This window comes from Nicotiana tabacum, chromosome 23 (genome assembly GCF_000715075.1).
Source record: "Nicotiana tabacum cultivar K326 chromosome 23, ASM71507v2, whole genome shotgun sequence".
In the NCBI taxonomy this organism is placed as follows: domain Eukaryota; kingdom Viridiplantae; phylum Streptophyta; class Magnoliopsida; order Solanales; family Solanaceae; genus Nicotiana; species Nicotiana tabacum.
The window spans coordinates 99455815-99527903 of NC_134102.1; the positions used below are offsets into that span (position 1 = coordinate 99455815).

The window sequence follows — 72089 nt, forward strand, 5'->3', positions numbered from 1 at the left end:
CAAAAGCAATATCTGGTCGGGTATTATTGGCAAGATACATCAATGCCCCAATTGCACTAAGATATAGAGTTTCATCACCAACGAGCTCTTGATCATTTTCTTGAGGCCGAAATGGATCTTTATTTATGTCAAGCGATCTCACAACCATTGGGGGTACTAAATAGATGTGCATTATCCATATAAAATCACTTTAAAACCTTTTCAGTGTATGTTGATTGATGGGGGAAAAAATCCATTTGTTACATGTTCAATTTGTAGGCCAATTGCCACACATCTATTGTGTATTGAGGTACTTGTTTTATCAATTGTTAATATCTTGGCATGACTTGAACCAATAATTGACAGTCTTGTGAAAGTATAATATGGCAGTGCCCTCATATATAAATAGATTGTTTGAAGAATGAACTTCAGAAAATACCTGCATTTGCATAACCAACAAAACCTTGACAATATTTTTTAGAATAAACAAATCTATATCAATGATTCCTAATATTCCAATATCTTCATATATGAATAAAATTGTATCTCACTAGCATATTGTATACTCATGGTCCTAGCAAGATACATTAGTATACCAATTACAATAGATACAAAAACAAATTATGTACGTCACGACTGCTCTAATCCACATAAGAATTTGTTGAAGCTTTATTTAATAAATTTCTTGAAAACCTTAATATGCTTCAGAACAATTTAAATCCTTCAATGATTTCCATTATACGCATATCAAGTTTTTCATGTGTTGCCAGATTAAAATTTGAAATGACTACATCCACCATAGGAGAACATGTCTCTATATAATCAATGCAGGATCTTTACAAATCTTCTTGTGACACAAGTCGTCTTTATGTCTATCAACTTGACTTTTTTCGCACAAGAACACATTTATACCCCCAATGGCTTTATACTTTCAGGTGTTGGGACTATCCGTCGAACTTCACATTTTTCAGGTGAAGTCAATTTTCATTGCGTATTTTTTATGTGGTCAATCATTTATCCGTCTAAATTTCATGACAGATTTGAGCTCAAGATCCTCGTCAATATTAATAATATCGAGCGCTACATTATATTAACAACATCATCGACGATCATTTTGCATCGGTTCTATCATCACTCAATAAAGACAAAACTTATCGAGATCTCATTATTTACAGGTACCTGAGTCTCTCCCGTGAGGTCTTATGAAGTGTTATGTCATGGTGCTCTTCTAGAGCACTTGCCTCCTTATTATGACCATCTTGAACATTTTCTGCTCTCCTTCTTCAAGGAGTTTTATCTTTGGAACCGATTGGTCTATTAAGCTTCCTGCGTGCTATAGACTCTGTCCCTTATGGACTTTATTTTATTTGAAGCATTAACAATTGAAATATAACATTTAGCTTTGGGTCAGCAAATACAACTAGCAATATAAATGAATTATCACTTGAACTTCAAGTGCACATTTTCTTATACGAGGATCTAGGTGTACTCATAATAATTCATTCCATGTATTATTTTTTTAAGCTGTCCATATTCTCCCCTAATGTTGGGATCACCTACACATATCCTCAACCTTCTTTGGATACCCATTTTTGTGCATTGTGGTGGAACAATTAATTCTTATAGCACATTCATATTTCTAGATGAAAATTATTCGGTTCTTGACCGTGAACCAATTATGATAGGGAGAACGTATCATAACTTGGCTAGATGCGTACAAGTATTATTCTATATTAAATAATATATCGCATACCAAATTTTATTTTGGCAATTTTGTTCTCATAACCAATGATTTAGCTGTAATTGGAGGCATACAATTTCTGCTAAACTAACTTGGATTTAAACCAACATTATCAAGATAAATCATCATAATTTATATTCTGGAACTATACTCTAATAATTTGAGCAAGTAACCTTGCAAAAACCAAACTGCAAGTTGATAACAAATGCACATGTGACCATAGAATAGATACATCTATTAAAATCATATAATAGTAAACGGTCCACATGTCAGGTGACTGGATCCATATATTTATCACCTTTTATTCGTTCCAGAAATCAAGGGATTCATTCCCAACCTTAACTGATATATCATGAGAATAAGCAGCACAAGTGAATTCTTAAAGAATCTTCTATTTCTTCAATATATGCCAATGTAATTCTCAATTAATATTTCGCATCATAATTGAACCGGGATGGCCAACCGGTCATGCCTACTAATATTTGTTTCAGTAAACCTCTAGTTTACTTGTGACATGTGATTCCATCATCATGCTTATACTTGTGTAGTACAAATAGAAGAAAAGTCGGGTAACATTTTATATTTACCCGATATGAATTATAGTAATTTGAAGATATTCAATATTTCTTTCATTTATTGTCTCAATATGCCAATCACTATGGCTTGTACATTTGAAACTCAAAAAGTTTATTTTGAGACTTACTACAATTAATGTCATGAATAATTTTACCCATCGGGTAGTAACAAATTAGCTCTTCCGGAGCTCTTAATTGATTTTGTACTATAAGATCTTTTGTCACACTATCCATATGGTGAATATATCCTTTACGGAGAAAATCATATAATAATTATTGTCATGGTCAAATCATCATATGCAAAATCATTTCTTGCTTTAATTTTGCCTTTAATAACTTTTATAACGCATGCCAAGATATTTTTGGCGTATCACATGTACGTGACCAAGGATATATTCATGTAACCACACAATAATATTTATTCTCTTTATTTCACTCAAACCTCCCTTAGAGGTGAGTTGAGAGTTGTGGGGTATTCATCCAATCATGCATTGTATGTCTTTATTCATTACTTTTATCACATATTTTCATATTCACATTCATGAATGGGTCTGCATTCTCAATATTTATCACAAGTCACATTCTCTTCAAAGAATGAAGTATAGTCATAGCTATGTGCTTTATTATTTTTCATACCAATTTGATGGTAAACATGGCCTTCACCTTTTGAAGGATATATTTTGAGAACCATTATTGTTCTCCCTTTTTATAATGACCATAATGATAACTATTATTATTTTTTCATTTGTTTGGCACCCCCACGTTCATTGGTCAATCACTTATCTTCATTTAGACTTATTATGCACCGCTACCACATTCACTTCAAGAATGGAGCAAATCAAGTGGGACTTCATGCTTTTTCATGAAAAATATATTATGTTTATTTAGTCACCATTATATCATGAATATGGTATATTGAGACTTAAACTCAATACCTTACCAATATAAAGGCATGTTAGGCCATAATAAATTGGGACTCAAACCCAAATCTTATCATCATTGAGCATCAGGACTCGAACTCGATGTCTTACTCTCATGGTGTGCTGGGACTTAAACCCACCATCTTACCCTTAATCAATGTTATCACAGTATTCCGTCATCATACAACTTTTAAGTATTACCCATTTTAATGGTTATAAATATAAACTCGTCTAGTGATAAATAAAATTTAAGAATTTGCATCACTTTATCACATATTTAATTTGATGCAGCATATGAACTATATTATTAGAAGAGAAAGCCAATTAGTGGGTATCCATATAACCTAATAACTTAATCAAGATGTTAAAGCACATCAAATGCTATTGGTCACCCAAAATTGTTATTATTTTTTTTTAAAGATGATTTTCGAAAAATAATCAACCTAGATAGACTATATGTGCATCTAATTAATTAGTATGGATCATAATATAATTGACATTATTTTCATGTGCCCAAAGCAAAAAATTAACGTAATATATTGCCTTTGTCAAAATAGAAAACTAAGTGTAAAGTTTTTCACTCTAAAAAGTTTTTTATTTCCTTCTCAAAGAAGCAATAGAATCATATTAGAAAGCCAAACAAAAATTGAAAAGTAAAATCTCAATCCAACATGATTATGTGACATAAGTATTATGAGTTAGAAAATCACCTTTTCCGGATTAACAGTATTTAGCTCTAACATGTTTGAAATTTAATTTCATGGAAACTCTAGGATATAGTAATTATTATATTCGTAATATACATATCTTATAGAACCACTAAAGTTTTTTTAATGAACTAAATATTAGCATCTGACGGGCCTACCTTGTTTCATCTACACCAAGCTAACATATAACTCCTTTTCACTTTTTGTTAATATCAACCAATAATAAAACATTAGATAGAGCTATTAATAAACCAAAATCACGGGTTCATTTGGTAAGAGCACGTAAGCGTATATTTTTGTTTTCTTTCTTTGGTATTGGACAGTGAGAAAAGCACAAAGAGAAAATGACAAATATCAAACATTCATTAAATTACTTATTAGCTTGATAGGTTTCTATTTGGTTCATGGTTGTCAGACTAAGAGTATTAAGGCATTAAGCAATATATTCTAGAGAAGAAACCACTCAATAATAAATATATATCACTTAATTGTCATCCTTATTTGTACGTTAAATAGAGCATGGTTATTATAAATGGGGAATCGGTAAAATCAAAAGAAGTAGATTTCATCTACACAAACACATGTTGCAATACCTATAAGCATACCTTATTTTGAACTTATGTTCTTGGTTGCATTACTTATTCTTTCGCAATTCGTGCTGATAACGTATTATGAAATAAAAGTAATTTAGTAAAACATGAACAAGAAATGGAGATAGAGAGAAGGAAGAGATTTTATTTCTTCTTCAATTGTGTGTTCTTTCCATCTATTACAAGGCTTTTATATAGGCATGAAGAGTGAAGAAATATGTCATTGAATATGGCATTAAGCATTTGAGATCATGGGGAGATTATGGAGTTACAATCATAACTCCATAAGTATTATAGTAGTGAAAGTTATGGAGATAATGGAGAAGAGTAGTGAGCATTACTCCTTTGATGGTTATGGACATCCACCATAATTCAAGATTTTATAACATTTATCAAAATATTTTGGGTTATTACAGGGTCAGAACATATTTAGGAACGTTTTCCAATGAAGAGACTTTCCCCACTCTTCAGGAATAACTAGAGCTTAATAATCAGCAATCCACATTTACCTTGTCATCTGTTTGTCAATTTTCATTTGGTACTGGAAATTTGGGTATCAAATGTACACTTTCTGTTCACAAGAAGTGTCATGATGCAGTTCTGCGTATCAAGAATTTAAAAAGTTTTAATCTTGTAGCAGGTGTGATACAAGAAATCTAGGAATCCAACAGATTTTTGACACAGTAAGTACCAAAAACAAACCATGCTAAAAGAAGAAGTGAGAAAGCCAATAGTGCTACCAAAAAAGGCAATCCCACCATGAAAATGCCAAAGCATACAACTAGAATAAAAGGTGAAAATGATCTCAAGATTGAGATGTTGTCAACCCAATGTCCTTTGAACAATAAAAGAGCTCCAACATTGATCATGTTCCAGTCCATTGATCCACCATAAGAGAGCCTGTTCAGGCAATTAGCGAGAAACGAATAGCTGTTGCATGTGAATAAGTTATACGATTTGTGCTCAAAATGACGGATACTTGATTGAATGGCATCATCCCAAGTAACTGCAGACCCAAACTCTGTGTGTTTATAGCCATGCTTGCATGTGTGCGCAGCAAGGTTTCGTGGAAAGCAGCACTGTCAAGGAATTCAACATTCAACAATTCTGTCAGTATTCTATTGGTAAGATAAATCAGCTCTATTGCTTAAGCAATGTCTAGCATGTGAATGAAAATACAACACCAATGCACTAAGGGAGATAGGAGTGGTTAGTGCGTGGAATACAGGAATAATGCTACAACTAACTGTTGAAAATATAATGAATTAACAAAACAGTATGCTCTCTAACAATTTAAACTTTGAGATGAGGTAGTTACATAATATAACATGATATCCGAGTAGGCAAAGGTCCTGAATTCAATTATCATTGCCACACATTATCAAAACGAATTCACATGTTTAGCTCACACACGAGGGGGCGTACTGAAAACATAATGAATTAACTAAAATTGAGTTCTCTTATTGCTGCTGCCCTTCCTTTTATTTTTCCTGAGCCGGGTGGTCTTTCGGAAACAGCCTCTCTTCTAGAAAGGTAGGGGTAAGGTATACGTACATACTACCCTCCCCAGACCCAACTTATGGGATTACACAGGGTCTGTTGTGTTCTCTCTAACAACTTAAACCTTTAAATGTGGTGGCCACACAATTCAACAATAACAATTCAAAGGCTTAGAGCATGTCACAAGAAGTTATACCTGCTTTCTGTCTAGTTGAAGGTATTTGGCCACAGAACCGAATGCAAAATCATCAACATTAATAAAGTTGGAACCAGAAAAGCCGACAGCAGTACCATCCTCTGTGCATATTCCTACATGTCCAATGAAAGGTGCCAACCATGAGACCACTGGTAGAGGAGTCCACACTAAACAACAGGGGAACTTAGCATTCTCTGGATCTATTTCGTTAAGAGGCCAAAATTCATGCTGAATGTCTTCGACTGTTCTTATGCTCTCCACTTTGTAGGCAGGTTCCAAATCCATTAAAGAAAGTCCTCCTGATGGCATAGGGCAATATACAGTTTTGCAGTCATGAAAAAGAGGTTTCTGTTGCACGAAAAGAAGAAAAACAAAAGTCAGTTGAGGCAGCTATCAAAAGACATTAGGTATCAATTGTCCTACTTTATACAACTGCACCAACTGATCAGCAGATGTAGCATCAACATCCATGGCTGATGATGGTTAAAGAAGTTTGAAAATGAAGATAAAACATCTAAAAATAATAAGAAACTTCATTGGATACAACTCGTATTCATCAATTCTAAGAAATGGGAAAGTTCTCTTCCATATAAAATGCGGTAACTGATACCATTCCTTCAAGCTTACAGTTAATGACTGGTTTCAGTAAAATTTCAATCACAGCTTAGAGAATTGTACTCTCTTTCTAGAGTTTTGAATGCATGGTCTCAGTGTCCCTACTTAGCATGGAATATTAAATCTTCACAATAATCTGCTCTACAGCTCACAGCAAACTTTCTGTCGATTCCCTTTCTTCCATAGTGATCCTTTGCACTCTTGCTATTAAATTTTTAAACCCAGGTTTGTGCTTCCTTATAAAAAAGGAACATGGAATATTAGATCTTCACAATGATCTGCTCTATAGCTCACTGCAAAAAAATTGTGTCGATCTCTTTCTTCCCCAGGAATCCTTTGCGCTCTTGCAATTCAATATTTAAATCCAGGTTTGTGCTTGCCATTTGAGCTGCATATGTGGTATTTTGGTATTCTTGTGAAATGACTAAGTAGAATTCTCTGAGTTGTTTCTTAACTTAAAAAAAATCAAAGTATTTCTCTGGTGATTCCTAATCCTGCTCTTTTGGGTTTCATTTTTTGGATAGTGAGAAGTGGCTTCTAGAAGTAGGCAACACTTGGGATCTGCTTATAGCTTTGAAGAACGACAAACAAATGACAGGTACTGGCAAAACGTATGTTTTGTATTCAATCACACTGGATGATTTCACACTACTATGTTTTCCATTGACTGACAAATTATAATTTTATTGCTAACACAACATCAAGAAAGAGCCTGAAACGTTACAAAAGAAAGCATGGTATGCTAGAAATGCAAGAAATCCAAGAATTCCAACATTTGATCTGAATCATATACAGCCTGTCTACTACACCAAAAATACTAGTTTTGTAGACATTTGAACTTTACAAAAGACGAGGATAACAGTTAGCCTATCACTTCTCCTTAACCATACTGTCCAGGATACATGTGGAGGGATGATTTCAGAGTATTTAACCCTAATAAAGTGTGCCAGTAGTGCAATGGAATCATCATCTAGATAGGAATCAACATTCCCTATCAACAAGTTGCCTCGAGCAAAAGATATTGTGTGAATGAATGACACTATACCTCTATAATTGAAGTCAAATATGAGCCACAAGAAGTGGTGCTTGGAAAACAGAAGAAGCATTTTTAGCATTAAATTACTAGGTATGTTCAATAGTCCATGACATTGTAGATCTGAAGTAGCAAGAAACTAAACAGATATAATACTGCCTCGGAATAATTTCCCAACCTATTTCAACTAACAGACAGGAAAAGAATCTGAAGGGGTTTTAACCTTTCTATCCCAGTTGTGTTCTGTCATACGCATTTCCTATTATTTAAGTTCCAAACTTCCAATACTAGTGTTCTTATAAGTCACGTGCCCAAACATTTATAGAGTCTCGAGTCAGAGGGGGATGGCATTACAACAGATCCGCAGGAAACGGGATGGGGAGCTCATTGGGTGCTGAGATTCAGGGAAAACCTACTGGATTGAGAAATAGACGAATTACAATGTTTGATTGACTTCTTTACAAATAGAATCAACACTACTAGCTAGGACACTTGGAGATGGAGATTGGAGAGAGAAAGAAGTGGGATGCTCTCAGTTAAATCATACTTCCACAGATTTTCTGGTGATAAATAGTCAGGCTCCCAATACCTATTGGACATGATTCCTAGGGCACCAAGGAATATGGCTTTTTTACGTGGTTTGTAAAGGGGGTCATCTTAACAGCTGAGAACTTGAGGGAAAAAAAAGATCATACATGTCAGTTGGTGCTTCATGTATTGATGCACAAACATGTGGACGGCCAACTATTGCATTTTCATGCTGTTACCAGATTGTAGTTGACGGAAACAGGGGCGGAACCACGGTGTTGCTTATAGATTCAGGTGAACCTAGTAGCTTTTGCTTAAACCTTGCATATACACATAAGAAATCCACCAAATATGTATAGATATTTGACTATGGACCCATATGTTATTGTAGTATGAACTTGAGGTCGTTGTAGGAACCCATAAAACTCAAATCCTAGATCTTCCTCTAGATGGAAACTGGTCCTGAGTACAGTGATACTACTACTATATCAATGCAAAAAAAATAAGTGTAAACAATAAGATTTTCTGCATTGTATTTTGATGAATTTTGCACTGATATAACTTCCTTTTGGCTTCTTACTGGACAATTTGAGAAGCTGCTAACTAGGACTTACTAAAATTATACTGGGTGATTTGGAACTCTCCGGGAGTCGTTGTGACTTTGGGTATTGTAGGCGGATTAGAGTTGATGAAGTTGAGGGGGCTATGCGTAAGATGAGTAGGGGCATAGCGACCGGGCCGGATAAAATTCCGGTGGAGTTTTGGAAGAATGCGAGCAAGGCAGGCTTGGAGTGGCTCACTAGGTTATTTAATGTCATTTTTAGAACGAAGAAGATGCCCGGAGAGTGGAGGTGGAGCACGATGGTTCCTGTATACAAGAACAAGGGTGATATCCAAAATTGCAATAATTATCGGGGTATCAAGCTGCTTAGCCATACTATGAAAGTCTGGGAGAGAGTAGTAGAGCTAATGGTGAGGAGTGTGTCTATTGCCGAGAACCAGTTTGGGTTTATGCGGGGGCGTTCGACTACAGAAGCCATCCACCTTGTTAGGAGATTGATGGAGCAGTATAGAGAGAGAAAAAAGGACTTGCATATGGTATTCATCGACTTAAAAAAGGCGTACGATAAAGCTCCGAGGGAAGTTTTGTGGAGATGTTTGGAGGCTAGAGGTGTATCTATTGCCTACGTTAGGTTGATTAAGGACATGTATGATGGAGTAAAGACCCGAGTGAGGACGGTGGGTGGGGACTCGGACCATTTTCCGGTTATGATGGGATTGCATAAGGGGTTGGTACTCATCCCTTTTTTGTTTGCTCTGGTGATGGACGTACAGACGCGCCACATCCAAGGGGAGGTGCCGTGGTGTATGCTATTTGCAGATGATATTGTATTGATTGACGAGACGCGAGACGGTGTGAACGCGCAATTAGAGATATGGAGGCAGACCCTGGAATCTAAAGGTTTCAAGTCGAGCAGGACCAAGACAGAATACTTGGAGTGTAAGTTCAGTGGCGAGACTCAAGGAGGGGAAGGGAAAGGAGAGGGAGTTTTAAGTACCTTGGGTCTATTATTCAGGGGATGAGGAGATTGATGAAGATGTCACACATCGTATTGGGGCGGGATGGATGAAATGGAGACTCGCTTCCAGTGTTTTGTGTGACAAGAAGGTGCCACTGAAACTTAAGGGTAAGTTCTACAGAGTGGTGATCAGATCAATGATGTTGTATGGGGCTGAGTGTTGGCCAGTTAAGATCGCTCATGTCCAGAAGATGAAGGTAGCAGAGATGAGGATGTTGAGATGGATGTGCGAGCACACCAGGTTAAATAGGATCAGAAATGAGGTTATTCGCGACAAGGTGAGTGTGGCCCCTATTGAGGACAAGATGCGGGAAGCGCGGCTTAGATGGTTTGGTCATGTTAGGAGGAGGAGCACAGACGTCCCGATGAGGAGGTGTGAGAGGTTGACATTGGAGAGCCTACGGAGAGGTAGAGGCAGGTCAAAGAAGAGGTGGGGAGAGGTGATTAGGCAAGACATGGCGCAGCTTCAGCTGACCGAGGACATGACTTCGAGGATTAGGGTAGTATAGTAAGTAGTCTTGAGTGTTCATATCAGTAGTATTGGCATGTAGTCTCGTTTTATGTTGGTAGTAGGTTTTTATGACTAACCGTTGTTTTCTTTCATTGTTGATCACCTTACTGTCTTGTTGTTTTTATTCTGCTTTTATATGGCATTTTGGTATTGTCCCTTCTTGTCTATATTTTCATTAATGTGGTGCTTAATGCTTTTCTGAGCCGAGGGTTTATTGGAAACAACCTCTCTATCCTCACAAGGTAGGGGTAAGATTTGCGTACACATTACCCTCCCCAGACCCCACAGTGTGGGATAATAATGGGTATGTTATTGTTGTTGTTGTTGTTGTTGACCTAACCCCACTCCCCAGCCACCCCGATTAACTTTATTGGATGTTAATTGGTCACATTTTATTCATAAAATGGCTTGGATTGGTATTAGTTTGGATGCGGCAAATTCATTCTATTAGATCTAGGACGTACATTCGATCTTATAAGTACCTTGTGTTAGAATTGAGAACATCTTCTCCTTTTTGCAGCTTAAAATGAGAGAATCTTAACTTCATAGTTAGTTAAGACTGCATTGCACTCCCTCCCAAGAGTATCTCATATTTGCAGACTATCTGCCTAAATAAGAAATATACCAAATTCATATAACCAACGATTTAGTAGAGAATTCAATAGGTTTATTTCACTTGGTCACTGACTACAGTGCTTTGTCATCTTCCTCCATCAAAGCATGAAGGAAAAATAATTTATTATAAATCTCTGAATGATCTCTACAATTCTTTATTTCCTCCACAAAACTCGACACATAAAATAAGCTAGTAATACCTCTATTTATAATAGTACGAAACCTATGTCAACTAGAAACATGGAAGCCTATTCCTATATTAATTCTGACTACAAATCCTATTTAGACATGAATTAAATAAATCAAATCCTAAATAACTAAGGTTTCCTACTACAACTTTGAATTAGTTTTCCAACATTCTCCCGTAATTCAAAGTTGTATACGTCTGACTTGTTTGTATTGTTGTCTTGGAGAACTTTTTTCCAAATTCTACTTTTGTTGAAATATATGTCTCCAACCCTCGTTGATGTACTTTGCCACCAACAACCAATTTTGTTGAACCACTTGTCTTCAACTCTCGTTGATGCACTTTGTCACAAACACTCAATTTTGTTGAAGTACCTGTCTTCAACTCTCGTTGATACACTTTGTCACCAACACCCTATTTTTGTTGAAACACCTGTCTCCAACTCCCATTGATGCACTTTGTCACCAACGCCCGATTTTGTTGAATTACCTGTCTTCAACTCCCGTTGATGCACTTTGTCACCAACGTTGATGCACTTTGTCATCAAACACCCAATTTTGTTGAAACACCTAATCAACTTCCAACTTTTTAAAACCTTTCTCCAACTTTTAAGAAGAGTTTCTTCTTGTGCCATATTTCTTTACACCTCATTAAACTTGTTTTTTTTCTTGAATCTGTTTTGAAATTTTTTACCGAATAATCTACTTTTGTTGACAACTATCTATAATTTTACCAACATATTTTTTTTGGCCAGACGGGCAGCACGCATTGCCTAGTGCCGCCCGCCAACAGCGGAAGCTACTTGATTCTCTCCCAAGATCGTAGAAGTTCTGATACCAATATGAAGGAAAAGTATTTTATTATTAATCTCTGAAAGCTCTCTACAATGCTTTATTTCCTCCACAAATCTCCACACATAAAATAAGCTAGTAATACCCCTATTTATAATAGTACAAAACCTATGTCAACTAGAAACATGAAAGTCTATTCCTATATTAATTCTGGCTACAAATCTTATTTAGACATGAATTAAATAAATCAAATCCTAAATAACTAAGGTTTCGTACTACAATTTTGAATTAGTTTTCCAACAAAGCAACAGAAGATTCTCAAAGATGAAATCAAAAGCGTTTTTGATAGTTAGCAACATTGTTGATATGTTCACAAATTTAATCCATTTTTCTTACTTGATTTAAAATATCAATGAAACAGACCCAAGACTGACATCTTGATGTATACTGATAATAAACAAAGATGGAAGAATCAACTAACTAAATTTCAAGAATGAAAAATAGGAAAATGCACCTGCAAATAGTCGGTAAATGGGGCACGGAATTAAAATGATAAAACTCAGCAGCTGGTAATTTACAAGACAAGAAGATGATGAAACTATACCCGAAGAAGAAAGTTGTATAGTTTTATACTTCCAAATTGTTCTTGAAAATGGCAAATAGGAGTGATGAAGAAGAACGGCAAAATATTTGGCTGATTTCTTTTCGCATTTATTCATCATTTTAATATCTTCTACTTTCAGATATGGGGGGAAAACGGAAGTTGGGTTAGATACATGAACCTGGCAACCCCGACCCCCCCCCCCCCCCACCCAAAAAAAAAATAAAGAAGCAACGTTCGCCTCCTAACTTCCTGTGGTCCCCACTTTATCTGTGATACTTTTGATATTTTTTTGTTCATTTTTTTTATTTTGCCACATAAACAAAGTTGAATTCTTAATGGATTATTATTCTATCGTACTTAAGTTTGAGCTTCTATATGTTTTCCTCAATATTTTAATACAACATGCTTCCATAATTATTTTTCAAATGCCAATCTAAACTAAAGGGGAAATCAAGTGTTTCTTTAATCCCTATTTATATGACATCCTTGCTATTTTAACACATTCGAAAATATTTTGACTCATTCTCATTAGAATACCATTTCATAACTTTCATTAAATTAACATTGAACTATCAAACTATTATATTAGACAAAGTATTTGGTCAAGTGTTAGAATAATTATTGACAAAAATAAATTATTTTAATATTTTTTCTACCAACACTTATCTGTAAAAAATTAACATCTTAAACTCTGCATCAATTGAATAAAACAAAACTAAAAGAGTACTTTTACTGTGCATTCATATTTTGAAAAAGGAAAAAAGATGTGAACGACGTATTTGAATGTAGGTAAGACTTATGCTTATACATGAGGATTTAGGATATTTCAACTAGGAGAATTATGTATAATATCATCTCTCTTTGGCAAGTAACCAAATTAAAAAAACAATAAAATCTGATCTTCGAAAAAGAGGTCCTCACCAAATTTAAAAAGTTAGAGAGAGAAAAATGAGAAAAAAGTTCAATGAATGGGGTGAAGTTTCAACGGTGATATAAAAAATTGCAAAATTGCAACCACAAAACATGTATTTGACTTAAAGAGATTAACTATATGTGTAGTCGAATTAAAAAGTATTAATTAAAGGAACATAGACACAAAAGAAGCTTCCAGAAGGTGAACTTCCATCCTTGTGACATTTCTACTGTTACTTGGAACCTTCCTTAGGTTTCATACATTGAATATTGAATTATTGGTCATAATATCTTTTTATAATTGTAGTATTCTTACACACAACTGGACTAATTCTACGGCCACGAGCAACAAGTAAAACATATGAGATTTCTCAATTCACTTTATAATGGAAAATATTTTTCGTAAAAATATTTTCTTGAAAAATAAATAGTAATTTTATTTATTTATTGGTGTTTGGTACGCAAATTAAGAAAAATAACTTCTCAATAGTATTCATAAATAATTTAGATACAGTAAACATGAAGTCATAAACTTTCGAACCAACAATCTTTCGAACCCACAAATATCATAAACTAAAGAACCGCTAAACTTTCGAAATCGCGAAATTTCGAACCCCTAAAATTTATAATTTCTAAACCCGTAAACTTCCGAACACATAAATCTCCGAACTCATAACTTTGAAACTTGTAAAATTTCGAACATGTAAAATGAAAGATGAAAAAACTAAAACTGAAAATATATAAAAAAGGGAGGAGAAAAACAAAAAAAATAAAAAATTGAAATTACAAAAAAAAAAAGTGAAAAAAAAAATGTGCGGGGTGGAGGGCAATGGGGTGGGGCGGGGTGGGGGGAGGGGTGGGTGGTGCAAAAAAAACAGAAATTTGAAAATTACAAAAAAAAAAGTAAAAAAAAAAACATTTTTTTGTGCGGGATGGGGGGCAGTGGGTGGGTGGTGGGGTGGGGATGGGTGGTGCAGAAAAAACAAAAAAACAGAAATTTGAAATTAATTTTTTTTTTTTTGCGGGATGTAGAGTGGATGGTGACGAAAAAAAACTAAAATTTAAAAAAAAAACTTTTTGGAGAGAGGGGGTAGGGTTAGGTGGGTAGGTATGAGGGTGTGGGGTAGGTGGGTGAGGGTGGGGAAGGTTGAGAAGGAGTTTTAGAAAATATTTTTCCTTCTCTTGATAATATTTTCCTCGAGAAAAATGAATTAATAAGAAAAATATTTTTCAAAACATTTAACCCAACAAAATTGGAAAACATTTTCCATCTTACCAAACATCCTAACGTATTAAAAACACATCGTTTTGTTTGCGATTGTGGTCATCTATCTATATGCTTGATAAAGACAGTCTAATTTCTTCATCTTTTCCCTTTTTAACTTTTAAGTAATGTTTAAGAACAATTATTGCTATGTCACCAGAGACGAGAGGACGTGTCAATACCAACAACTACTTATTCGTCATAAATTGATCGTCAACTTATCGTAAATCCTTCTCTATTATTAGCTTCTCTTTCTTTATTTGAACTTAAGACTGACAATGTATGCAAGTCTTCTTTTTCTTTTTTCTTGCATTTCACATAAATGATCTTTCTCCATACACAATTAGCAAGTAAATTTCATGCTTGGGTTGGCACTTCCATGGAATACGACATATCTGGAATAAAATGTTTTTCTTGTTAACAATCTCACTTGTGTTTTAAGGTCACATTTTTTATATGGAGATCATTTGTTTGTGTTTGGTCAAAGATAACTGCAAGTGGAAAATAAAGTATAAAGATACTTTTTGATGTTTGACTATACAGGTGAGGTGAGGTAGACATAACATAAGGTACATGATAACATATACAGACAAGTAAATGAAGAAGAATGGGTAGCAGTTAGTAGTTATGAATTAAGGAGTAACAGGTTCACCACAGAATGCATCTGGTTCAAATGATCTTGCAGACTCATCATTGTATACTCCTGGTACTGATCTACCACCACCTTCTTCTGATGGTATATAAACATCCTTTTCGCGGTTCTCGACATTGACGAAAATGAGGACACACACAAGCAATGATGTGGCAAGAACCACCAATGTGTTCTTTAATCTACTCAGAACAGGCTTCACCTGCACACGAGCCCAGAAAAACGTAGAGTCACTTCACAATTCCATCGGTCACTCGGAAAGACTACCATCCCAGGGAAACAAATTTTACACTGAAAACCTTTTCCTATATTTCCTGGCTGTCAGCTTACAAGGATCTTTCGTTCCAAGGTTCAGAGTCGATCATATTAGGGACTTACGAGCAATCGAGTCTTTTGTATTGAATTGTGATGAATCAAATAGGGTAAAAAGTACTATCATTTGTGCTTGACAATGCATGGAACAAAATCTGCTGATTCAATTACTAAGATCTGCCGTCCTTACCTATGTTGCTCTGACTCTCCGAAATGTCGTGGGGTGCATGTCGGATCCTCCAAACGTAGGGTATTTTGGAGGATTCGACACGGGTGTGACAGTATTTTGGATAGTCAGCGCAACATAGGTCCTTATTAGACTATGCCAGAAGAAGATGTCATGACCAAGTACAATAGAAAAATCACCAGAATGCTAGCTGTTCCTACATAACTAATGCATCATATTTCAAGCAATAACCTAGGTCAATACCTTTTATTTAGAAAAGAAATATACCACAACGTTGCCGGACACTGAGATAGTTTATCCAAGTTAGCAAGTTTGAATTACTTACAGAGAAAGAACCCAAAAGGCGATCTCGTGCCAAAACTTCAGGAGTCTTCACCCATATCTGCAATGAAAAATCTCCTTCAAGTACCCCACGGATATCTCATCAGAAAATAATTTGGACTAGCCTAGTATACTATCAAATTGCATGCATGAAACAACCATTTAGCCTAAGCTATATTCATCAGCAAAGAAAAATCTCCTTCAAGTACCAAAGGATGTGGAGATCTTCCCATCCAAAATAGCTTATAACTATCAAACTATATGATGATATAAGCATTTCGCCTAAGCTATATTCTTCCATTCAACCCAAAGTAACTGTTTCTACAGCTCTTTCCTCTCCCCTGAATCACCAGATCCCATCCGAAGTATGGCGACATATATACAACAGATGATTCCGTTAACCATAGAACAGATGATTCCTCGGGGAACAAACAAGATTAATCACTGGAATATCAGCAAAGCAAAACAATTTTGGTCACAAACAAGACTTGCAGTTCTAGCCAGCAGGCAGTTCCTTCTAGGCTAAACTTATGTTTTAGGGCAACACTCAAGACCAAGAACTAGCTAGCTGGAAGGTGCAGCTGAACATATCAAAGCAAGGCCAGACCTTGCCACTCCTAGAACGGAATTGGACCTAAACTATGTTTGGTAAGGGTAAAATGAGTAAGAGCATGAATGGAAAAGGAGCTGGGACATTTTCTTTGATTGGTTAAAAGGTAAGAGATAAGAAGTAAAATTGAAGGGTAACCTTTCACATCATCTTTTCAATATATTGAAATTATATTATAGGGGTCAAGAGAAGGTAATGGTTTTGGTTCACTAAGTCCTACCATAGCACAAAGTAAAGGATCAATATTTCCCCTGGAGAAAAAAAATCAACTAATCCGAATCCATGCTCATACTTTGAACCCATAGCGTAGGAATACCAGCTCATGTAGCAATACCAGCTCAAGCTAAGGTCCAAGAGAAATTCCACCAGTGCATTATCAATGGAGGTCATGCCTCTGGTTCGTTTTGTATAATTTTCCTAAAGTGGCCTATTTGATCTGTAGTAGCCTTGATGACCTTCAGATCGGCATAAAGAGCACAATAGCACCATCATTGCTACAATGCGTGGAACTGTATTCATATTACTTCCTCAACAACGTTACTGTTCACAGACGCCACTTATGGGATTTGTTGTTGTAACAATGTTATTGTTCAACATAGAATTATCTGCTCTTTACATCAAAATCCAACTTCCAAATAAAACTCTTCCATAATGAGAAAGTAAAATGATTATTAATCGATGCTATAATGTAGCTGCATATTTCTTGAACAAGATTTACTCAGGCTCCACTTTCTTCTATTCCTAACTATGAATTTGAGAGGTACTAATCAATATTTTGGTAAATAGAAATCAATAGGCGACTTCCAGTAAATCATTATATTAGACCCATCACCAACTACTACTACTAAATCATACCAACCCCACGGTAATTGGGATCATGAATCTTCTACATCCCTTTCGCTCCATTTAGGCACATTTCTTTCCAACTAGTACTGCTAATCCTAATAAAAATCAGAACTTTTCACAAAAGAGAAGTAAAATACTCTCTGCAGCTAAAAAGTGCTGGCAAAAAGCCAAGTATCATTCATTAAAGTATTAATTCATTAAGTCCAATGCCATTAGCTAAAGGTACTAACTTTCCAAATAAATAACAACTTCAAATGCATACATTCAAGAAAACTTAAGAATTAGTACCTGCCCATCGTACCATCCTGTCTCTTCATCTATCACCAAGCAAACCCAAAAAAGAAAATAATTAGTTGACATGACTACCCAAAATATATTAATAAAAACTCAATCCAACAAAAAAAGTACGAAAATTACATTCAACAGTGGCACTGAGCAATCTGTTACCAACATAAGCCCAACCAAGATACATTCTCACAACAGCCAAAGTAACCACAATAACACCACCAGAAACAGCACCCAAGAATGGTTTAAGGGGCTCGGGTTCGGGTCCAACCGACCCGAATAAGTTGACGGGCAGGCCCACAAAGAGTGCAAAAGCAAGCCCAGTAGCAAAAAGACGGGAGCAGTACTCAACCAAGTCACCGGAAGCCCATGAAAATGGGAAAGAATCAGAAAGGGCCTTGAATTCGTTAACGGGCTGCTGCTCAAGTGGGACCGGGCACTCAGTTTCTGGTAAAGGGTTGTTATTTCTGAAAGATGAAAAGGGTATTCTTGGAATAAATCTTTGGTTATGAAAATGGTGGATTTTAAGATTATGGGTTGATGAAAAAGGAAAAGAGACAGATGGGTTTTGTAAGAATGGTTTTAGGGGGTGAAGAACCAGTGTTGTTGTGGCCATTTGCTAAGTCCACTTACTATTTTTCTTTTTTGATTTGATTTTGAAATAGTTAGTAGTTATAATAAGGTTTATGTTGTGTACATTTCTTTTCTCTTTTTGTTTTTTTTGCTTGTGATGTTGGACTTGTGTTGATTCATCGTGGAAAAGTCTATGGTGATAGACTGATAGTGAATGGAAAAAATATCAAGAGTTGAGTGTACGTGGAGAACTGGAAATACCATTCTGCCCAAGTTAGTTCTCTACTAGATATAGGAGTAATTAACTATGGCTAAGTATGGTTAGGTAATGGTAGTGTATATAAGCTAAAAGATGTGTTATGCATTCATTGATTGGTACAAATAACAAATGTGAATAAATTTTTCCTTATCTTTTCACTCTTTCTATTCGACTTTATATGATACTATTACTAATTGAGAAGTTGAACAATGGTTTTTTTTCCCACAACAACATTTTTAAAAAAGTCTTTTAAAAATTTTAATTATAAAAAGTTGTGTTTGATAATAATTTTAATGCCGTTTCCGCTTATCGGATGTTCGAAATGAGACCAAAATTAGAAGATTTGACAAAATACTAATAGTACTCTGATGCTTTGTTTGCTTATTGTTGGCAATTCGTAGAATATCATTCAGGTAAAAGTTAATACCCCTAGTTAAGATTTTTTTTATCAGAATATGACCCTTCCAAGTGTTGGGGTCGGGGTTTCGGCTAGCTGGTGCATGGATTACTCACTTAACCCAAATATGTAGTATTGATTTAGTGGTTAACCAGTTAAGATTAAAGAACTAAGATCAGAACTTCCATTTTCAAAGTGATCAAAACATGAGTTTGTTGTTCTTCTTAATAGTGTGTTGTTGTGTACTAGTGAATCTCCAAAAGTTAAGACTATGTAATTATTACACTGATATTCCTACCACTTGACCAGACGAAATTACTTGCTCAGCTACAAGCTAACAATTTCGTAAACAGATTCAAATATCCGTTTGCAACAAATAATCCAACAAGTTAAAAGGAGTCAACAATTTGCAATTTTGAATTTGTAGGCACTTGCTCTCAATTTGGCTACAGCCTACGAAGTGTAAGAGAAAGTAAGCTTGTTCCAAAACCATTTAAACAATGACAACACAGCCAAAAGAGAAGAGTTCACCCACAAAAGTAGTTGGGGCATTTTAATACCTCTTTGGCAATGGGTTGAATCCGCAGGGGCATAAGCTCCTTACTCAAATTGGTGGCTCTACCCCTTAGCAAATAAGTTTAGCACTGTACAAGTATGACTATACACAAAACTGTCTTTAGCATATAAGCACAACAAAGAGAAGGAAGATGGTAATGCAGGAAATTTTCCTCATTTCCATTTATTCTTCTGTTGGTACACAACCTGCAGAGGCCGACTGTTTACAATTGCTTCCTTTGACGACCTTCACAGAATTGAGACTTCTCCTCTGCTGCTCGTTTTTTGAACTCATTACATATCTCAACGGTAGTACATTCATCAGCCTAAAATACTAACTAAAAATGATTTTATTTCCTTTTCTTTTCTTTGTTTTCCTTTTCCTTTTACATAGTTCAAGTCCCATACAACGATCCCTATGACCTAACTTCAACTACTGCACTTCGTGCAGCCATTGATTTGGAGATATCTGCTTGTTTCTGAATTGGTTGCGTTGAGTCCCCACTTCGAATGAACCAACTGCTTCCAATCCAGGGCTTTCTTGTGTGCTTCTTTGCATCTACAAGACTTTGCAATCAATTCTCAGTTGCTCTGGCTCTTTTTGAGCCTAGAAACAACCTTCTGTTATTATTACAACAATACCTAACCTGTCAACCTTATTGCTGATTTGTACAAGTTTCAAATCCCTGGACATTAAGACGCTGAAGACACTTGAGACGAGTTATGATCTGCCCAAAAGAAGGGCGCGCTTGAGAATTTCTGCAGGAGAAGAAGGACATTAGTCATTTAATACAAAGAAAAACTGCAGCAATTCTCAGACTGTGCACATCTCAACACTCTTGTGGACACGAACAAGTCTGAAAATCTACTCGTGAAATTATATCAGAGTTGAATAGACGCACTGATTCCAACAGTCGCTTATAATCTCTGCAACTATGGGATCAACAGTTGCAGGAATATCAAGGCGTCTACCCTGAAAACCAACAGCTCCAACGACCTGCATTGAGTTCATCCCTGACCATGGCACTTTAAGAGTTGTCAACTCCCAAAATATTACACCAAAACTGTACACATCGGATCTGCAAACCAGGCAATCAAACTCATTTAATAAAATTCAAAACTAATAACCATAACAAAGTTGAGCACCATGACGGATATGAATAAAGAGCAAACTTACTTTTCATTGGATGGTTCATTCCTTAAAACTTCTGGTGCCATCCATTCAGCCTGCAATTAATGGAATGCCATTAGCAAATTTGAAGATTTCAGTCCTCTTTCTCACCCTATTTAGCCATACTTTGTCAGCTTTTTGTTTTTGTTCTAAATGGGTATGGAGCAGTAGAAAAGAGGCCTGGAAAAGATGGCATAAACTGAGTCATAAAAGTGAACATGCAATCACCGTTCCGGCCGTTGACTTTGAAGAGAGAAATGTGTGGTGCTTCATGCGAGACATCCCAAAATCACAAACCTTCAAGCATGGCAGAAGCATGGATTGTTGTAAGCAAAAGCTTAGTTCTCACAAATTTTATAGGCTATTATTTACAAGATTCAAGGCAGACGCACCTTAACAACCCAATTTTTATCAACAAGAAGATTTGGAGTCTTCAAATCTCGATGCACAATGACAGGGTTGCTTGTGTGCAAGTAATTCATTCCTTTGGCCTACACGAAGTTGATAATTAGCAAACAGGTAACTAAAACTGAAACAAACCCAGGGATTCACTACCCAATAAATACCACATCAAGTGCCATCCGCATACGCCTTTTCTCATCAATTTGGATATTTGGACGATGCAGTAACCTATATAAACTTCCCCTGCACCAAAAATACAGGTATCAGATACACTTAAAGACAAGAAGAGAAAACAAAATTGATATATTACTTAATAGTAACAAACACGATATACTAAAAAGTATCTTGGCATCACTAGCAATACAGCTATAGATGATATAAGAGCTTCTTGCATGTTTAAACTATATACCCGTTTGCTCTCCAAAAAGCAAAGAAATAACAAGAGCATGATTTCGTGAACGCATTACAAAGATTTGAATGCACACAAGGAAAAAGGTATAAGTCACAACTGATCCGGCAACAATGCCCAAAATATCCTGGGACGAGAATGGCTTGAAAAACGTATCCCATGAGCCAAGATTAGAAAGCCAAGGCTAAACATTTAAGAGATGGGCCAACTTTCAACCGTAGCATGTTAGTAATGTGCAAGTAGAAAAGAGTTCTCAACCTTGGCAAGAACTCAGTCAGTATAGAGAGATTTGGGGGGCGAGTTACAGCTCCCATGAAGAGAACAACATTAGGATGTCTCAGCCTCAACATAATTTCAATCTGCAAAACGAAATGCACACAGGGTCCTTAAATTTCAGGAAAGCTCATAAAGCACTAAGTACTACTCCACATCACATCTTTGTCTATGTACAACTTACTTCACATTTAAACTGTGCAAGGGCATCACTTGTAATATCCTGATTCATGAATTTCTTCACGGCAACTTCCTGCAATGCGGTAACATTAATTACGTTCACTTAAGTTTACAGAAAAAGTGTGTTAAATAACTATACAATACTACAGTCAACATTCCAGACCACTCTCATGCTACTTGCACAGAGGTGCTGGATGCTAGTCTATTTCTTTCATTACTTAAACTATCAGTTCAAAGTAATGGATGGACAGTGGGTGAACCACATGTCAACTTTCAAGGACACCTCCAACCACAAACCAAAACAAAGATTTGACATGATACCAGAGAACACAGAGACTACGAAAAAGCTATATTATTCAACTTACCATCTACATGATTGTTAGAGAATGTACATGTCCCACATTGATTCTGTAAACATTTCAAAAGGGATTTATAAAGGCCGTTCGCTATTTCACCAATTACCTTTGTATTTTGAATTGGGTGCTCCAATTCTTTCACATGGTGTTAGAGACATATTTTGGTAAACCCGTTATTAGAACCTATGTTATCACTCTGCGCTTCTTTCAACTAAACCTATTGAGCCACTCTGGACTTATCTCTTTCAATCCAATCCACCGAGCCATTATCTACTCTCTGTTGTAGGCACACTCCTTAACATTTGAGCCTTCTCTTTCAACCCCATGTCTATTTCTCATCCTGACGAGCTTACTCTCTCTGATTCGTGCATTCTCTTCAGCCTGTACTCGGCCTATTTCTCTGCTCCAAACCTACTCTCTAGTCAGTCAAGCAATTTTAATTTCTCAACAGTTAAACCCGTGAAAAAGAAAATCTTCAAGTTGACATGCAGACTTAGGAAACATGTCTCATATTGGTCGACAAGGATTCACAATGGAGTTTATATATGTCTTAGAACTCTTTTTAATCCAACATTATGTCACTTGAATTGATGTTTTCGGTCCAAAAACATGAGATTTGGAGACTTGAGTGCCCTGATTATTTGAGAACCTCAGTTGGAGGTTCTAACAACTTAGCTTGGCTTCTTCTGCTGTAAGCGTCACGGTGTCCATGATCACCTAACTAAACAGGCTAGATTGTGGATGAAAAGGCCCGAGCACATGGGGTAAATGCTGATTTCTAAATTGTGCAGTTATTTTTGTTGACGGACATGTTTCGACCATTCCAAACTTGTTACTTATAGCCTGTTTGGCCAAGCTTCTAAAATCAGCTTATTTTGAGAAGTGCTTTTCTCAAAAGTACATTTTTAAAAAGTGCTTTTTAAAAAAGTGTTTTTGGTGAGAAGCAGTTTGTGTTTGGCTAATTAATTTGAAAAGCACTTTTGAGCAATAATTAGTGTTTGGCCAAGCTTTTGAAAACTGCTTCTAAGTGTATCTTTCTCAAAAGTACTTCTCAGAAAAGTGCTTTTGGAGAGAAGCTACTTTTTTCTGCTTCTTAAAAACTGCTTCTGCTTCTCCTCAAAAGCACTTTTTTTCCTTCCAAAAGCTTGGCCAAACACCTCAATTTTTGGCCAAAAGTGCTTTTGGCTAAAAAAAGCACTTTTGGCCCAAAAATAAGCTTGGCCAAACAGGCTATTAGTTTGGGTGAAGGCCCGTGCTTAATATACTAAAGATGTTCCCCACTTTTATGATATTTCTAGAATGAGTAACTTGAAAAAGAAGGAATCAGACATGTCTACTTATTAGGCACAAGTTCAAGCAGTTATGAAGGATTTTAATAAGTTGATGCCAGTCACCGCCAGTGTTTAATAAGCAATTAGAACAGCGACAAAAAGGTTCTTAGTTCTCATACTTGATAGGCTTCCAAATGATCTTGACTCAGGGCAAGACCAGATTTTGGCTAGTCCCAATATGCCTCCAGTGGATGAGGTGTTCTCCCGCTTATTACCTCTTACTGCTCCTAGCCACACAGTGGTCCTTCACCATTTCTAGCATCACAGACGGTAGAGAATCTAGGTGGAGGTTGCTTGGGAAATTCTTGACCTAAGTGCACTCATTGTTATAAAATTGGTTATACTCGTGAGAAGTGCTTTCTCTTTACATGGTCAACCGCCAAGGAAGGCTCATGTTGCCCAGACTAATTCCATTGGTAATCCGAGCAATCAGACATTCTCTTTTTCTAAGGCAGAGTTTGAATGACGTCCTCCAGTATCCGGTGAGTGAACAGAACCATGGCCTGTATCTCTCAGCCCTCCACTCTTAGACCTTGGGTGAGTGACTCAAGTGCCTCTGGTGATATACTTGGTAATGAATTACTTTTTCTACTATCTCCTTTTCAGTCTCTTCCAACAGTCACAGGCTACTGGCACACCGACTATGCTGGAATTGGTCAATCACCTACAACTATGCCTACTCTTTTTCCAAAAATTGTATTCTATCCATTCTCCCTAATTCTTCATTATTCTCTAGGATTCTTCATCTTCTACTGAATTTAGTTTGAGGGCATTTAAATAGCTAAATTAAAGAATTAAGTTCTATTTTTCTTTTGTTTTGCTGGAGAAGGATCTTAGAGTGTCTAGGCTTGGGCCAGGAGGGTTCTCAATAAGTTCTTCAAAAAATCTGATTCAGGCCCTAAAATCCTAAAATGAAGAAGATTCTGTTTTTTCGTTTAAGTTCTTTTCTTTCTAAAAGAATATATCTGATTAAGTTTAATTTGGGGAGCTAGGCAAAAGAAGTTGAAAACCCAAGTAACAGAAGGGAAAACTTTTAACTGCCCCTTCTTTTCTCCTTGCAATAGTTTCTAAACATCAGGTTTCATATGCTACTTCCATTTTTGGTTTTATACTACTTCACAATCTCTTCAATCTTAAGGAGGATAAAAGTAGCTCACAAAATTGAAGGTGAATTGGAATGCATGATCTAAGATAAATGGAAAATGAAAAAAAGTGGTTAAAACGTTAAGCTAGGTGTAGATTGATTTGGCATAGAGAAACCATCATTACTACATGTACAAGATATTTCCCGTCATGTGAATGTATATGTTTGCATTCTTATCCAAAAAGAAAGTGTGTATGTATGCAATCAGGAGCAAATGCTCAACTAGGGTCTGGCTGAACTAATTTTAGACGTTGTGAGGTGCTTAAGTAAGGAGAGAAGTAGGAAAGAGGAGTAATGAAGTGCATAGGTGAGAGTTAATTTGCAACTTAGGGACTATGGGAAGAAACGAACTCGTGAAGAAAATATCAGCTTATCTATTAAGCTACATATAGAGACCAAAAAAGAGATCTTATCTTTACTGCATACTATTATCTGAAGGAACAGTTGGCTTGAGTGCTACTGCAAGTCCAATGACTTCTAAATTAGCTTTATCATCTTCTATTCCAAGCATATCACGTAGGAAAACAGATAACTTTATGCAGCAGTGCTGCTAAAATTATAGACTGGAAACCCTAACTATCCTTCCCCTTAGAATCATGAGAACCACATACGATTCCGTGCTGCATTACTTTTTGTTTCTCTTTTCCTTTGTCATTGTCCTTCACAAATCACATCTTTTGAAATATCTTCGATGAAAAGTACAAGCTACCTAAATATTTTGTCATGTCATTGATTATACAGAGTGCACTAAGAAGCGTGTATGCACCCAAATGTAGTGTTAATAGTTCCTACTGTTTCAGAATACAAGGAAAAGATTGACAATACATATATGAATTTTATAACACTCTCCAATTTGAAAGAACTCTTCAGAAAATTAGAAAACTAATCCATGAAAAAGACAAATTCATTTTGCTTTCTTAGGAAAATGGAACATACAGAAAAGGGACTTGTCAAATAGAGCTGATGCACTATGGTTCTTATTCTACTCAGGATAGACGATAGATATACAAATCAGAAATATGACTTACTGTGCCATTCCATTCTGCACGGTATACCTCGCCAAATGACCCTGAAAAGTCACCTCAGTGTTATTATGTTGAGCATTCCATCTTAAAGATATTCAGTTTTTCACATTCACTTCAGTCAGAGACAAATAACTAATTTACATGGTAAACTGTAGAAACAAATAATCTGCTTCCTAAAAGTAAGCAAATAAAAGGACTTCAATCCTCATAGGTGAGGGAAGGGGGAAATCTGTAGCAAAGTACTAAAAGTCCCTACTCAAACAATATTACTGGAGGCACTCAACCCAAAATTTTGCCCTGTGAATGAAGTTGTGATAGTTAATTGGTAGTGGCCAGTGACGACAAAGTATACTTCTTATAGAATTGGAGTGTTCATAATACAAAAAAGGGATACTATGATAACTTTCGGTAATATGATTTTTAAAAGACATTGACATATATAACACCATTCTGTTTCCAGAAATTGGTCCAAAAATGAACTGAATTTGGAATGGCAGTAGTGTATTGATCATGTTAAGAAAGGTAATGCATTCAGCTATTATCAATTAGATGGAGGGGATCTAAAGCCCCAAGAGTTGGCTAAGTAACTAATAGCACATACATAAAATAAAAGATCTTATCACCTGCCAATTCACCCTAACCCAATGTACAAGTTACAATTTGCCAAAAGAATAAAAGCAGTTAAACCAACACAAAAGACAGTTTTGACAAGTACCTAATCTAACAAAGTCATCTAAATACGTCTATTTTACACCTTATTATTCATATAAATTCACATATGACCTATTACCAGAAATATTCTCAAAGTAGGAAATTCTAAAATGAATAAGCCTGAAAACACATAAACTAGGACAAAGAAAATGACTGACTTTTTTGTTTATGAACAAGTTTAACAACATCAATAGAAATGGTTTTTTACAGAGCATAAAAGTATGATGCTGCTCTATTATCTGAAAACATACTAAATAGCTGAGCACACATTAGTATGTACACAGTTTTATTTTTATTAAAGGTAATGAAGAATAACAGTAAACCTTACATCATTTGGTAACTGCATATGAACTGTCAGCTACATAGTTTAAGAATAACATACAAAACTATTCCGTCTGCCATTTTTCTTCAATCATTTTAAAACAAGATAGCTGTACTCATATGTCTACTACAGAAAGGCAAAAGGTGTAAGCTTAAATTTGATTTTAGATATAGCCACAGAGACTTTTTTCCAAGGTTGCACTGCCCATCCATGTACAATCACAGAAAATGAACTTAAAGCACTGGGTCTTACCAATACCAATACGTTCACCAACATGGAGATCTTCCCATGGAATTTCCCACTCTGCCACCCCGCGTAGCATTGGAAGCTGCTCCTTCTGCACCGTGTAAGACTTGGACTGAATGCAAGTAACTATTTCCCTTGCTTTACTAGCTGATTCTTTGTCTTTGTATGCACAGTTGTTATCTGAAATATTTCCAAACTTCTCCCTATAGCATTTATCACCTTCATCAAGCAAAACAACTTTCAGATTGTTCTTTTAGAATGGCGATAAGCAAAGAAATCCACAAAAAAGGAAATTGAATCTAACTAGGCTAATTTAGGGGATGGAGAATACAAGATAGGGAATAGAGACTATCAATTCTTTTCCAAATTGGAATCCTTATAAGAAGTCTATGGGATCATATGGATGCTTGTCCCCATTTTGACTCTTGTATGAGGAATCACAATAGGTGTACCAGTAATTGTTTGGTTAGAAAGAGAAATATTTGCAGGAATACAACAACGTATCGGCATACGTTGTTAAATAGAAATAAGGAATGTCAGTCGTTGATAATTTAGTCATCAGCCCGTTGTTTTCGAATGGGGCCATTCAAGGATGTAAAATATCACAGTGTGATAAAGAATCAATTAAAAAAGATTCCCTAATTCCAATTAGGAATTCATTTCACGAAGATGGATAAATTAAAATCCAAGAAAAGCTCCATCACCAGTTTGGATTGTTTCATCCATTCTACTTCTAACAGGTGGGAAACTCTCACCTGAAGTATCATTTAATGCATTGTCTCCAGGTGCAGTAACAGTATACTCCTGTTTGGGCTGCAAAATGCCGGTTTCATAGGTGATGCTGTAAGGGAACTGCATCCCGGTGAAGGCTATAAGAGACTGATTGTTATTTTCTGAACTTTGTCTAGTACCAACAACCCTATTCTCTGATAATTGATTTTTTCCAGCAACAACTCCTAAAATCAAATCTGATTGTAAATACATTTGACTCTCTGGAAAAACATCTCGAAGTTTAACATCTGTGTTTTCTGCAGGACAGTTCACATGCTCATAAGCTTCTCTAGCTTGCGTTATCTGTGCCATGGATGTATTATCATGGGAAACTGCTGAAGTGTCACATAATCTAGCTGATGATGGAAGGAGATTTCCACAGTCATGCTCAAACTTCGTGCTTCCAGTTCTAACTGAACTATTTCCACTACCGCCCTTTGCTTCAATGCAGTAGAAAGCTGGTTCAGCCCTTGAAATCCATGTATTGGCAGTTCCATGAGCAGCAGTAACTGAACCTGATTCCGTCCCAGTTTGTGTGTCAAATACCGGAATTGAAATGATAGTACCACCAGCAGGAAGTGGTGTAACACTGTGCACGTCTACTGCATAACTTTGTAACTGACCACTTGATGCCTCGGTGGGAATCAGGGCACCCGGTGCACCCATTAAATCAATTATATATTCACTGCACGTTAAACCAATAATCAGTCAGATCCTACTGGAAAATTTCCTAAATTTTCATGGTCGTAATTCTACAGAGAGAAGGTTAAAGAACTAAACAGAAGATAAAGGCAAACGAACTGACAAATAGCAAATATCCTACATGAAAATAGCCAGCCGACAGTAAACTTTTGACTAATTACTTGGCAACAGAAAAGAGATTGTACAGTGGGAAATAAACAGTACTAGTTTTTATTGACAAGTATAAACAGTACTTTTTTTTGACAAGTATAAACAGTACTAAATTTTACAAAGACGAATTTGGGTATGCCTTAACTTCATCTACTTGATAACCGAAACAAGAAAGAAGAAAAACTAAAACGGTTATTCTCGCAAAATAATATAAATCTGCAAGTATTTAAGTATAGCAGTAGTCTCAATGCAGAAAGTTCAACAAACTTGTTTCAAAATCAAAAGCATATCTGCTCAGTCGCTCAAGCAGCTCTATACTTAAAATGAGAACAGGCTAAAAGGAGTGCAACATCTTTTTCGAAGCTAGCATTTACCCATCTAAAACCCTCTAAACCTTACACCTGCGCTGTATGATTTTCAACAGGGTGTGTGAGAAATAAAACAAGGAAGAAGGAATTGAGAGTGTTAAATCCCACATTGGTTGAGGGAATGGATTGTGGACTTGGGTAATCCCCCGTCATGAGCTAATTGTTTGGGTGAGTTAGGTGCAAGGTCCATTTCTTCACGTGACATCAAAGCCACACCCATCAATTCATGTTGTTGTGAATCTCATGTTGGGCCCTTGTGTGTTATTCATGCTCCAATTGTCCAGTTTTGGGTGTAAGGGGGGATGTTAAGTGCCACATCGGTTGAGGAAATGAGTTGTGGTCTCCTTATAGGGTCCTGAGCAATCCCCCCCAACTCCTGGGGCTAGTTTTTGGAGTTGAGTTAGCCCAAGGTCCATGGATGAAAAGATTTAAAAGAGAGAGAGATCAGAAACTCGATAGCCACTGTGAAAGCTTTTCTTAGAAATACTACTTTTGAGAAAGCAAAACAAAATTTACTCTTAAAAAAGTTCAAAACACAAACCAATATTTTCAGCAAACACTATAGTTCACATATACATCCAGGAAATATGCCCATCAAAAAATTGTTTACCTTCCATTGTCAAATTTGATCAAATTAACAGCTCCATCATCAGTGCCAGTATAGTAACTTCCCTTAACGAGCTTGCATGGCAAGTTGATTCTATCAGCAAGTACCTATCAGCAGATTAAATGATCCATATTGGTTAGAAGCATGAGTCTGGGAAAGACACCAACAGAAATCAGAGAAAATGGTGACTTCTTTAGAAAAGAAAACAACCCAGCAATGAACTAGTACAGAAGAGAAAGTCAATCATTTACCCTTGGAAGTCAGAAATTTTCCATATTTTCCATTCGATCACAAAAGGAGTAAATACATTGAAAAACAATAGAATTAGCGCTGCTTTTCATTTTGAATAAGATGCCTGATGCCCTTATGCTAAAGCATGAATTTCACCACTGAACCTAGACAGACATGCAAAGATCTATTTGAAGTAAATAGTGGGTGCTACAGATGATAAAAATGTGGAAGTTAGCCCAGGAATACTTCGATTCTGAATACTTAAATGGTAATGAGTACCAAATCATTTGATACTGAATCCAACACCGATTTATCCTAAAGCAAGTTAATCATCCATATCAATCTAGTAAAGAAATGTAAGGGAAGATTGAAGCTGTTGTCACCTTAAAGAGTAAGGCCCTATGTCGTGAATGTCCAATATCAAGACAGCCAAGAGGAAGAATGATAGAGTTCAACGAAATTCTTAGCTCATAACTCCTTGCAGTCCACCTCTTCGACATTTCTTCTGCGTCATTAACAGGACCTCCCATTCTATTAGCAACAAGCTCAGCAATTTTCTCAACTAAAAAACTTGTAACCGGGACCTTCTTCAAAGCTCGGCATTCCCGGGACATGAAGTACACTCTCTCCTCAAGCTGCCGCAGTTCCATATCAGCTGCACGGTTTACTAAGATAACTTCGTAATTAACATTATCCAAAACTGAAACTGCTTTTAGATCCACTAATAAAGGCATCTTCCCCTGAACCACACCACTGGAATTAATTCCATAAACATCATAGAATCCATCCACCACTTTCTCATCATAATTTACGACATTATAGTTCTGCATTAACACCAAGTAGGAGGTTTAGTACCAATTGAAACTTAAGATGCAAAAATTAAGTAAAGAATACAGGAAACAAAACGCTAAATAGAGACAGCCCTAATTCTGCTAAAAGTTAAACAAGCAAGAACAGCATGGGATCTTGAAAGTGTTTTCAGCAAATATAGGTAGCAGGATATTGTCAAGAATTTTAAGGATCTAAGCATATTCCTCCCCAGAAATAGTCCAATTTTGAACACAAGGATATAATCATGTGCAAAACGACACTTTAACATGGCAACAGTAAGTGAAAATCTGTTTCTCTGGTGTTACGAACTAAACTTAGTTCAAACTGGTAACGGTAACTGTTTATACACACACGGCGACTGTGTTTATTAATACTTTTATACTGCGGCCTTTGTCAGCGTTGAATGTTCTAATTCAATAGGAGATAGGGTCAAGGTAAGAACTAAATATTAAGTGAGTGTGGGTCCAATAAAGAGATAAACTTTAACTTCTTGGTGCATTTACTTCAAAATAATGTAAACATTAATCCAATCCTACCTTTCAGACATGAAATTAAACACTCTTTTCATTTTAAGAAAGTAAGAACTTTTGGAATGACCTATAAAGCAAAGTTGGAGCAAAAGAACTGTATGTTATCATCTGCAGAAGCAGCAACTTTTAGAATACTACTATGACACTAACCCGACACTTCAATTGGAGAAGAAAAAAGTCTTAAATTATTCATCACTATTGACATGCATACCGCTCAGTTTAGGAATAAAAATACCTTTTCTCCAAAAATTAGACATTAAGTTTAGATTAGACATATTTATCAAAAGAAAAAGTTCAGATCAGCCATAACCAATATGGAGGGACTGACATAGTAAAGGAGGCTAAACAAAGCTATCAAAATTCAAAGGGATGTGCCAAGGCTCGGAATATCCTTCTTTAAAGGAAAATAGGACAACTAATTGGAAAAAAAGGAGTACATGTTTTCGTCCAGTCACTACCTTTAATTATGTCCCTGATCTTTTTAATCTTTCTTTTCCCCAGTTAGACCCAACTCCATGAACACCATGTTTCTGATTGTGGTAAAACATCTACACTTCTTTACACAACAAATACATGCATGCCCGTCTAGTAAGCAATGACAAAAGCTAAACTGGAAACAAACAGAAGCGCTTAATACATGTCTCCTGAGTTTACAGACATCGTATCTGAACTCCTTAAACTCTTCATGCTTCATAAGTGAATGTTTTTTAACAATCGAGAAATCCCCGAGGGCCAAACTGGGGCACGGTTTGAAACTCAATGGATAATTGGCCCACTGTGGTGGAAGATGGCTACTTGAGTTATAGGGTTTGGTTGAGCCCTGAATTTCGCCCTATCTTTATGCCTGTGATAGTGGCGGAAAAAAAGGGAAGGTCAAATAGAAGGAAGGGGAGGGGAAATCAGTCTCTGAGGGAGGGGAAATCAGTCTCTGAGGGGAGGGGAGGGCTCACCGGATCACTGGACTAAGCCGGAATCAGACGTTAGATCGAGAAGAGACGGGAGGTTTGAATTTGGGAGAGAAAGACAATTTTAACAGGAGAAAAAGACGTGAATGGGTTAGTGATGCGGGCTGGAAAGGCAGAATGGGCCGATCCTCTTCTAATTATCATAGGGCCGGGCAAGTTTTCAGCAAGTATAGGCATGGGCCTCCTCACATGGGCCCAGCAACTTTTCCCAATTCTATTAGAATTGATCCTAAGGGGCCCAGATTATTTCAAGTTGCGCCTGATAAGGCTCCTAAGCATATGGGAACAGTCGTTCCTCCTTCTTCTACCAATGGTGCTTCACATAGTGGCACTTCTTCACCAAGCTCTAGTGACTTGCGACCCCCTTCGATGGCCGCTGCTTCAGGGGCAACACCGGCTAAAGATGGTGCTGTTATTCCACGGCCTCCCGCCTCTGATGGACCCAGTTCCATCGCCCACTCACCTGCTCCTGGGCTTAGTTGTGCTAAGGTTACACTTTTGGGGAGATTGTTGAGCATGCCCCAATTGATATTAGTGCCTGACCAGTATTTTCAATAAATATGCCGCCAAGGGTTCCATGCTCTCTTCCTCCCTGCTACCCTACTGGTGTTTCTGGACATTCCTATATCAGCAGGGTGTTAATTTCAGAGGTTGCTGCCCCTCAAGGAAATGGCGAGATCCTTTCGGCACCTAAAATTCCTAGTGCTAGCAATGCTATGGTCTTGTATTCCTCTGGTAGGAGCAAGGAAATGGTACATATATAAGACGTCTGCCCAATTTCGTCACGGATTGGAGGAAGGGATATGTCTTTCTGGATGGAGGATAAACTATTAAACTTTGGGAAGTTTCTAGGTGTTTCTTTTGAAGGGAAGGAAGATAAGGTGTTAGAACTGTTGAGGGAGATTGAGCAATAATGTCTTTATGATGGTGCAGGGAGGGAGTTGGGTCAAGGTGTTAAGCAAAATAATTTAGGGGATGTAGTGGTGTACCAGAGAAGGGGCCGGGTGTGTGACAAGAAGGAAGGGAGCTCGGCTGGGGGGGGGGTGCGGAAAAGGGGGATATTGTTACTTATGGAAGTTAAGATTCTTTCATGGAATGTGAGGGGGATGAATGACCCAAACAAAAGGGCCATCATCAAAGTGGGAGTTAGAGAGTGAGGTGCTAACCTAGTTTGTTTTCAGGAGACAAAAATGAAAGTTTTGTCGGATGTGATTGTGAGGATTGTTTGGGGAGGTAGTTGGGTAAAATATGACTGGGTCCCAGCAGTAGGAAGTGCCGGGGGCATTCTTCTAATGTGGGATGATAGAAGCTTGGAGGTAAAGGAGATTAAGAAGGGAGTTTTTTCTTTAGCAGCTCCTATCAACGATAGAGTGAGTGGGGTGGAGAGAGGGATTTGGGGGAGTGTACGGACCGATAGGAGAAGGGTCCAAGGAGTCTTTCTGGGAGAAACTGGCCATTGTGATGGGGGAATAGAACACTCCATGGGTTCTAGGGGAAAACTTTAACACTATTAGATTCCCGGAGGAGAGATTAGGGTGTAGTCTGATTTCGAGGGCCATGGAGGAGTTTTCTGACTTCATCAATGATCACTTTCTCATTGACCTTCCTCTGTCAGGGGAAAGGTTTACTTGGGCCAGGGCGCAGGATTCCAACTCAAGGTCTAGACTTGATAGATTCCTGATATCGCCCCCATGGGATGAGCTGGTGCCGAATGTGCTGCAGATTCCTTTACCTAGGCTGACTTCGGATCATTTGCCTATTTTGCTAGATGGATGCAGAGGGAGGGGGGTGCGTGCTCCCTTCCGATTCGAGAACATGTGGTTGAAAGTGCCAGGATTCGGTGACAAGGTGAAAAAATGGTGGACAAGCTACGGGGTATCAGGGACAACTTCATTCCGTCTTTCGAAGAAACTTAAATTGCTCAAGGGAGATATTATTAGGTGGAATAAGGAGTTTTTTGGGAGGGTAGAGGTTAAAATGAGGGAGCTTATGCATGAATTGGGGGAATTAGAAAGAGGGGAAGGGGCGAGGGAATTAGATGAATCTGAGAAAGCGAGATTGGGGAGGTTAAGAGGGAAATAGTCGAGTTAGCAATAGCTCAAGAGACTAGTTGGCGGCAAAAATCGAGGGCGCTATGGTTAAAGGAGGGGGATTCGAATACCAAGTTTTTCCACAGAGTGGCGGTTGCAAATCGAAGGAGAAACTTCATAGAGTCCTTAGTTGTGGATGGGGTGAGGATTGAGGGAGAGGAGGGGGTAAAGGGGGCGATAGTGGGGTTTTATGAGAACTTATACAAAGAGAAAGTTAGTTGGAGGCCGACTTTGGGGGGAATAGAGTTCAACCACATAGGGGAGGGAGACAGTGAGTGGCTAGAAAGGGCTTTCGAGGAAGAGGAGATGCACGAGGCTGTATCGAGTTGTGCTGGTGATAAGGCCCCCGGGCCTGATGGTTTCTCCTTGGCCTTCTTCCAGCTCTTTTGGGACACCATCAAGGGGGAGTTGATGGAAGCCATTGACTACTTCCATGTGAATGGTGTTTTCGAGAGAAGTATCAATGCTTCTTTTATTACTATTGTGCCTAAGAAAGAAGGTGCATCTTGTATCAGAGACTACAAGCCTATTAGTCTCGTGGGAAGCATTTACAAGATTATTTCTAAAGTGCTTTCCAACAGACTTAAGAAGGTTCTTGACGTGACTGTTTCGTCCTCCCAGAATGCGTTTGTGGAAGGTAGGCAGATCCTTGATGCTGCTTTGGTGGAAAATGAACCTGTAGACTCAAGAAGGAAAAATAGAGAACCCGGCTTACTATGCAAGTTGGACCTTGAGAAGGCTTTCGACCATGTCAATTGGGAGTTCCTGGACTTCATTATGATGCGGATGGGGTTTGGGAAAAGATGGAGGGGATGGATCAATTTCTGCATTTCCTCAGTCAGATTCTCTGTCCTGGTTAATGGTAGCCCGTGTGGTTTCTTTGGCAGCTCCAGGGGTCTCAGGCAAGGTGACCCTCTATCCCCTATGCTATTCATTCTAGCGATGGATGCTCTGAGTAAAATGATGGATCGTGCGGCGGGCGGAGGCTTCTTGAGAGGATTCTCAGCTCTGATCGGGGTGCTCAGTGCCCGAAGAGTCTCTCATTTGCTTTTTGCGGATGACACCCTGATTTTCTGTGATGCCGATATGGATCAGTTGACCTACCTGAAGCAGGTCCCGCAGTGGTTTCAGATAGTATCAGGACTCAAAATCAACCTCGGCAAGTGTGAGATTTTTCTGGTGGATGAGGTTGCTAATATTGATGCTTTGTCTTATGTTCTCAGATGTAAGGTGGGCTCCCTTCCCACTACTTACATGGGTCTCCCATTGGGCGTTTCGCATAAGGATACTACGGTTTGGAATCCAGTGATCGAAAGGGTTGAAAAAAGATTAGCAGGCTGGCAGAAACGGTATTTGTCAAAAGGCGGTAAGGAAGTACTTATTAAAAGTACTTTATCGAGTATGCCCACCTATTACTTGTCCTTGTTGCAAGCTCCGGTGAGCATCACAGAAAAACTGGAGCGGCTTCAAAGGAATTTTCTTTGGGATGCGGCGGATGGAACTAGAAAATTCCATCTAGTGAATTGGCAGACAGTCACTTCCCCAAAGAAGTGGGGTGGACTTGGAGTAAAAGATCTTAGGGTATTCAACAGAGCTTTATTGGGGAAGTGGCTGTGGAGATTCGGGGTAGAAGAGCATGCTCTATGGAGGGAGGTCATAGTAGAAAAGTACGATTCCACGGGAGGGGGTTGGAGGACCAAGGCAATCACAACACCTTTCGGGTGTGGCATGTAAAGGAGCATCATGAAGAATTGGGAAGCATTCAGTGGCAACATCACTTACGGGGTGGGAGATGGAAGGAGAATCAGCTTTTGGAATCATAGGTGGTGTGGAGAGGATACTCTGAGGGTCTCCTTCCCCCGCATCTTCAGAGTTTCAAACCAGAAGGAATTGATGGTCCAACAGATTCGTAAGAAGCATGAAGGGGGTAGTATGGGACCTCTCATTTAGAAGGAACATGCAAGATTGGGAGATTGCGGAACTCCAAAATTTGTTGACACTGCTATATGGGCAAGACAGGCCCCAGCCATCTTGTGATTCTTGAAGATGGGGTTTGCGTGGCGATGGTTTGTTCATCGTAAAGTCCTTTTACCAGAGTATGTTGGTGAGAGAGGAGGCCATTTTTCCATACTCCTCGATCTGGATTCCTAGGGCGCCCACGAAGGTGTGCTTTTTTGCATGGCTAGCGGCGAGGGGAGTGATCTTGACTGCTGAAAATCTTCGAAAGAGAGGAATTACACTTGTTAGTTGGTGCTACATGTGTAAAAGCTTAAGGGAAGAAGTTGATCATCTTTTGTTGCATTGCCCTCTGTCCTCGGCTTTGTGGAGGGCAATCCTAAATCTTTTTGGTGTTCAATGCGTGATGCCAAGCACTGTAAAGGAAATGTTATATAGCTGGGCCGGTTTCCGTAGAAGAAGAAAGCAAAAGGCGTGGAAGTTCGCCCCGTTAGCTCTCATGTGGATAGTTTGGGGGGAGAGAAATAGGACAGCTTTTGAGGGGATTGAGTCTCCTTTTTCACATCTTAAGAATAGTATTTTATCTTTGATCGCTTTTTGGTGCACTCATTTAGCCCCTACTTGTATAGAAGATCGGGCGTCTTTTGTAGAGAATCATGTCCTGATGTAAATTCTCTACTTTTTGGTATACTTCGTGTATACGGGAGTTCTCTCCCTTTTGATTAATATAATTTACCTTATCAAAAAAAAAATTTGGCCCGCTCCTTACTGCATAAGTGAATTATGGTCACGGTAAGAAGGGCTAATGGAACTGGGATATTGGCTATTGGTGGTGCATTTGGCTAGAGAAAAATGGCAGTATTATAAAGCAAGAAACCTGTTCAATCACCTCTGTGACAAACTAAGTGGATTTATGTACGAAAACAACCTTTTGTGCTTGCCTTAGGCTTTGCTATGCCTTTTAGGCTGGTCAGGCTAATGTTACGCTAGCGTCAATGAGAATGATTATACAATGTGTTGAGATGTATGATCATCTCATCAAAAAGTTTAAACTGTCAGAGAGAGCGCACTTTAATTACTTAATTATATCTTCAACACACTCTCTTACATACAAACCTAACTCTTTTTGTTGGTCTAAGTGCCTGAACATTTTGTTAGATAATGAGTGGAGGTAAGACTTGAACTCAAAACCTCTGTCTATGAAACCATGTAGAACTGTGTTATCATCTCATCTAAAAATGTAAAGAAATGAACCTTCGCCTAACTCAACCATAGAAGTTAACTCATGTGGTGAGGATTATTCAAGAACATATAAAGAGACAAACAACTCATTTCCTTAACCAATATGGGACACTTTAACACCCCTTCACACGCTCAAGATTAGACATCTGGAGCAAGAATAATTGAAAACGGGAGCCCAACAATGGGAAACACAACTACAGGGATGAGTTTGGCTCAAATACCATGTTGAAGAGTGTGACTATCTCATCTAAAAGTTTAAAATGTTAGAGAGAACTCACTTTTAATTACTTAATTGTGTCTACAACATAATAAATTTGGGGAAAGAGTGAGAGAATGTAGACTTTGAAGACAATACAAGGGTGACAAAGAACAAGTTTGGATTTATGCTCAGTAGATTATAACATAGGCTATATTTTCACTAAGAAGATTTATCATAACACATAGGGAGAGTAAGTAGAATCTCCAAATGATATTAACTTACCCAAAAGAAAAGTACGAGAAAGTGTCTGAAAAAGTCCTCTAGTGGGTACTAAAGAAGACAAAATTTCATGTTAAGCACATAAATATCATAAAGGTTTTGTGCAAACGGGTTGTCATGAGCGCTAGAAGTAGCAAAGCGGATATATGTGAGTTCGGAGTTCCCCATAACCGTTGGTTTAAACCAAGAATCTATTTTGAACTCACACTTGTTTACTCTAGTTATGGATGAACTAACCAATAGTACAATATGGTTCCATCATTTTTACTATTTGCATACAATATTGTGTTGAATATGCTCAGTGAAAATATATATAGCCGTCTCCAACTTGTTTTGGACTGAGCATAGTTGTTTTGTTGTTGCAAACAATAGCGTGTTAATTGATGGAAGTAACAAGGGAGTCGATCAAAGGCTTGAACTCTAGGGAAACACTCTAGAGTAAGAGTTTACGATAAGTAAAAGTACAACAACAACAAACCCAATGTAATCTCACAAACTCTAGAGTAAGAGTTTACGATAAGTAAAAGTACAACAACAACAACAAACCCAATGTAATCCCACAAGTGGGGTATGGGGAGGATAGTGTATACGCAGACCTTACTCCTACCTAACAACAAAATAATAAGATAACTGAAGCAAAAGAAGCAACAGGTAGTAATAGAAATCTAAGAATAAGGAAATAAGAGAAAATTACTGGTATGAAAAAAAATATGCTTAACTACCTACTAACTTTCTATCATAATTCCCGACCTCCACACCCTCCTATCAAGGGTCATGTCCTCGGTAAGCTGTTGTGGCATGTCCTGTCTTTCACCTCTCCCGATACTTCTTTAGCCTACCTCTACTTCTCGTTTGACCCACCATAGTCAATTTCTCACACCTCCTAATTGGGGAATCTATGCATCTTCTCTTCACATGCCCGAACCATCTCAGTGTTACTTCCCGCATCTTGTCCACCACGGAGGCCACTCCCACCTTATCCCGCATATCCTCATTCTTAATTCTATCTCCTAGTGTGCCCACACATCCATCTCAGCATCCTCATTTCAGCTATTTTCATCTTCTATACATGAGAATTCTTGACTGGTCAACACTCCGCCTCATACAACAAGTAGGTCTAACATCTACTCTATAGTACTTACCTTTAAGTTTTGGTGAAACACTCTAGAGTAAGAGTTTACTATAAGCAGAAGTAAGAAAAAATATATGCACTGGAAGCTTAGCCAGCATGAGAAGAACAAAATTAACGTGAGATTAGATAAGATTGCGATCCCCGAACGTTGGTTGGTTTTGTTTAGGCAGACGCCTAAACATGGTTAAGCCTTCAATGAAGCGCCTTCTAAATGAAGGCTTAAGGGCATCTCAAGGAACCTCTGACAACGCTAATTTATACAAATGGGAGGAACTATGCATATGACATGATGGAGAATATTACCTGTAAGTATTTGGTGGACAATTTGAAGGGAAAGAAACTCAAGATGTTTTGAAGGAAGTACCAAGCAGCCCAAATCAGATAATCACGATGAGTCAGAAAATCACAGTGAGTTGTCTGTTCTTTTTTATTTTTGTTGTAAGGAATAAATCATGGAAAAGGCAGAATCTTTATTAGACATTATTGAATCCTTGTAAGAAGATTAAGGATTACTTTTGCTTTTTGAACTGTAAATACCGTTCACAGCACAGTCTTTGCGCTAGAGATTTATAAAAAACTTACCTTTCTCAAAAAAAAATTGTACTAATAATCTAAACCTAGGTATTAGTAATATCACTAATAGCCCAACTAGCTTGAGATATATGCATAATTGTTGTCATCATTGTATTAGAAGGATTTATCACTTCTGACAAAATAGAGTCAATTGGAGTTGTGTTTACCTAAGTTAAATAATGAGAGGAATCTAGCAGGCGTTCAAATTTCACAATATGCACATTAGGCATATGAGCCAAAGTCTTATTCTCTGCCACGGTACTAAGTATGTAATCTATATATATTAAAAAGAGAGGCAAAGACATCATATTAAGCCAAGTCGCAGCATAGTAAAAAGTCATTTGACAATTTTAGGACAAAAAAATACTTATTCATAGGATTAAGCTAAGTGTCAAGATACTATAAAGCTACTTAATAAATTTCATAATTATTCATGAAAAACTTTTAAACACCAAAAATATAACCAAGATAAAATTATAAAGTCAGTAAATAATAGACAAAAGTATTATTTATAAATTTAGACAAATTGAAGAATATGAATAATAGAAGGCTTCTCTATTTAGACTTTTGAACAAATAATAAAAGGCTTCTCTCTTTATGCTTTTGATGAATTCAAAATTACAATTTAATAAAAAAAATAAGGGTATTTTAATTATAAGTAAAATACTAAATGAGAAAATTAATCATATAGCAATAGGAAAAAATGTACAAAAAGAGGAAATAAATATAATATTTGGATTTTTATAATTTGAATTGACTGAAAAAATAAAGTAAATAAATATCACTCATAAAACTTATTGATAAATTTAGACAATTAAAGAATTTTGAATAGTAGACAAAGATTTGATACTATTTTGATGAATTTTGTGCCAAGTGTCATCACTATAGCATATCAAGTTTAAAATTTTAGGACAAAACTCCAACAAAAGTTTCAAAATTATTTTAAAATAGAAGATAGAAAATTAAAATAAAAAAATTAAACTTGCCAATTTTAAAAAATTAATACTTCCTCCCACGTTTAGGAAAAATTAATACTTCCTCCCACATTTGTTTGGTAGTTTTTTTGATTTATTTATTAAACCTTTCAATGCAAAAAGAAATTAATATTCTCCCACATTTTTTGTGTTGCAGTTTGTAATTTATTTATATACTTAATATTTTTTACACAGAAACAAGAAAAAATGGACGGAAAAAACAAATCACCAGAAAATTCAACCCCACTACTGATATCTTCCCAAATGCGGGCTTGGACCAACAATTCTAACCTAACTCCATGATTGATTCTTATCCACGTTCTCCTATGCAAATAATTATTTATGCGATTTCTTCTTTCAAGTATCCACATTAAGCCAAGTGGCAACCTAATAATAAGTCACTTGGCATTGCTCAAGACAATTGGCAATATTAGGAAAAGATAAATAAATAATATAATAAAATTAGTTAGTTTAGAATTAGTGTGGTTAATTTTGCTAATATAGTTGTGAAATGTGGCATTTCTAATTACATAGGACATGAAAGTTCTTTTTATGATTTTTGTTGCTAAGTTATGTGGAAGTTGGATGTAATTTTGTAACTATCAACACAAAAATCTGTAAAAATTATCCAAACGGCAACATGACTAAAAAATTAATTTAACATTTAAATTCTAAAAGATAAGTAATTAATCTTATCCCTAGAAAACACCTAACCCCAAAACCCACGTCTTTTTAAAAAAAAAAAGAACTATTGCCCTTAACTCCATCACTAGCGTCTTCTTAACTAAAACCTATTATTCTCAGAATTTATATCTGAACCAAAATACGCCAGCAGATTTCAGCATTCTCGCAAACAGTGACAATTGGTACGAACAATGTACAAATGGAATTATGCACCATAGCAAGGTTTCCTGGTCGGCCAAAATGTTCTCCAAGGGATATATATCTATCAAAAGAGGCAACTTTTCAACCTATTAATTATATTATTACTGATCTGTTTTCATATTTTTACACCAACATTTATCAGTTGACGGATTTATATAATAATAGTATCTACTAGTTCATGAAGAAAACAAAAAGATGATAAATATTTTTAAACATTTTAAATGCAAACTTTATCCTGACTTTTTTTCAGTTTCTTCAAGTACTTAAATAATAATATTGTATTTCAAGAAAAAACAGTAGAATTTGAATAGACTTAAATGTATGGATATCCAGTGCATTTACACGTTCATAAAATAATATCATTTACATGCTTCTTTGTGTGTATCGTATTTTTCAAGTAATATTTTCTCATGAAAAATTATATTTAATATTCTCCGTGCAACGCGCGGGTCTGAATACTAGTTTCAATTAAACATAGACCAAAATAAACTCCAGTTAACAAACCATGCAGACACACAAAATTAGACATCTCAACTAGAGCATAGGTTTCAACCTTTGCACACCCCTACCATTTTTCTTCTTATTCTTTTTGTTCTTTTGGTGTAGAGGAGCAGGTTGCCCTGCAAGTGGGTTGATGCAAAAGTAGAAGGACTAGTGCATGGCGAAGATGATATGAGTGCTTTAACTGATATGAGTTCATAGCCAAAAGTAATATAACACAAGTTCAGAACTAAATTAAGTTTATAGCTAGATTTTCCGCAAACTAATTCTTTGGCCAATAAGTTTTATGTTTACAAGGTAGAGCGTTTTTAATGAGGTAATCTAAAACTTAAAAGTAACCGGATCCCAATTGATTGATGCATTAAAAGGGACATATCACTTTTACAGAGTGTAGCCACTTGAAATAGCCAATTTAGCCTAAAGGCTTTGGACGAAAGCAATTATAGCAACTAAGAAGACTCCAAAGTTCATCCACTATATTAGTAGCGCTATCCCATGATTTAAATGTGGTATTGCACTTATTAATCTTGAAAACTCAAAAATAGTACCTAAGGAACTCCTAGAAGCATAAGACCAACTATGCAAAAGGTTGAACATAGAAATTTTTATATCAATCTTCTAGTGCTTACTTGTGATGACTCAACCTGCAAGCACCAATGTTTACCATATCCATGTACCATAAACTTCAGAGACGAGGATCAAGTACATCGACATGCACCAATACCCAACACTTGTACCTATGTAGATTACAAATTGGGGTCCCAAGGATTTGATTGAAGATCTTTGAGATTATTTTAGATTATCACTACCTAAACCAATCCAAAATAGTGAGTAGTAAACCAGCCTTAGGCTTGGGTAATATGTTTTTAATGTTCAAAATTTTGAGTTTCAATCAAATTGAATCATTTGAACCTACTTTACAAAATTCATTGCTCCTAATAGATCAAGCCAAAAAGACTAAGGTAGAGAATGCCATATGTTTAACATAACTAAGTCAAACCCACATGCCCCTAGGCTTTGGTCGTAAGAATACATCATGTGATGCAGGTTAGGCGCACATCACGAGCTTGAACTCTTCCACAATTTCACAAATAAAAGCCTAATATTTAAGTGGAGAAGGGTAGAAAAGTGAGCCCATTATCCACCGAGTTTCGAAATGTGTGCCACTGGCCCTGAGATATTTTTCAGTTATCAAAAAGATAAACTAAGTCAAACCCACATGAAGATACTAGGGGTAGCTAAACATAAATACCTAATAAATTCTACATTCTAGATAACGCCTAATTAAAATGGTGCAGAAAGCATCTATTTAGTTCCATGAAATGATGGTGTTGTTACGAAAGATGAAGAATGTAATTTGAATTGACCTCCAAGCTTATATTGTTAATTGTTTTTTTATCAGTATATTTTAATTGTTACAAGGAGCTGTTTGACTATACTAAAATCTGAAATAACCTCTAAAGGTTCATATTTAAGAATACTCAAATGATCTAATTTCGGAGCTGAAACATTAAGAAGCATTGGCTGAACATTACTTTTGAATGTAAAGTGTAGGTATCTCCTTCTATGACAAAAGGAAACTCGGAACCAAAATGTTAAGTTTTGTTCACTTCTTAATATCTGACATACTTATAAGCTTTTAGCATCTGTTTATTTTCAAACAATCTTTTAAAAACAATAACATATTACTTTACTTTAAAGACATGTTATTTTGTTAGACTGGCTATTTTTAATTTTAGTTATGAATCAAGTTGGTTCACTTAAAATTTGTAAAGCATTTTTAGTGGAATGTAATATATGCAATGGTAAGTTTCAAATCGGGTTAATAAAACACCACCAGTGATAGTCAAATAGCTAGAAACTAGACTTTTGTTGCTTTATTGCAGAATTCCCAATTAAAGGATACTTTATCAAAACAATATTTGAATCCAACCGAAAAAGAGTCGTGCACGGGTGGGGGTTCTCATTAAAGGCTCCATAAAATACAAAATGTAGGTGGATGGATAACGCTTCAATTAACACGACAACGGTTACAAGATAGAGCATTTATAATGAGGTAATCTAAAACTTAAATGTAACAAGATCCAATCGATTGATGCATTAAAAGGGATATCTGTCTTTTGTGGAATCTAGTTACTTGAAATAGCTAGCTTAGCCTAAAGGCTTTGGAGGAAAGTGATTAATAGCAACTAGATCAACCCCATAGTTCATAGTTGGAACCTACACTCACTGTCTTCTTATAGGGGATACTAAAAGATTTTATACGAGGCGATATTAAAGGAAAATAGATTGAATTAAAAGGTTTTTAGAACAAGACACGTACGCAAAACAAAAATTAGATGTTGCTCCAAGAATGTAGGTTAAAATCCATTCAAGATGCATTCCCCGGGGTCGGTGGGATTGATGCTTACATCATACATCTAAGCAAACACAAGGAACATGGGTAAGGTGGAGATGAGGTCTGTGTAGCTAGAGCACTTACAATGAAATGAATAGAGCTTCAAATATAAAGCCTAATTTCCAATTTTAAGATAATTTAATTGGCTGTCAAGTTCAAATTTCTGAGATTTATAGCTTGATCCTATTACCAGAGGCCTATGATTTAGATGCTATCTAGAAGCAAAAGTTCAAGCAGTCCAATTATGAAAGACGTGTATAGCCGTGTAGTATCGGTGGGGGTCTTTTGTTCAATAGGTGTGAGTTGATTCTCACTATCCCCTTACCTTGTCCCCTAAATAATAACAAAAAAGGTCAGGCAGTCTAATTTTAGATAATTTATGTGGCCAAATAGGATCATTTGAAGCAAAGTTTCAGTATTTTTTCCATCCATAAGCAAAAATGTTGAAATTAAACCTAAATTGAGAATTTGCAAAAGCAATAAAGTAAACCAAAAGGAAGATTGATTCATACCCAATAACGAAGTGAAAGGAACTCAACAGGATTTTCCAAAGGGGAACAGCCCAAGCTAATCTCTTGTGCAGCTTTGATCTGGGCCGTTTCTGGATCTTCACGAGAATTCGGGTCAGAAACACTGATCGCCAAAGCCAATTGAACCTGAAACTCCTCCTCGAAGTAATTAAAGTCAGCAGAATCCGAAACCGAACCGGAATTCGACTCAGCCGCGGCTCTCACCAATGCGGATGAAGTTGACCCAGATTGTGTCGGGGACACAGATGAAGTTGACCCAGATTGCTCAAACCGGTTCGTCGTTTGCTGATTCGGATCAAGCAAAGGCGGAGGAGAGTGATGAGGTGGAGGAGGAGGGGGGTGATGAGGGGGGTGGTGGGGATGCTGATCGGCTACACCACCGCCGATATGAAGTTTACGGAGTAAATGCTTCATTTTGGACATGGTGAAGTATCATGGAAGGGAGAGAACGAAAAAAGACTCAATTTTTAAGAGAATTTGGGGATATGGGTTAAAGGGGTGGGTAGAAAAAGGGGGGTTGGGTGGGGAGGAGAAGAAGGAAGATTCGGTTAAATTTGTACAGTTATTGGGTTGCTAGTACTAAACTCAAATTCTTGTTCTTCAAGCTAAGGGGAGAGAGAGGGAGAGAGAGAGAGAGAGAGAGGGGAAAGGGATGGTGGTGGAATTAAATTAACTGCTCCGTATTTTTTTTCCTCTTCCCTCCAATAAGAGTTACAACTGTAGTTCGTACATAGTCTTGTCTTTATTTAAAATTGAAGTCAATACACACCTGTTGTGGGGAGTTTTGGTTTTGGAGGTTGCGAGAGTGGGGGGATGGTGTTTAGATGAGGACAAAAAAAGGCTTGAAGGTAGAGATTGTGGTTGATGGAATTTCATTCATCTATCCAAGTAGTAGTAATAATCTAAGGTCGTACATCATTTGAGTTTCTCTATGTTTTTATCTTTTTTCACCTTTAGGTCCCATATTTGTGCCCAAAGCCTTTTTTTTTACTTAACTAGTATGCGTTGTTACAAGGACTCTTCGACAATCTCCATAAAATTAGAACGAAAAAACATGTGTTGCTATAAGATCTCATAACTTAATTTAGAGCATGTGTCAACTCGAAGTTAAATGTTAGGACGTTACAAGGAACGACTTAGAGTAAAATCTGAGCTCGTTTGGCCTTGCAAACACTTATTAAAATATTTTTCTCTCGTGTATTTCCTTATTCATGGTTGATATATTCTTGCGTCTTATGTGTATAGGAACTTGTGATGACCCAAAAGATGATCTTTAAGTTTAATAATTAATTCTGTGTTCTAAGACCTTGAAAAGCACTATCTATTATTCCTCAACTTGTGTGCGCAGTCTGTATAATTTTTCGAAAAGTTTTTATGTGAAAAATGAATTAAAATGTGAAATAGAGCCTTAAAACTCAACTGAGTTGACTTTGGTCAATATTTTTACCGGTCTTACTACTATTTCAATCATTAATATTATTTACTGGTCTTACTAATATTCCCGTTATTATTATTGTTGTTATTACTACTAATGCGTATAGGTTAATATAAGTGACCCGCCTTAGCCTCGTCACTACTTCGTCGAGGTTAGGCTCGGCACTTACCAGTACATGGGGTCGGTTGTACTGATACTACACTCTGCACTTCTTGTGCAGATTTCGGAGTTGGTCCCAGCGGCGTACTGTAGATTTGCCCGGATACGGCTACTAGTGGAGACTTAAGGTATAACTGCACGGCGTTCGCAGTTCTGAAGTCCCTTTCTATCTTATCTCAGTTGTGTATTATATTTCAAACAGGGTGAATTTTATTCGGACCTTTATTTGTAGCATTCTATAAGCTCGTGCACTTGTGACTCCAGTTCTGGGATGGTATTTAGATATCGCGATTATTATGGATTATTCACTTTAATTCAGACTTTATTTTCATATTGTTTCCTTGTTATTAAATAAATTTAAAAATTTGTTAAAATGGCTAGTTGTATTCTAACGTTGGCTTGCCTAGCAAGTGAAATGTTAGGTGCCATCACGGTCCCGAAGGTGGGAATTTCGGGTCGTGACAAGTTGGTATCAGAGCACTGGTTACATAGGTCTCACGAGTCACGAGCAAGCTTAGTAGAGTCTGAAGGATCGGTACGGAGACGTCTGTACTTATCTTCCATAAGCTACAGAGTTTAGGAATAATTTCACTTCTTCCATTCCTTATCGTGCGGCATTGATTTAGCTTGAAACATATATCTCATATTCCTTTGTATCCACTCGTGTATGACATTGCGCACTCTGTATCAGTTGTGCGTCGACGGTTCGTGATGCCGCAGATGGACTACGAGGGAGCCAGAGATGCTCAAACATTACCTCAACATGTGGTTCCGACTGAAGATGCAGACGAATTGAGAGATCACCCAGTGAATCATGTGGGAGGGGTGCAACGGACCTTGGCATATGGTTGATTTATACGAGCTGTAAAGGTTAATATTGTGGATCATCGGACATTGTGACCTATGACTTCGCGCCAAGTAGGGGAATCTACTATCAATAAATGGATTACGGGGTCATGTGTTATATTAGTTTTGGCCTGAAATGTATATATATGGTACTGAAAGGTTCCCCAAAATTTACACATGTTTAAGGCCTGAGATTTTGTATAGGATAAGGTTAAGACTTGCAGTATGTCCGCCTCCTTAATAATACTATACTTCATCACCAAAGGAATTAGAGAAACAACTTTAAATTTACAGAAGGTCTACTCAGCGTGGACGTCACAGTTACGAATTTTGGGATGCTTCGGAGGAAGTATAGTGGTTGACGAGATTCTGGATTATGTGGTTCGTGCCAAGATTTATCTGTATGGAGCTCTACTTTTGTGATCGTTGTGTATAAATAGGGGTAAAGGTTATCCCAAAGAAGAATCGAAGAGTATGTTAAGAAATGGGTCAGCTCAACAGTGTTGAGTCAGCATAACAAAAGAAGAAATTGGCCTTGGGAGAGATAATTTTCCACCGGTGTTCGTGGCAAGCCTACAAAGGGGGCAGACCAGCCAATGCAACACTGCCCACTTGGCCCAGTTCTCATAAATGCTTTTGAAAGAGTTTGTTTCCCGGACTCTCCGTAATGTGTGACATATAGGGTTTGAATGGTTGCGTCAGGTCACCATGACGGTATCAGAATATGCCATCAGGTTCAATAAGTTAGCTCGTCATACTCCTACTCTGGTTCCTATAGCCAGAGAGTGAGTCCACAGACTCATTAAAGGACTCAATTATGATCGTAAAATTTTGTACGACTAGGGAGATACCGGCTGATACTTCATTTTCGCTAGTGGTAGAAATTGCCAAGATATTAGAATGTGTTTGGGGTGAAGATAAAATAAACTAAGGAGACCAAGAGGTCTCGAGGTTCTGGAGGATTCAGTGGATCATTATGGCGGGGGCTCAGGTAGTCGGTCAACCCAGTCCGCACATCAGATTACTCGGGTGCTCCAGTAAGTTCTTTTAATGCACCGCTCACATGAGTTTCCTACAATGGTTATTCCAGTTATCTTGCACATACTCAGTATGAGCAGTCAAACCCACAAAGAGGTTATTATGAATGCGGTGATACTAGGCACATCATGAGAAATTATCCCATACTTGGGAGAGATATATTTCATCAAAGCACTCAGGCTACGTGCCCCATTGTAGTTACTACACCACCCACACGACCAGTTGGGGGTGGAGGACAGGCGGGGTAGAAGGCGTCCTAGAGGTGGAGGCCCAGCCATTGATACATTTGTTTTATGGTATAGCGGAGGTCGCTACATCAGATGGTGTCGTTACAGGTACGACCTCGATTTAATAAAAAGGAATAATTTCCCTAACTTGATTCGGTTCCGAGTATCGAGATGAGTCCTCCTATTGTGCTCCACTTATGATGAGCTTCGTAATTCTATAATCTACTTATGTTTTTACTCATGTTGGGAGATTCTATGGAGATAACTACGCTTATCTTTCCATGTTGGTCACTAATAAGAGCTGCAAGCCTAAATGTGGCTTTTTGTTACTCATTTCGGTAAGTTTTGATGTAATTTCTAGATAATTAATTATAAATTATGAATTATATGCCCTACCGGTGTGAGGTTCATTATGTGTTGTGATTTTGTTTAACAGAAATTATTTAAAAGGAGAAAAATGGAAAGTTTCGATTGGCACGATGTGCATATTACTTGTGATTCAGAACTGAGAATGAGATCCTCGTATTTTAATATAAATTGATATATTTAAATCGGGCTACGAGCTGCGGTGGAAGTTATATAAGGACGAGATCCTTGTGATAAAAATTCTTGTGTTTAAGTTCTCCCTTGTGAAATTAAATTTGTACTATAGTACTAATAGGGAGTCATGCCTGTTAGGCTTATTTGAAAATTCTTGTATGAAATTCTCTGTGTATACTAGCCAAATTCGTGTTGTAATTATTGAGTTTTAACCTACGAGCTGGGCGCCCGCCCAGGTGACGTTAAATGTGACTCGTTAATTTGGATAAATAATTATGAGGTCTGATTACCGTCAGTTGAAGATTAGGGCATCTGATGTCCCTAAGACAGCTTTTCGGACTAGGTATGGGAATTACGATTTCCTAGTGATGTCATTTGGGTTGACAAATGCCCCAGCAACATTTTAGGATTTGATGAATCGGATGTTCAAGCCCTATTTGGATTCTTTTGTGGTTGTATTCATTGATGATATCATGATTTACTCCAACAGTCGAGAGGAGCATGAGCGACATCTTTAGAGTGTGCTTCAGACTTTGAAGAATAATCAGTTATATGCTAAATTTTCAAAATGCGAGTTTTGGTTAAACTCAATTGCCTTTTGGGGTATGTTGTATTGGCAGGAGGCATAAAAGTGGATCCTAAGAAGATTGAGGTTGTTCCGAATTGGCCTAGACCTACTTTAGTTACAAAGATCCGGAGTTTCCTGGGTTTGGCAGGTTATTATCGTCGGTTCGTGGAGGGGTTTTCATCTATAGCAAGCCCATTGACCAGACTAACCCGGAAAGCTGTTCCATTCGGATGGTCAGACGAGTGTGAGTTGAGCTTTCAGAAGCTCAAGACTGTTTTGACTATGGCGCCAGTGTTGGTATTACCCACAGGTTCAGGATCTTATACGGTGTATTGTGATACATCTCGCATTGGTCTTGGTGCAGTATTGATGCAAGATGGCAGGGTGATAGCATATGCGTCGCGGCAGTTGAAAGTTCACAAGAAGAATTATCCTGTTCATGACTTAGAATTGGTAGCCACTGTTCATGTGCTGAAGATTTGGAGGCACTATCTTTACAGCGTATCGTGTGAGGTATTCACGGATCATCGGAGCTTGCAGTACTTGTTCAAACAGAAAGAGCTCAATTTGCGGCAGAGGAGGTGGTTGGAGCTATTGAAAGACTATGATATCACTATTTTGTATCATCCCGGAAAGGCCAATGTGGTGGATGATGCTTTGAGTAGAAAGGTTGTGAGTATGGGCAGTCTTGCGTATATTCCGGTTGGTGAGAGACCGTTAGCTGCAGATGTTCAGACTTTGGCTAATCAGTTCGTGAGGTTAGATATTTCAGAACCCAGTCAGGTTCTAGCTTGCACAGTCGCTCGGTCTTCTTTATATGAGCGCATCAGAGAGCGGCAGTATGATGATCCTCATTTACTTGTCCTTAAGGACACGGTGCGGCACGGTGATGCCAAACAGGTTGCTGTGGGGGAAGATGGAGTTCTGCGAATGCAGGTTCGCATTTGTGTACCTAATATGGATGGGCTTCGTGAATTAATTCTGGAAGAGGCCCATATTTCCAGGTATTCTATTCATCCAGGTGCCGCCAAAATGTATCAAGAATTGAGGCAACATTATTGGTAGAAGAGAATGAAGAAGGATATGGTTGCATATGTAGCTCGGTGTCTGAATTGTCAGCAAGTTAAGTACGAGCATCAGAGACCTGGTGGTTTGCTTCAGAAGTTAGAAATTCTTGAGTGGAAGTACGAGCGTATCACTATGAATTTTGTTGTTGGGCTTCCACGGACTCAGAGAAAATTTGACGCAGTTTGGGTCATTGTGGACAGGTTGATCAAGTCAGCACATTTCATTCCAGTGGCAGTTACCTATTCTTCAGAGCGGTTAGCTGAAATTTACATTCGTGAGATTGTCCGCCTTCACAGTGTGCCCGTGTCTATTATTTCAAATCGAGGTACGCAGTTTACCTCACACTTCTGGAGGGTTGTACAGTGTGAGTTAGGTACGCGGGTTGAGTTGAGTACAACAATTCATCTACAAACAGACGTACAGTCAGAGCGCACTATTCAGATATTGGAAGATATACTTCGCACTTGTATTATAGACTTTGGAGGTTTTTGGGATTAGTTCTTGCCACTTGCGGAGTTTGCCTATAATAGCTACCAGTCGAGCATTCAGATGGCTGCATATGAACCATTGTACGGGAGGCGATGTCGTTCTCCAGTTGACTGGGTTGAAGAGGCTCGGTTGTTGGGTACTAATTTGGTATAGGATGCCTTGGATAAGGTCAAGGTTATTCAGGATCGTCTTCGTACAACTCAGTCTAGACAAAAGAGTTATGCCGACCGTAAGGTTCGTGATATTGCATTCATGGTTGGAGAAAGAGTATTGCTCCGGGTTTCACCTATGAAAGGTGTAATGAGGTTTGGAAAGAAGGGCAAGTTGAGCCCTAGGTATATAGGACCCTTCGAAATCTTGAAAGGGTGGGCGGAGTAGCCTACAGACTTGCATTACCACATAGTTTATCAGCAGTTCATCCGGTGTTTTATGTGTTTATGCTTCGAAAATATCATGGTGATCCGTCCCATGTATTAGATTTCAGCTCAGTCCAATTGGACAAAGATTTGACTTATGAAGAGGAACCGGTAGCTATTCTAGCCCGGCAGGTCCGGCAGTTGAGGTCTAAGAGTTATCTATCAGTTCGAGTGCAATGGAGAGGTCAATCAATTAAAATAGCTACTTGGGAGTCCGAGTCGTACATGCAGAGTAAATATCCACACCTTTTTACCAGCTCAGGTACTTTTCTAATTCCGTTCGAGGACGAACGTTTGTTTTAGAGGTGGAGAATGTGATGACCCAAAGGTCATCTTTAAGTTTATTAAATAATTTTGTATTCTAAGACCTCGAAAAGCACTATCTATTATTCCTCAGCTTGCGTGCACAGTCCGTATAATTTTTTGAAAAGTTTATATGTGAAAAATGGATTAAAATATGAAATTGAGCCTTAAAAACTCAACTAAGTTGACTTTGGTCAATATTTTGAGCAAAAGAACCCGGATCGGTGTTTTGATAGTTTCGGTAGGTCCGTATCATAAATTGGGACTTGGGCGTATGCCCGGAATTTAATTTGGAGGTCCCTAACTCAAGTTATGGCCATTTAACGGAAACTAGTAATTTAAAGGCTAAAGATTTGTAAAATTTGACCGCAGAGTTGACTTTATTAATATTTGACTCGGATTGAGATTCCAAAAACTGGAATAGCTCCGTTTATGTTATTTATGACTTGTCTGCTAAATTTGGTGAGAAACGGAGTTGGTTTGACGTGATTCGGACGCCCGATTGTTAAAACAGAAATTCTAAAGTTTTCTTAAAAATTTCATTTGATTTGGTGTTCGATTCGTAGTTCTAGGCATTATTTTGGTATTTTGATCGTGCGAGCAAGTTCGTATGATATTTTTGGACTTGTGTGCATGTACGGTTTAGAGCCCCAGGGGCTCGGGTGAGTTTCAGATAGCATACAAACCTTTTGATCTTTGGAAAAATCTGGTTTTTGAGTTTCAGCTGTCATCTGGTGCTTCTTACCCTTCGTGTTCGCGAAGATAGGCATGCGATCGCGAAGGGTTAGCTCCCAGTACATCGCGAATGCGTAGAGTTGATCGCGTCCGCGAAGAGGAAATGAGGCACAAGCTAGGGCGCTCAAATTTGTTCTTCGCATTCGCATGAAGCGGTCCGCGATCGCGAAGGTCTACGAGGTTATGCTACGCGTTCGCATATGGGATGCCGCGTTCGCGTAGTGCAAACTGGCTGCCTGTGCAAATTGTGCTTCGCGATTGCGAAGCCATTTTTCGCGATCGCGAAGAATAAAATGGATCTGTGCAGAAATTGTTCTACGCGATCGCGAACGAATTCTCGCAATCGCGATGAGTAAAAATCTGGACAACAAAACTTAAGTTCTAGAAATAGGATTTCGCCCCATTTTTCATTATTCACGATTTTGATCTCGGATAAGGCGATTTTTGGGCGATTTTCATGGGAAAAAATTGGGGTAAGTGTTCCTTATCCTATATTGATTATATTTCATGATTCCATACTCATTTACATCATGAATCCGTGAATTTATGGAAGAAAAATCAGATTTTCATAAAAACTTCCAAAAATATGAAATTAAGATTTGAAGGTCAATCCGGTGTCGGAATTCGATAATTTTTATATGGTTGAACTCATATTGGAACAGGTGTTTGGATTTCGTGAGTTTTTCGGAATTTGGGACGTGGGTTCCACTGTTGATTTTTGAGATGAATTTTGGATTTTAATACGGAAAATTAGTAATTTCATACGGAATTAATTCCTACGATTTGTATTGAGTATATTGAATTGTTTATGACTAGATTTGAGGATTTTTGACACGAATTTAATGGGCAAAGGTTTATTAGAATCTTGAATTTGGTTGCAAATCGAGGTAAGTGTCGTGGTTAACCTTGGCTTAAGGGAATAGAACCCTTGAATTATTTATTATGTGAAATTCATGTGAACGACGTATAGGCGAGGTGACGAGTGTCTATATATCATCAAATTAATTGTTTGTATAATTATTTAAAAATTATAAATCATTTTAAATCATGAATTAATTATTATATTAATTGTTTCTCTCGTGTTCTTTGCTCAATATCATGCCTTGAATCCATGCTATAATTGCTACGTGTTTATTTGATTTATGTGACTTAATTGCCACTTGACGTTTAACATACTAATTATTAAAATGTCTATTACATCCTTAATTTTCACAATTAATTGTTACTTGTCATCACTTATTTCTAATAAATCATAATTATGGTATGCTTGTTGTCTTATAATTTCATATTAATTATTGCATTTATTAGAGTAATTTCTTTTATAAGAATTGGTAAGTGAATATATTGGAGGAGCGGGTTGTACGCCGCAACAGAATTGATTGAAATGAATATATTGGAGGAGCGGGTTGCACGCCGCAACAGAATTGATTGAAATGAATATATTGGAGGAGCGGGTTGCACGCGTGCAACGGAAATAAAAATAAATATATTGGGGGATCGGGTTGCACGCCGCAACAGACTTATCCGGGTTCGTTTGCTCAAAATGTTGACCAAAGTCAACTCAGTTGAGTTTTTAAGGCTCTATTTCACATTTTAATCAATTTTTCACATAAAAAATTTTTGAAAAATTATACGGGCTGTGCACGCAAGTTGAGAAATAATATATAGTATTTTTCGAGGTCTTAGAACACATAATTAATTATTAAACTTAAATGTGACCTTTTGGGTCATCACAGAACTACACCAGTCTATTATGAAATTATTAGTTAAACTCTACTACGACAATGATACTATAGGGAAGGCCCGGCAAAAAAATAGCTCGAGCAAGATGATAAAAAGTTTAACACCTTCTTATTTCTCTTTTTAATATGAAAACGAAAAAAAAAATTAGAATCATTTTATTCAAACCTCTAATCAAGCATCTTTTTTTTTACTTCACATCTCGAATCATTGCATGGAATTACTGTTTAGGATGAAGTTAATATACCTCCTAGGCTACCTTTGCATCATTGCATGTTATGGTATACATTCGAGCTCAAACACAACCATCACAACTCTTATTGATGTCGATATTACCACCAAGAAAAATCATGTGTGGTCAAGTCCACTTCGACAAGATACAACCATCACTGCTCTTGGCCACTGTTATATGCTAACGACATGTTATAGTTGTGTCATTACCAACAAGGCCACATCACTCTGAAGTACAAAAAAGGAGAAAAATGAGGCTTGGGAGCTTTCACTATGTAGAAACGTAAAAGAAGATAGAAGAATAAAAAGGAGAATGAAGGCCACAACTAGTCAAATCGTGATTTGCATGTACACTCATAGACAAAGAATAATGCAGAGATACACAACTTTTATTTCTCATCTTCAACTTACTTCCCTAGGGACGGCATTAGAGGCAGCTCAATCAACTCACAAGCTAGCTCGAGCTCCCACAAAATTGATCTAGAAATTCCTTGGACTTGGCACACCTAAGATGGCCTTAAATAACAAGGTGGATCCCAACAAAGGGTCAAGCCATGGTCCACTTGTTTGCGATGCAGGTTGAATCATCTAACTAACTCACATATCAGCCTCTAATAGATGTCGTTTTCAGCCTAGAAGTAAGTAAAAACAAGATCCTTGAAGTCAATACACTTGAAGGGGGTTTCGCTTTGAAGGTTGCGAAGGTAAGAGGAAGTTGTCTGGATGAGGATAAAAGGAGGCTCGAGGGCGGAAATTATGGTTGATGATATTTGATCATTCATCTATCTAACAAGTAGTAAATGATTTAAAGTCAAACATCATTTGAGATTCTCTTTACTCCTAACATTTCATATTCGGGTCATATTTTTGTGCCAAAAATTTTATTTTAATTCTTTCTTAATCTTAGTTAGTATGATTTGCTATAAGTTAGGTAAGCACCCCGAAAAATTTTAAAGTACTTAAGCGCTATTAAGAAAGTTGATGTGTGCTAATTATATTATTTTGTGTGCAGAGGAGGACTATTAATATGATGGCTATCAATTGTATATGATAATAATTGTACGAGGTATATAATAAGTGATGTGGGGTCTAAGGAGATCCCTAAGTCTAAGTCAAGTTGGAAATTACATGATAGACTAAAGTTCCAAATGAATACGCACAAGACCAAACTTTGGACGAGTATATATACATATATATAAATGGTTATATGATGTAAAACCTATCAAATGAAATATCTTCGAGTCTAGTTTCTAACGCTTCAAACCGTTTGTCATTTGGACATTCCTACAATAAGTTATGACCAAATTACCAAAGGCTGGCGGAGGAGTTTGCGGATGCGAAGCATCCGAGGCCGCGTCCGAAAGAGAGGCTGGCAGTGAAGTGCTGCCATAATGTCCAGGTCGGCATCCGAGCTTCAAAGAGGAGTGAAGTGGAGATGGAAGCATCCAGGTCCGCATCCGAAACCCAGAAATCTGAGCCTATAAGTACAAGGTCGGGGGAGGGGAGTATTTTATGTATTTGGGGGTTAGGGTTCTTGAAGTGAAGGGGCGATTTTGAGCTCAAATCAAGTCCAATCAACCAAGGTAAGTAGTTAATGATATTTTGTGTTGATTATTACTCAATATATATGAGTTCTAACATCATTCTTACATCCAAATACTAGATTTCTTCATCAAATCCTCAAGAACACAAAAATCACCAAAATTGTGATTTTTCAAGATTGATCTACTAGAGGTAATTTCAATGCTTCAAACTCGTTTATTATGAGTAGTTAGAAGTATTTGAAATATTTGTTACAAATTTTAATGGTTGAAAGATTGGATTATAAAACTCTAGTTCATGGCATGAATAGTACTTTTGAGAAAATAAGGGAGAAGATGAATGGTAATCTTGACGATGAAATTTACGAATACAATGAACCTATGGAATTATTTGTTAGCAAAAGATGAAAGTGATCAACTAAGTAATCACCCGAATTGTATATTTTGCAAGTGTTGATTATGAAAAACGATGAATAATAACTTGGTGGCAATGGACAATTGACGTAGTATCATTAATGACTCCGAATGGGTATTAAAACATAAGCATGAAGTTGAATGGTCTAGCATGTAAAACTATTTGGCGATTTGAGTTGTTGGAGGCTTGTAACCAACTTGTGAGCCATATATGGATGTTGATTAATATCCTAGGTCATATTCTGATGTAATTAGGATATCTAATTATAGATATCGATATGTTGGTGATGTTGAGCATTTTAATCAATATTGGAATGATGTAGGAGGATTGAAAGCTTGTGAATGTTAATAAAGCTAAAGCGAGGTAAGTTGATTAAAACTTACTCTTCTTGAGGGACTTTCTCTAAAAGCATGTTTTGAGTTAATGCTTAAGTTGTTTGCAAATGTGCTTTCGTGCTTGTGGGGACAAACAGGTACGGATATCTCCATGTACTAGAATATTATGTTGCATATGTAGTGTCATGCCATTTTATAAAATTTTATTTTAAATCTTGTTGGCAAAGTGACACTCAAGGTAAATGTTATAAGTTTTTATCAACACTTACATATTGACAAGAGTATACATATTTGAGTGCTAAAGATAAGTTTTTATGGAAAGTATTTCTTTTGTAAATTGACGAACAGAATAGCACTTGTGGTATATTTTAAAGATTTATGTTAAATTACTAAAGGCTTTAGCATGCAAAAGATTATTTTTTATCTTTATTTTAAAATAAAATAAATTAAAAAATAGAAAAAATTATTTTTTTTTAATTTTCGGATGGAAATAAAATAATAAAAAAATTAAAAGTATGGAATTAAAAAGTAAAAGTAAAAGTAGGTGAAAATTATTTAATAAAAAGGTAAAAGAAAGTGAAAAATTAAAAAAATAAAAGTAAAAAGAATGTGAAAATTTAAAAAATGAAAACTTAAAAGAAAGTTGGAATTAGAAAATAAAGTAAAGGTAGCTAAATTATTTTTTTTTAAAAGTAAAAGAGAGTGGAAATTAAAAAAAAAAGTAAAATAAGAGAAAAATAAAAAACTAAAAAAAGTTAACTGGGAAATAAAAAAAGAAAAGTGAAAAAAAGTGAGAATTTAAATATAATAAAAGTAAAAATGGGAAATTAAAAAATAAAAGTAAAGGAAAGTGGGGAATTATTTTCTTTTAAAAAAAAAATGGGAAGTGGGAATTCTTTTTAATTAAAAAATAATAATAAAATTTAAAAATATACAAAAAATCTGAAAAATTCCGAAATTTTTCTATAAATAGGAGAGAAAGGAAAAAAGAAAGAGGGAAAAAGAGAACGAAAAAAAGAGAGGAGGGAATTGAGAGAATTTTGTTTTCTTCTTCTATGCTAAGGAAATTTCTACTCGTGTCATTCGTTTTTTATCTCTTCTTTTCGAAAAATCTAGCTATTCATCAACCAAAATCCATCAAAAATGCTTCATAACATCCCTTTTTACACGCCAAAAAGTGAAGTCAGTAGTCGAGGTCGAGGATTCCGTTGGAGCTCCGTTCACTTGCTTTGATGTTCTTCTTCGCTTATGCTTGTTCGACTTCGTCTGAGTTACTGTACATGTTCTTGGAAACTCATTTAATTGGAAATTTTGCATTTAAGGTTTATTCTTTACTCTATTCTTTTAATCTTATTTCATGTGATTTTATTTATTTGTCTTTAAACTTTATAAATAATAATGTAAATTAGTTCTTAAATGTTATATACTTAATCATGTTTCTAGAAATATGGTATTCAAACTTGCTTTAAAGTTGGGAAGATTTGGACCCTAATAAATTTGGGCTTCGATTGTTGGATCGTAGGGTATTGGTAGATGATGATTTATTTATTCAACTATCTAAAATCATATACTTCTTCCACAAGTAATCCCATAATTCATGACCTTACAATAATCTCAAAAATATAGGAAAAATAATGAACACCGATAGAGTGTTTTAGGCACGCCTTTAATTAGTTTATCGCAATTATGTATACGTTCACGTGGCATAATTGTGATTTTTAAAAATAAAATCGAAGTATGTGTTAACTTTGGCCAAAACAATCTTAATAATAAAGTGCTATTAATTGTGTACACGTATGCGTGACATGATTTTGGCATAATAAACAAAACGGATTCACACATGTGATTTGTTTCAAAGATAATTTTATATTTTAATAATTAAAAGAGGATAGATAAAACATGAAAACCAATAAATCGCAGTTTATTCAAAATTAATTCAAGCCAAATATAGTCAATAAAGCGACCGTGCTATAACCACGGGACTCGAGGAATGCCTTACACCTTATCCCCGGTTAACAGAATTTCTTACCCGAACTTTATTTTCGCAGACCAATAATAATAAAGTCAAACCTTCCTTTGACTAGAGATTCAAATAAAAGGTGACTTGGAACACCCAAAAAATTCAATTCCAAGTGGCAGCTCTGTAAATAAAATAATCCCTACTCAAATTTATCATTTTAATTGGAAAAACTCTTTAACCCATAATAATCCATAATACATATCTTTTTTTTGGGAGGGGGGCTATAAAAGTATAAAAGGGGTGTGACAGCTCTGGCGGCTCTACCTTTTGGTTCAGGGATCAGAATTCGTGCTTGTAATCTGATCTATACTTGGCTTTCTTGATTGTTGATATTATTGTGTTTGTGGGCCTAATGTGCTAATTGCCGCTCATTTACCGCTTTGATATTACTTGAACTATATAAACTGTCTTCTTACGCCTCCCTTCTAAGTTTTCTGAATTTATGGTGTACACGTGCGCGTGGCCTACTTTTCTGTTAGAGATCATACCAAATAGAACGAGGCTGGATCAGTAACTAGGCCGGGTAGACTTTCGTGCTCCCGGTATGTTGCCCCCACCTCGGCTCGAGCTGTCCGCTTGGGTAAGCCAGGTCTAAAACACTCCCCACATGATTTTAAACCTAGAATAACATAGCCTCATGCCGAATCCCTAGTAAGAACGTTTGTTTGCATCACGTGCATTTGACTTTGGGGACTCAACACAGGGGTTGGGTCTGTCTAGGACAGGTGTAACCGATAATTACAGGACCATCCTGATGCATCTTATGTGCTACATGTACATTATGTTTGATTCGGTTTGTGCATGTTGGCCGGCTTCTAAAACATAAAAATAAGAATTGAGAGAAAACCAGAAGGAAAAAAATAGGAGAGAGAAAATTTACTCGGTTTTTAAAATTCAAAAATAGTTTCCCTTTCCTTGATTCCCTCTCTAGAATTCTTTCCTTAGAAAATCCAAAAAAAAATCCAAAAGTATTTTCCTTCTTTTCCGTAATCTTTCATTCGAAAAAAAAAGAATAAATTTTTTTTTTAAATCAAAATCTAAAATATTTTCTTCTTTCTTTTTAAAACAAAATCCAAAATTCCATAAAAAGAAATAAAAAAACTCAAAAAAATATATTTAAAAGTCTTTATGTAAAAAAAGAAGAAAAAAATGGGTCAGTCTATTCCCGATCTCCCTGAACTACGTAATGATTTGATTCGAGCGGCGTCATGATACGTAGGCAATCTCTATCGGATTCGATCATAGCCATAAACAAATTGAGTGAAAAATAAACCGAAAAAAAAAGAAAAAAATTGAGTTAAAAAGAAAGAAAAGAGTGACAAAAAAATAACAAAGAAATACAAAGAGCGAAAAACAACAAAAAGAGAAAGAAAAAAAATCAAGGTATGAAAAAAAAAGAGCCTTTACAGAAGGAATGAGTTCACCCTTGTTGGTGAATCATACTCGAGCTTGTTCCAAAAAGCTAGTCAGGCTAGGTCTACTGCAGCCAGTAGCCCCGAACCAGCGCACCGGGCTAATGCTAGATGTGAATACAACTTTGGAGTTGTGGGACATGATACGGAAGACTGTTGGATTCTTAAGAGAGCAGTGGAAGACCTCATCGAGGTCAAGGCAATAGTTCTTATGGATGAAGAGGCCCCTAATATGATGAACAATCATCTACCTACTCATACCAATGGACCAGTAGTCGGAATGATCTGTGAAGATGAGGAATTTGATCAAGCACTGAAAGCCACAATAGCCATTGTCGTGGCAGAAGAGAAACCTAAAAACGGGCGCCAAACCTGAAAAGTTCTCTATCAGATGGGAGTTTCGGTAGCCGGTCAACTATCTTTTCTGTGTCTGGATTATTTCAGGGTGTAATCCGAACGTTTTACTTTTACTATCTTACTTTCTGATGTAAACCCTTCTATCTTTAAAAATTAAAAAAAATCAAATCAAATGAAATTAATATTTTATTGTACAGGAATGTCTCTTTTCTTAATCTTGTCACCTTCCTTATTCTCTTTAAAGTTCCGTTAATGCAGATTTTAATAACATTACATGCTTGCGGACTTCATGCCCAGATCCTAAAATGTTGTTAGACCTCGAAATAATGAATCAAGAAGCAGAATGTGTTGAAGATAAGGCTTGTGAGAAAATAAACAATGAATTGGAACAGTAGGCCTATGCCAAGTCCGAATGAAATCTGAAGAAGTTGAAATTTCCTCTCTTCAGATCATTGTTGAAGCCGAGATTGAGAATAAAGATTGGGTCAAGAATCTATTGGAACAATTGACAATGATTGATGAAAAGCGATTGGCCGCAGTTTGTCATGGGGCAGTTGTACCAATAAAGAATGGCCAGTGCCTACAACAAGAAAGTGCGGCCCAGAAAATTTGAAGTGGGGCAACTCGTTATGAGATGTATCCTCCCGCATCATGAAGAAGCTAAAGGTAATTAGCTCCAAATTGATGCACTAAAAAAGGTACTATATTTTACCCTTCACGCAGCTTTAATGATCTTTGATTGGGATGATGGAGGCTTTCATTCTCGCTACCCAAACACCATTAACCCTTTTTGCCAACCCTTTGAGCCGGTTACTTTTCTTTGGTTACCCTCTTTGGAACCTGAAGGAGTTATTGAAAAAAAAAACAAGAAAGAAAAAAAAAGATAAAAAAAGGAAAAGGAAAGAGAAAGAAAACAAAACAGATAGAAAGACAAAAGAAAAAAAAATAGTTCATGTTACGTTGAACTACGTTCGACTTGATTCCGAAAGGATACGTAGGCAGCCTCTCTCTGGGGTTCAGTCACACAAAAATAAAAATTCACATTTCAAAAAAACAAAAAACTGAAACTGGGGCAGATGTTACAATGGTTCGACGATGGTTTCGCCTTAAAGGTTCCAAAGTTGTAATTCAATCCAAATCCTTTTTACCCAAATCATTTTCAAGTCCTTCGATCAATCAACGAGAATGTTCAAGAATTGGAGGATACGGTTACTTGGATCTGATACAACCAAATGAGAGAAATAAAATAAGAGTGTCTTATTAGTGAAAACCCTCACGGGCATCGTAGGGCGATGTCGAGCAGAGAAAATAAAAATAAGAGTCTTGTTAGTGAAAACCCGCAAAGGACACTATAAGGCAATGGTGAGAAGAGAAATGAGAGAGGTCAATTAGTGAAAATCCGCAAAGAGCACTACTGATCGAAAAGAGGATCTTCACAGCCATTGGCATCGACACAGTCTTGGGCAAGGTTTCTCGGTTTCGAGGCAAAGGTTGTGTTGAATTGCTGAGAGTTGGACAGTTTACACAGATCATGCATCCAGTCCAAAAGGCATGTCATGTTCATTAAAGTCCGCATGTACTCCCAGATAAGTCCTTTAATTTCTGTTCCCCGAAAGGGACACCTCTTATTTAAACTCATTCTCCATTCCATTATTGTTTTCTTTGAATCCGTTTCGGTATAACTTCGTGTCAAAATAAAGGCAAAGAAAGGATGGTAAGACTGATTACAAGGCTCTCGTTTGAAGCGAACGGTTACATTGAAAAGGCACCCAACCTCGGCAGGGGCATCATGTCAACCTCGACTGGCCATGGTGGTCGATGCTTTGAAATCAAATACTCTCGAAAGGAGGAAATCAAATTGAAAGTGCCTATAAGGGCAAAATAAAGTTTAAAAGGTTAAGTCCCAAGTGGCTAACCGTTTTGTCAAAGTTTGAAAAGCCAAAGGTTCCCCAATGCTCTAAAATTGAAAGTCGAAAGTGAAATGCCACAAAGGCAAAATAAAGTTGAAAAGGTTAAGTCCCACATGACCAACCGTCATGTAAAAGTTTGAAAATTCAAAGGCTATTTGGGGCCAGAAATGCAAGTGGTATTCAGGAAACATCTAGTGGCAGGTTGAAATCATCATAAAAAGAAGATGGGCACAAAGTCAAGTTGCCAAAGACATCAAGGCCACAAACCGACCACCACTTTTAAAACTCATATTTTTTCTTTATTTTGAAGCAAGAACAAAGCAGTGCAGAATGGCGATTAGAACGAATGTCACCAAAGGTAAGTTTCGCAAAATCTCTATTTTTCTTTTATTTTCAGCATGCATCACTCATAACAGGTTTTTATACATAGCTTAACTCAGGTAGAACCATTTCGCCAAGGGGATCCAGCTCATAGTTCAGGGTAGAAGTACTCTTCGCCCACGCTATTTTTCGTAGCTTAATCCAGGTAGAACCTTTTCGCCTAGGGGGATCCAACTCATAGTTCCGGGTAGAAGTACTCTTCGCCCAGGCTATTTTTCGTAGCTTAACCCAAGTAGAAACTTTTCGCCTAGGGGATCCAGCTCATATTCCGGGTAGAAATACTCTTCGCCTAGGCTCGCTTTTCGCAGCTTAACCCAGGTAGAATCTTTTCACCCAGGGGATTCATTTTCATTTCAGTAATACATGGCACCAAACCCTGGTTACATTTCTTTTTCGTAATACAGGGTGTCATCCCCTGGTTACATTTTCTTTCAGTAATACAGAACGCCATCCCATGACTATATTCTTTTCAGTAATACAGGGTACCAACCCCTGATTACATTCTTTTTCTGTAATATAGGGTATCAACCCCTGGTTATATTTTCTTGCCAGTATTAGGGTATATCAATCCCTAGTCGCTATTCAATATAGGGTCTCCACTCCCTAGTTTCTTTTATTTTAGACATAGGGTCTCCATTCCCTAATCTCTATTTTGTTTTCGGGGTACACCATTTCCGACCTTTTATTGCTTTCAATAAAGAAGTAGTTTAGAATTTTATTACAATAACTCACGAAATTTTTCTAGTGCAAACTAGGGCAGAAACATTTCATTCGTTTATTTATTTTGGTGTATGAGTAGGTTTTACCTCGAGGCACAGGATTCGAGATGGCCAAAAGAAGAAGTCTCAATTCAGAATAAAAGAAAAGAAAAAATTGGTGAATCCAAAATGAAAAAGTAGTTGAAAAGATGTGGAATGCTCAAGACATGACTGAAGCCACGAGGAGGACCGCGGACCGGAGCCTCGACGGAACCTCACTCAACTCTTCAACTCATCATTCCACTATTCTCCTTGAACTACAAATGACCTGATTCTCCTATAACCCGGGATATATAGGCTGTTCAAAACCAGGACTCGGTTGCACCCTATCCTTTATTTCTTTTCCTTTATATAATGGTTTAGTCAAAAATTAGTCACATGGCTCACCTAGTCTTTGCCTGAAAACTCTTCATATTTCCAAGCAAAGAGGGCAACTGTGAGCACCTAGTTTTTTACTATATTTGAACTAGTAATATGCTCACGCTTCGCGCAATGCATTAGTCAATTTTTAGAAACACGGTGCATCAGTCATTTTATAAATGGCAACTGTTAATAGTTTTTTCCAGTCCTATATCAAATCGCGAAAAAGTTTACTTGTTACTATGTCAATATTTCCATCACTATAGGTAGTAACTATTACCATAACTAATCTCTTTTAGAAGATATTTCACCAAATGTAAAAACATACTGCAAAAAATATCATATTCAGTATCGGCTAGTACTATATTCAGCACGGAATAAAACATGCAAGGACGTAATACTTGCTCGCAATCTCTTCTCCCTAGACAAAAAGAAAGCACTATATCGATAGATCAGACATAACAAAAATTCAATCAGCACAGAATAAATCAAACAGGAAAGCTAAATTATTTATTTGATTATCCTCCAAAATACACCACAAAGTAGATATAGCTACAATCAGATCAATTAACTGCAAAATAAATTAGCAAAGCCATGATTACGTAATGGCACAAAAAATGTCCTAATATACATAAATAAAACAAAGATGACTCTCATCTTAAGTTTTTGAGTTCTATAATCTAGAGAGACTCTGCATACTGATTTTGAAGGAAGATGAGAAAAACATAGAAATGAAAAAATTACCCTTCAAAAAATGAGGCTTAAAACTTCCATGACTTTGATTACTTTTTACAATTTCTAATCTTGAATTTACAGGTAAATTATCATTGAGATTGGAGGCTCATCTTCTTTCATGAATTCTAAGGCTTGTCCCTTTGTTGGATACTCTTGAAGAGAATGAGCAAGTCTCAAGAACAGGTCTGCAACTCCTGTCTCACTGGTAAAGTTTACATGCCGACCACCCTAGCTAACTAAAGTTTTCAACCACCTAAGGATATCTCTGCAGATAAAATGTTGTGCAATAGAATCAAATTAACAGGAAGCATTATATATAGTAGCCATAAACATTAAAAAGTAAAAAAATAGATGTTCGGGGATCGTATATTTCGTACGTGCATAAGATAAATTCTTTAGAGAACTCACCAATAAATTAACAAATTGCTAGGCAACATAAAGTGTGCTCAAGCTTGCACGATGTAAATGGACCCTCCATGTTGCATCAGAACGAAGATGTATCAAGATCTTTTCATTTATCAAGTATTATGATCAACCACAGAAGAAACCTGCAATGGATTATCAAATTAACTCATAAATCAGATCAGGGAACTCAAGAACCATAAGAAATATCAGCAGAAGAACATATTAAACAGATCAAACTTAGAAACGTTAAACATAACTGCTCTATATATATATATATATATATATATATATATATATATATATATATATATATATATATATATATGCACGTAGGCAACATGTAGTCGCACAAAACAGCACAAAGACTCAATTGTGATAAAATGATAAGAACATCGCTGTAAGTCAAAGATGACATTAAGTAATGAGTACACCGCACTTTACCTTAGTACTTATGCAATGCTGAGAATTTCTCCATAGATGTACTAATCTCTCATATTATATTCAACCCAAAGAGAACATGCTATGTCAACCAAATTTGAAAAATAACATAAATGAATTCAGTGTATCTGAGTCAATACAAGAACATGAATACAACACGATGGTTCCTAAATACTGCATGGAAACTAAGGTACAATTGAACCTCAAAACTCATCATTGCACAACACTAATATTTATCAGTAAAATTAAGAAAGGAAAGGCCATCAGTGTTTTAATTTCTAGAAGGCAGCCAGATCCTTCTAAGCTCTTAATGAAAAGCATAGTAACTGCTAAAATTTGCCTATTTTTTAGAGAACAGATAGCACCTAATCTTACAAACTTTCGAAATCCATTGGAACAAAACCAAACACACACATACATGTATTTATCCTTGAATTATGTATATATATAGATGAATGAATCTCCCAACACAAAACTCACCTTCATTCTTCCTTTTATCATTGCTTTATACATATATTTTTGGTAAAGATAACTTTTATTTGAACTGATAAATTTCTCTTTTTGTTCTGATCAGTTTTAGGAACTTCCTATTATGTTACCGAAATTAGGAAATAGAAAGCAAACGTAAACCAACCATTTTTTTCGGAAAACTCGAACTCTAAGCTTGCAAAATCAGTTTTTCTGAACTGTAAAACAAATTCCGCCTAAGTAATTTACCTTAGCTTGGCGATGAATGGATTGCACACAGTCAATAATCTCATAAAGCTTCAAAGAGTTTCAATTACCTATTATTAAGAAAAAACATTGAACTTACCATATCACAATTGTGTATACTTTCTTCCAAAATTGATAGAGCAAGTAAAGATGTATCATCACAATAAAAGGCAATAAAATAAGTTCAACAGTATATTGGTACGTTGAATTAAAAGATATTGGATAAGAACAAAAGCAAATAACTGCATTATTTTTTCTGTAGAAGTTTCTGTTCAACCTGCAAAAAAAAAAAGAGACAGGAGAAAAATATAAGTACCATATACCATAACTCTCCTAAATAGCAGCATTTTCTGAATTTGGGTGCAAGGTCAATCCATATGGCATTTTTACGAGCACATTATTGCTTTTATTTTCCCATAACTAAGTAGGTAACTATATTTGATCCAGTAGTCCTTCACTGCGCTGTGAATGAGGAATGAATTTAGAAATTAGCAGAGGATAGTGATAAATTCGACAGAGATGTAGCAAATGAACGATAAACAATAGAAAAAGGAAATAGAGAGAAAGATTGTATAACCAATTAGCAGAGGATGAAAAAAATATCGACAGAGGTGAAGCAAATAACAATAGCCAAAAAAAGATAGAGAAGAAAGATTGGAGAACCAATTAGCTGAGGATAAAAAGAAATTCGAGAGAGTAAAGAATTAAGAAGTGGTTGTGTTTATGAAGCGGTATTTTTGAATACCGAGTTTTTTGAGTCGGTGTCTTTTAGAAACGGAGAATTGCGATGTTTGATGGTATAAAATTATAGGAAAATGGCAAATAAAACGTAAATAAAGATAAATAGAAGTCCTTGCGAATGGGATGTGCCACGTAACCGATAGAATACCCTTGAATTATATATATATAGATTCTTATCACCTTCTACTATGTAAATATTTTTAGAAATTTAATATATATTTTTTAGCTTTGTTACAATTTTTAAAAAAGAAAAAAGAAAAATGGAAAGTGGGAATTATTTTTAATTAAAAATAATAATAAAATAAAAAACTTTAAAAACCAAATCTGAAAAATTCCGAATTTTTTTCTATAAATAGTAGAGAAAGTAAAAAAGGAAGAGGGAGAAAGAGAAGAAAAAAAAAGAGAGGAGGGAATTGAGAGAATTTTGTTTTCTTTTTCTATGCTAAGGAAATTTCTACTCATGTCATTCTTTATTCGTCTCTACTTTTCGAAAAGTCTAGCTATTCATCAACCAAAACCCAGCAAAAGTACTTCATAATATTCCTTTTTACACGCCAAAAAGTGAAGTCAATAGTCGAGGTCGAGGATTCCGTTGGAGCTCCGTTCACTTGCTTTGATATTCTTCTTCGCTTATGCTTGTTCGACTTCGTCTGAGTTACTGTACATGTTCTTGGAAACTCATTTAATTGGAAATTTTGCATTTAAGGTTTATTCTTTCCTCTATTCTTTTAATCTTATTTCATGTGATTTTATTTATTTGCCTTTAAACTTTATAAATAATAATATAAATTAGTCCTTAAATGCTATATACTTAATCATGTTTCTAGAAATTAAATATGGTATTCAAACTTGCTTTAAAGTTGAGAATATTTGGACCCTAATAAATTTGGGCTTCAATTGTTGGATCGTAGGGCATTGGTAGATGATGGTTTATTTATTCAAATATCTAAAATCATATACTTCTTTCACAAGTAATTTCATAATTCATGACCTTACAATAATCTCAAAAAATAGGAAGAATAATGAACACCGATAGAGTGCTTTAGGCACGCCTTTAATTAGTTTATCGCGATTATGTATACGTTCGTGTGGCATAATTGTGATTTCCAAAAATAAAACCGAAGTATGTGTTAACTTTGGCCAAAACAATCTTAATAATAAAGTGTTATTAATTGTGTACACGTACGCGTGAGATGCTTTTGGCACAATAAACAAAACGGATTCACACACGTGATTCGTTTCAAAGATAATTCCATATTTTAATAATTAAAAGCGGATAGATAAAACATGAAAACCAATAAATCGCAGTTTATCCAAAATTAATTCAAGCCAAATGTAGTCAATAAAGCGACCGTGCTAGAACCACAAGACTCAAAAATGTCTTACACCTTCTCCCCGGTCAACATAATTTCTTATCCGGACTTTGTTTTCGCAGGCCTACAATAATAGAGTCAAACCTTCCTTTGACTAGGGATTCAAATAAAAGGTGATTTGGAACACCCAAAAAAATCAATTCCAAGTGGCGGTTCTGTAAATAAAATAATCCCAATTCATAATACATATCTTTTTTTTGGGGGGGGGGTTATAAAAGGGGTGTGACAAAAGTTACGTATTGACAAGAGTATACATATTTGAGTGTTAAAGATAAGTTTTCATGAAAAGTATTCTTTTGGAAATTGACGAACAGAATAGCACTTGTGGTATCTTTTAAAGATTGATGTTAAATTTTTAAAGGCTTTAACATGTAAAAGGTTATTTATTTAAACTTTGTTCAAAGGATTTAGATTTTCTATAAATTCTATGATTTGATAAAAATAGATCATTTCAGGCTACTATGCTATGAATCTATTTTGAAGTATCAAATATTTTGGGAGTTACTTGTGTTCACCGAGATTGACTTCGGATATATCGTGTTCGTTGTCATGAAACTATACGTGCCGGTGTAGGCGTAGATGGCCACTTTGTGGAATAGACTACGGCAGAGTGATCTCCCTCGAGAGAGTATTATTTTGTACTATTATTAGCATGGCTGAGTCAATTCGTACGGCACTACGATGAGACGATCTGAGCAAGTAGGGTATATGATACTTGCCGCTAGGTACATAACCTAGTTGACCTTCTTATGTCAGTGATGGTATAATACTCCCAGTGAAAGATAAGGATGATTTCCTTATGTTTATGCCTAAGGAGCCGAAAGTGATTTTGATGACTTAAAGCAAATAGAATGATTTTATATGATTTTATTCAAAATCTTGGATTGATTTAAATATTTTAAAAGTTTATATTGTGGGTTATATCTCACTTGGTTGTTATTTAAAATAACAAGGGTCGTGAATTGATAAAAAATCTTATCATTTTATTTCAAATATTGGTGCATTATTTTTATAAAGTTTGTCCCAAGAACTTAAATAGAGAGAGTTTATGACACTTATTGAGTACCGATGTGGTGTACTCATCCCTTAGGGCCCCCCCTCAAGGGCCCTGCTTACTTTACATGTTTCAGGATGATTTATGATACGTGGCATGCGGTCATGCTAGGATGACTCTCTTTCCGAGATATTATGAAATACCACTTTTATTTCGTGGTATCTATCATGTTCTTCCTTATTTTATTTTGTTGGAATTACTCCAACCGTTGGTACTATTCTTTGGTATAGAGGCTCCATAGATAGTTGTGAAAGGTTGTAATAACGGAATTGCACATGATATACATGAAAGTATATTTATTTTACTTGGTCTCATTGTTATTATCATGAAAGACATCATGTGTGATTTTGAATTGGAAAATATTTTATCATTTAACTTGAAAATATATAGGAGTTTTAAGGAGCTTCGCAGTTAAATTGGTTTTCATGCATATGATTTGGGTGCATCACATGGTTTGGTTCGCTCGGTTTGGGTAGTATGTCGGGTGCCGCTCACGTGGATTTTGGCTCGTGACAAACTTGGTATCAGAGCACTAGGTTCTAAATCGAGTCCTAGGAAGTCTATGGAGCCGTGTCAAGTAGAGTCCCTCTTATCGGTGTGTTGCCGGCCACACTTATATCGGGGAGGCTACAATGACATCTAGGGAGTTTCATTTTTTTTCATACTCTATATCGTGCATTTGTTCCTGAAGTGAGTGTACAGATTATCGATCATATTGATTTCCTATTGAGGAAGATATTGAAGTGACGAGAATGAAGCTCAATGTTCAAGTTATAATACGATATGTTTGAGCTAATGGCCAAAAGTGTCAGATTTGTTCAAAATGGAAGGATAAGTTGAGAATAGATTGGGACTGATACAGTCAACACGTATGACTTTGGTAAATAAGAATTTTCAGTCGAATACTGAGAAATCATAGAAGAAAATAATATGATGATGTCAGCTAGTATTGTCAGGATGATTTCCTGACTTATAAAGAATTTTACTAAAGGATGCGAATAAGGGCACATATGTTAGGCCCTACCACAAACATATGTCAGAGGGACTGTTTACTATAGTAATCACCATTAACGAGTTTAGCAAAGGTACTGTGATGACCCAAAATGTCATCTTTAAATTTAATAATTAATTATGTATTCTAAGACCTCAAAAAGCACTATTTATCACTCCTCGACTTGAATTAGAATTAGAGCTTTAAAACTCAATATTTAGCACTATTTATGTGAAAAATGGAATAAAATATGAATTAGAGCTTTAAAACTCAACTGAGTTGACTTTGGTCAATATTTTGAGCAAACGGACTCGGATCAGTATTTTGACAGTTCCGGTAGGTCCATATCGTGAATTGGGACTTGGGCGTATGCCCGGAATCAAATTCCGAGGTCCCTAGCCCGAGATATGAAATTTTGATGAAAAATTAAAAGTTTAAGTTCAAATAGTGGCCGGATGTAGAATTATATGCAAATGACCCCGGAATAGAATTTTGATAATTCCAACAGCTCCGTATGGTAATTTTGAACTTAGGAGCGTATTCGAAATTTTATTTGGAAGTCCATAGTGAAATTAGGCTTGAAGCGGCTAAAATAGGAATTTAAAGTTTAGAAGTTTGACTGGGGAGTTGACTTTTTGATATCGGGGTCGGAATCTAGTTCTAAAAATTTTCACAGCTCCGTTATGTCATTTATGACTTGTGTGCAAAATTTGAGATCAATCGGACTTGATTTGATAGGTTTCGACATCGAATGTAGAAGTTGGAAATTTTAAGTTTCATTAAGCTTGAATTAGAGCATAATTCGTAGTTTTAGCATCATTTTATGTGATTTGAGATTTCAAATAAGTTCGTATGATGTTTTAGGACTTGTTGGTATATTTGGTTGAGGTCCCGAGGGCCTAGGGTGAGTTTCGGATGGTTAACGGATCAAAAATGGGACTTAAACAGCTGCTGCAAAAGCTGCTGCAAATTTCTTCTGCTGTGCAATCGAGCCCAAAATTCGAAGGCCAGAAATCGAGCCTAGAAAT

General features: G+C 36.6%; 3 protein-coding genes across 4 annotated transcripts; all 3 read right to left on the minus strand.

Moving 5' to 3' along the window:
* Window positions 1-5119: 5119 nt before the first annotated feature.
* Window positions 5120-12826, minus strand: LOC107831598 (protein REVERSION-TO-ETHYLENE SENSITIVITY1). 2 transcript variants are annotated; one of them, XM_075246337.1, is made up of 3 exons: window positions 12673-12826; window positions 6209-6556; window positions 5120-5591 (listed from the first exon to the last, which is right to left on the minus strand). In XM_075246337.1, exons 2-3 carry the CDS (start codon window positions 6515-6517, stop codon window positions 5169-5171), a joined length of 732 nt encoding a protein of 243 aa, XP_075102438.1. In that variant the 5' UTR covers window positions 6518-6556; window positions 12673-12826; the 3' UTR covers window positions 5120-5168. The 2 variants fall into 2 exon arrangements, with proteins under 2 accessions (XP_075102438.1, XP_075102437.1); XM_075246336.1 differs by having other exon boundaries at window positions 12583-12804.
* A 2527-nt stretch (window positions 12827-15353) lies between these two features.
* Window positions 15354-18774, minus strand: LOC107820466 (uncharacterized protein ycf36). Its single transcript, XM_016646754.2, has 4 exons — window positions 18191-18774; window positions 18062-18090; window positions 16322-16378; window positions 15354-15699 (listed from the first exon to the last, which is right to left on the minus strand). Exons 1-4 carry the CDS (start codon window positions 18672-18674, stop codon window positions 15481-15483), a joined length of 789 nt encoding a protein of 262 aa, XP_016502240.1. The 5' UTR covers window positions 18675-18774; the 3' UTR covers window positions 15354-15480.
* A 921-nt stretch (window positions 18775-19695) lies between these two features.
* LOC107820467 (putative serine/threonine-protein kinase SIS8) lies at window positions 19696-46099 on the minus strand. The gene is made up of 14 exons (XM_075245297.1): window positions 45309-46099; window positions 30625-31065; window positions 30014-30117; window positions 28168-28868; window positions 27419-27631; window positions 26137-26177; window positions 22282-22350; window positions 22083-22183; window positions 21580-21658; window positions 21406-21504; window positions 21242-21310; window positions 21020-21069; window positions 20745-20921; window positions 19696-20601 (listed from the first exon to the last, which is right to left on the minus strand). Exons 1-14 carry the CDS (start codon window positions 45747-45749, stop codon window positions 20499-20501), a joined length of 2688 nt encoding a protein of 895 aa, XP_075101398.1. The 5' UTR covers window positions 45750-46099; the 3' UTR covers window positions 19696-20498.
* Window positions 46100-72089: the final 25990 nt, after the last annotated feature.

Coding starts and splice junctions, on each gene's coding strand:
- LOC107820466 (XM_016646754.2), bottom strand. CDS start 18,674: ATGGCCACAACAACACTGGTTCTTCACCCCCTAAAACCATTCTTACAA. Junction 18,091..18,190: donor GCTCAGTGCCACTGTTGAAT/GTAATTTTCGTA, acceptor GCTTGGTGATAG/ATGAAGAGACAGGATGGTAC. Junction 15,700..16,321: donor GCCTTTTGGGTTCTTTCTCT/GTAAGTAATTCA, acceptor GCTCGTGTGCAG/GTGAAGCCTGTTCTGAGTAG.
- LOC107820467 (XM_075245297.1), bottom strand. CDS start 45,749: ATGTCCAAAATGAAGCATTTACTCCGTAAACTTCATATCGGCGGTGGT. Junction 21,311..21,405: donor ATAAAAATTGGGTTGTTAAG/GTGCGTCTGCCT, acceptor CCATGCTTGAAG/GTTTGTGATTTTGGGATGTC. Junction 20,922..21,019: donor AATGAACCATCCAATGAAAA/GTAAGTTTGCTC, acceptor CCTGGTTTGCAG/ATCCGATGTGTACAGTTTTG.
- LOC107831598 (XM_075246337.1), bottom strand. CDS start 6,517: ATGCCATCAGGAGGACTTTCTTTAATGGATTTGGAACCTGCCTACAAA. Junction 5,592..6,208: donor TTCAACTAGACAGAAAGCAG/GTATAACTTCTT, acceptor ATTCCTTGACAG/TGCTGCTTTCCACGAAACCT.